Source organism: Suillus fuscotomentosus (assembly GCF_016647785.1).
Source record: "Suillus fuscotomentosus strain FC203 chromosome Unknown F5891scaffold_39, whole genome shotgun sequence".
Taxonomy (NCBI): domain Eukaryota; kingdom Fungi; phylum Basidiomycota; class Agaricomycetes; order Boletales; family Suillaceae; genus Suillus; species Suillus fuscotomentosus.
Genome location: NW_024539551.1, coordinates 1 through 57,621, shown reverse-complemented (window position 1 = coordinate 57,621; position 57,621 = coordinate 1). Strand labels below are relative to the sequence as shown.

Sequence of the window (57,621 nt, the reverse complement as noted above, 5' to 3'; positions counted from 1 at the left end):
CAGTGAGCTCACAGCGGGTTGTTCAGTATGATGAGCTTGCAGTATTTCTGTCTCTTGAGAGTGTTCCTCTCAGTCTTGAAACAGTTCTTGACACTGGTACTGACACTTATCACACCTTACTTCACAACTTAGTGTTAGTTGGGCTGAGAAACACCCTACTACCTGCTGGTATCTGCTTTTTTTTTATTTCAAAAACTGAGGTCATTATATACACAATAAATGTGGCTGTGCTACTAGTGTATTCAAGAGTCATCAAGAGTCATAATGAGTCATATGTGCAAGGTGAGTCATAGTGAGTCATAGTAAGTATCTAGAGTGAGTCATAGTGAGTCATTGGGTATTTGCTAAGTCATGTGACCTGTCCAACCCCTGATGACAAATCCAGAAGGAGAGTAAGAAGTGTCACATGATATGAATCCTGTGCGTGGCTGTCTTTGCTTTGCTTTGTTTGAAGGGTGAGAATGACGTGAGCCTAGTATTTAGGGGTTTACTAATGTTTTTCCAGGACAACATATGTGGGAAATATTTTTCACAGTCACCTGACATGTGTGGGATTTTGTCTGGGTCATCACCATGGCTGACTAAGCAAAACTCATCGCAGAATTAAATGTACTAAAATATTCAGGCTGCTGGCATATAGACTTGAAAAAAATAAAAAGAAAAGCAAAAAATATTCCCTTAGCCTCAGTCCAACTTCAGATAAAAGGGAAAAGGGTTTCATAGTGGTATTTCAGGGTATATCACTCATGAGAGAGTATCGGTCGTCCATGCACTGAACCGGTTTGGTGCAGGTCAGCGTGTTGCCTTTTACTTGTGGGTGGCTGACACAGCTGCTACCTCCCATATTGTGAGCCAATGAACCGTATTTGAAGAGTACCATCCGATAAGTGATGGGACCATAAACAGAATCGGAAATGCGCCAATCAAAGCACTAGGCCGTGAATCTGTAAAAATTAAAACATGAGTCAAAGACAAAGAAAAGACGGTACAATTGAGAGATGTACTGCATGTACCAACAGCAGCAAATAATCTCATATCAATCAGTCAGCTTGATGAGCAAGGAGGAAGAGCCCGATTTTATAATGGGCAAGTCACACTGCTCGATCAGAACTGACACACTATAGCAACCAGATGCCATATAAATAGATTATATATCCTAGACACCAAGACCATTCAACCACAAATTGAGTTGGCAAATAAAGCAAATGACTCACTTACTTGGGAGGAGTGGCATAAGCGCTATGGACATATTGGTGTCACAGGATTACAACGACTGGCAAAACAACAGTTAGTAGATGGCTTTGACATAGATCAAAGTTCACCTATTCCAAAGTGTGTGGCATGCATTGAAGCCAAACACTCTCGAAACCCATTCCCAAATCAAGCTAAAAATAGAGCTCGAGTACCGGGTGAACAAACACATACAGATGTTTGGGGACCAGCTTGGACAACAGCTATAACAGGTGCAAGATATTATATTAGTTTTCTCGATGACTGCACAAGATGGTGTGTCATCAAATATATGAAAACAAAGGACGAAACTACCGAAAAGGTGAAAGATTACCTATCCTATGTCAAGCGACACTGGGAAAAACTCCCCAAATGTATTCGCACCAATAATGGTACAGAATATATAAATAACGCACTAAAAACTGGTGTCAGAAAAAAGGGATAGAGTCAGAAACAACTGCACCATATTCTCCCTTGCAAAATGGTGTAGCAGAACGCTTCAATAGAACATTAATTGAGTTGGCACGAGCAATGTTATTAACTTGCGACTTACCTAAGTTCCTATGGCCTGAAGTGGTGACTCACACAGCATATTTGCGCAATCGAGTGCATACACGAGCACTCAAAGAGTATACACCTGAAGAAAAATGGTCAGGGATGCAACCAAATGTATCTCACCTACAGGAATTTGGTGTACCTGTTTGGATATTGAGAGACAGTCAAAATATATCAAAACTTGAAGCGAAATCTGAAAAACATACATTTGTCGGCTTCCTGGATGGGCCGAAAGCCATAAAATATTATGACGTGCACACAAAACAAGTTAAATCATCAAGGAATTATCGCTTCCTACAAGACAAACCCCAAATAATCATGTCAGATATGCAGCGTGAGGGGGAGTGGGGAGAGATTGACACACCACAATCTGACGAAGATGCTGGAAGATTCGATGGCAGGCAGACCAGTAAAACTGGTGAATCAAGTGTTAATCTCAAATGGAAGCGAGATCAGGATGAAATTGTACCTGACGAACCATGAAGAAGCACCAGAACAAAAATAAAGCACAATTATCGAGTGCTAAACGATCCGCCACCTGAACTAGTTGATGATCCTGACGAAGAGGTTACATCATCAGCAGCCAAAATGATATTTGCCACGTTCAATGAAAGTGGTATTGCGCTGGATGACGCAAAGTCACTAAAAGAAGCGAAGACATCCCCAGATTGGCCACAGTGGGAGAAGGCTGTGAACACCGAACTGGAACAACTTGATACTATGGGAACCTGGGAGTTAGTAGACCCTCCAGATTCATGAATACCTATAGGAAACAAGTGGGTTCTAGTGTGAAAGGGTACTTACAGGTACCAGGAATGGACTATGATGACACATTCTCACCCATCATACATCTTGAGACAATCCGTGCAATACTAGCATTGGCTGTATCAGAAGACTGGGATATACAGCAGATGGACATGAAATGAGCTTACCTAAATGGTACCCTAAAAGAAGAAGTTTACATGAAACAACCGGAAGGATTCGAAGATGGGACAGTGAGAGTATGCTGTCTAATAAAAACATTGTATGGCCTCAAACAATCGGGTCATGAATGGAATATTGAGCTGAATAAGCAGCTCAAGGCCAAGGGATTCAATAGGCTGTATAGCAACCCATGCGCATACATCAGAAAAACGGGAGACAAAACAGAAATAATTACCATGTGGGTTGATGACCTACTCCTGTTTATGAATAGTACAGTGCTAATGGAAAAACTGAAACATGAGTTACAAACAATGTTTGAATTCACTGACCTTGGTGATCCAAGCAAAATCATTGGCATCAAAATTGATCGTAATCAAGAAAAGGGGGAGTTATGTGTTTCCCAAATGAAATATATCGAAACGATTCTTGCAAGGTATGGCCTTGTGGATGCAAATTCAGTTGGGATGCCCCTTGATCCAAGTATCAAACTCGAACCAGTAGATAGCTCACCTGAAACGGGAAACCGTAGTAATGACTATGCATCCCTCATAGGGTCCTTGATGTATGCAGCCATGGCGACGCGTCCAGATATTGCATACACTGTATATCGGTTAGCATCATACACAGCGAATCCTGGAATAACTCACTGGACTGCTGCGAAACGAGTTTTACGGTACCTCAAGGGTACCAAAGATATAGGAATAACCTATAAAACAACTAAACCCTTGGGAAAGACCTAAAACTGATTCATTGGATATTCGGATGCGAGCTTCACAAATAATGATGATCATACCTCTGTCTTGAAGTACACCTTCTTATCAAATGGAGGAGCGATAACATGGGGATCGAAAAAGCAAAATGCCATCTCCTTGTCAATGACGGAAGCTGAATATATCTGCCTCTCAGATGCAGCGAGAGAAGCAGTATGGCTCTGCAATCTATACTTAGAGTTAGGATATGAGCAAAAAGAGCCTACCTTGTTATACGAAGACAACTCTAGCTTGTTGGCGATTGCACAAAACCCACAGTATCACAAGAGAATGAAGCACTTTGATTTAAAACATCACTATATCTGAAATAAAGTCAAAAATGGTCTAATAAAGCTAAAATATTGTCCTACCACACAAATGATGGTGGACATCTTCACAAAAGCGCTACCCAAACCTACACATCACCAACATATATGTGGACTTGGGATGTCCTAGGTTTGAGGGGGAGTGTTGAGGTTGAACAAACATAGAACACGTCAGCCATATCAGAGATTACATAACCCAGCGGTAATACAAAGTATATATAACCTGTACGGATATTTCTGAATGATTAAGCAATCTTAGTGCCCACTGTCGTGTACCTCTAAGCTATATTTTCATTCTTACTTGTGAATCAAATAATATCATATCTATCGTAATCTCAAAATATACCAATCATTTTCATTATCTGATTATAAATATCACAATAAGGCAGATTGATCTGACAAATTCTGCATCTTTTGTCCTTGCATATTCCTCATTTGATTATGAATCTGAGGTCAACACTAATTCTAGTGTTGGAAATTTCCAAAAGTGCCCTGCAAGGGACCCCTCTTGAGGCTAATTGAGGGGTTGCAAGGTCACCCAAAATTTTTCCAAGTCAATTGGAAGGGACTTGCAATTGTGTCGCAAGTGGCTTACAAGGGGCTGTAAATGTAACTTTTGCAAAAATATGTCCCAATCTGTCCCTAAATGAGGTTGCAATCAGCCTGCAAGTGTCAATTGAGCCTTTCTTGCAAGATCTTTGGGTCCGTTTCCAAGCACTTCAAATGGGCTCGATCAATTGAGGGCTTGCGATGCCTTATAAGGTATGCCAAGCAAAAATAACTTTTTCCAACAAGACATTTTCCAGCTTTGATCATGAATCTTGAGGCAACTATATATTTTTCAATATTGAAAATTTGTTCCTCGATTTGAATGGGATCTGTCGCAGACTCTTATCTGGCCATGTCTCAGGTGTCAGATGTTAAACACAGTGTGATCTTAGACAAACTGAGATCACCATTAATTTTTGCATAAAATTATGATAACAATTAGAATTTTGTCAACATTTGTCCTACTTTATATCAACTTGAGGTGTGTTTCCACATGAAAATTGTGTCCAGCCTGTCTGCACTTTGTGATCAGATATTATATTTGTTCTGTTGTAAGTTTTTGACCTCATTTTGCCTTACAGCTCCATTGTCATCACATTTTTAATAACTTTCAAGCTTTCATTGTAAGTTAATTTTAACAGCAATAACACTGTGTGTATTCTTCTGTCATTAGAATTAAACTGAGAGAATTGTATCTGTAATTGAAAGCAACATGCTACTTTCATTCTGAACAAATTCTAAGCAAGTTTTCATTTATATCACCTTGTTCTCTTCCTACACTCCCACTTTTCTTTCTCTAATACATCATGAAAAAACCAAATTTTAGTGACAAAACAAAGTTTGATTGAATGTAGAGATAATTTTTACTTTACTCTGTTAAAAAAATCAAGCATAAAACAAAATCAAAATTTGACCAAAGTTGACATTGACAGTCAACCCCAGTGAAGAATGACAATATTTAGGTAGATATGTGTAGATAGCAGGCGACATAGCTAAACAAAACTATATAAATCTAATTGAATCGAGATAGCAAAGATGCATAATTGCAAAAAAAATGCAAAGTTCAAATTTTTCAAAATCACAAAGTTGACTTTGCAGTTTCAGCAAATGTTTGCAAATTACAGTTTGCAAATTTCAACATTGCGCCTTCTAAGATTTGCAAAGCAATCGAGATTGCATACACACTATCTACCATCTAGATTGCAAATGCATTACAACGAAGCTGGGATACACCAACTTGAAGATGGCACCAACGTACATGTCTGCGACTGTGCTTCCTGCCTTCTCAAAAATGTAGGTAAGCCCAAGCAGGTACACCGAAACACCTACTTCAAACACAAAACTGGCAGACTTGCTGTACATTCATTTCCTACTTCTGTTCTCAGCAGCCCACAACCTCCAACTGCTGTAGCAACTGGACCATCTTCAAGTAAACACCCTCTGGATATGCCTGACAATGAGGAACAAACCAGCAAGAAAGGATGTGTCCAAGATCCTGACGTGCCATTTTTGATCGAGGACGAGTTGTCTGATCCAGTCATTGATCGCACAGAAGATGGTATGTCACCAACTAATATCATAGCACTGGTTCAATTCAATGATGATATCAAACGGATCTAGATATTGATGAGCCTTGAGTTGAGCACATTCCTGACCACAACTTCGTGCCAGAGGTTGATGATCACAGCCAAGACTATGGTAAGCTTATTCTTCATACTACAATCATGATCAAAACTAATGGTATTACATAGGTCTAGATGCATACAAGCATACAGACAATCTAGATCACGATGTGCCCAAGGCATCTGACAACCGTCAAGTTCTGGAGCCTAATTTCGGGGACATTAGTACAGGGTACGAGGAAGCAGAGGAAGCAGAGGAAGCAGGCCTTGAGGCAGAGAATCTTGAGGGCATGCATCGGGATATGGACCCCAATCATGATCGTGATGAAGCAGATATTGCTCCTGCACAGACAATGGGTTGGACCGACGAGGACTTAGAAGAATTGCACCATATGGCATGACTCAGAGATGCACAGGACACGATGGCTTTCATAAACACATTACGACAATCATCACTTGACGACACACACTCCCAATTATCGCTAGATGCATTAGATAGGCTTCGAAATCCTCCCTGCGCACTCCCAGATACCACAGATCCTGACCTCATACAATCCTTGAAATTTTATTTTGCTGATACGACTATCAAACAGTACAATTCCATTTGTGATGCTACTATTGAACGGTACCCCAATGACAACATATACAGCTACTATCGTGTGAAGCAAGCTGTTGCTGAACTTAGTGGTGTCATGCTGATCATAAATGACATGTGCATCAATACATGCCTCGCATTTACTGGTCCATATGCTGACCTCGATCATTGTTCTAGATGCGGAGAAGATCGATGGGATCCCAAAAAAAGCATGACTCAGAAGAAGATACCTCATCGAACATTTGACACTTTTCCGGTTGGTCCACAGCTCCAGGTCCTATGGGGTCATCCAAACCAAGCAGAGAAGATGCGCTGGTGTGAGCAGCGCACCAAGGAAATTCTAGAAGAGATCGGGATGACTGATGGGAGTCCCAGCATCTATGAAGATGTTCTTCATGGCAAGGAGTATCTCGATGCCTGCCAATCCAGGAACATTAAAGAAGGCGACCCCGTACTCATGTTCTCAATTGATGGGGCACAACTGTATGAATCCAAGCAGTCAGACTGCTGGATCTATATCTGGGTATTGTTTGATCACTCCCTGGATCAACACTATCAAAAAAAGTATGTCCTCCCTGGCGGCATAATTCCTGGTCCCAAAAAGCCCAAAATCTCGACTCATTCATATTCCCTGGACTCCACCATTTATGCGCAATCCAGGCTGAGGGCCTTGCAATTTGGGATGGCACACTTAACAGATTTTTTACCTCCAATCCTTTCCTTTTCATTGCAACTGCAGATGGCCCTGGAATGGCATTTCTCACCGGTCTCGTCGGACATCATGGCAAAATGGGCTGCAGACTCTACTGTGGGCTTCCTGGCCGACATAAACTAGGTGCTCCCACTCACTATCCTGTACTTTTCCAGCTGGTCGGTCACTATGATCACCCCAATATTCTCATCCATCAATTACCCCCCGCTGGATCATTCAATTACGAGGCAAATCTCCATTGCATTGTCTCCTGCAGAAACACTGCAGAATATGAACTCGCGCACTTTGAAACAGGCATCACCAAGCCAAGCATCTTCTGTGGTTTTCATTCTGATCACATTCTCCCAGTTCCGCACTCATTTGGCTCGGACATTATGCACGTAGCTGCCATCAACGCTGGAGATCTCTTGATACCACTCTGGAGAGGGACATTTAGAGCCAACCCAACAGATGATAAAGCCACATGGCACTGGGCTGTGCTCACTAAGGACAATTGGAAAAGCATGGATCGAGTATCGCTGATGCAGCTCCATACTTGCCAGGTTCATTTGATCGCCCCCCTCGAAACCCTGCAGAAAAAATCCATAGTGGGTACAAGGCTTGGGAGTGGCTTCTGTATCTCTATGGTATGGCACCTGCCACACTCTTTGGCGTCCTCCCTGATCCCTACTGGACAAAATTTTGTCACCTTGCACGAGGTTTACGCCTAATGCAGCAGTACCACATCTCCCAATCAGAACTTCTTGATGGCCATCAGCACCTTCTAGACTTCACTGACGAATTCGAAGAAATCTATTGTCAGCACCGCAATGATCAACTTCATTTCATTCACCCATGGATTCATTCCCTCACTCATATTGGCCCTGAGACAGTCAACAAAGGCCCTCCGATCTGCTCATCCCAGTGGACGATGGAGAGGACAATCGGTAATCTCGGGCAAGAAATCCGCCTTCATAACTCATCTGTCTACGCCAACCTTTCTCAACGTGCCATCTGACACTGTCAAGTTAATGCAATCAAGGCTATTATTCCAACCATAGAACCATCTAGTAACACTCCCCCAAAAGGATCGCTGGATCTCGGACAAGGGTATCTATTACTCCGTCGAAGGGAGCGATCGGCCCATCTAGTCCGTCCTTGTGAATCTGACACAATCCTTCATTACTTGGCCACCAATGGCATCTGTGTTCCTTTTGCTCCTCCCATCACTAGATGGGCTCGACTACATCTTCCTAACAGACAAGTTGCACGATCAGCCTGGAAGGAAAATGGGATGTCAAGGCAACTCAGGATGGCACAGAATGTGAAGGTAAGTTTTTTGATCGATCAATTGAGTATCTATATTCATTTCTGAATCAAAGTTATTCATTGATGGTCACACAAGCATCACTGAGGTCTACTTCTACTTTAATATGACAATTCATGATCAGGAGAAGACATTCGCACTCATATCAGAATTTGATTGACCACACCCAGAACTCCTCAAATGGTCTTTTCAAATGGTCTTCACATGTCATCATCATGGCGACAATTCACTACGACTAATTGAGGTATCTACTATACAAGCAGTAGTAGCAATGGTTCCTCATCAATTCCGAGGAATTGATGGAACTCTGTTCTACCTGATAGAGCACCCAGGCCTGGACCTACTGACAATGGGTGGAGCTGAGGAACATATACCAGATGAGGAATAAAAGGTATGTCTCATTATGATCCCATCCCATCAGACAGAAGCTGATCCTGATCCCATCAAAGCATTTTCATTAAGCATTTTCATTTTGGGAGTCTCACATATGTACAATACATACAATACAATGCATTTCTAGCTAATGTCTCTGAGTTGTTGCTTCATTGAACGTACTGCATGAAAGCTGGCATCTGTTTTCGAACGATCATACCATTTTTCATCTTCTTTGCGTGATACATACTTCCAATAGTGTGAATCAGGCCCTGGGGGACTTGGAGTGTCGAAGAAGCCCTTCTTTTTTGGAACTGGACTTGTGCCCTTGATCTTGATTGGTGTGCTGAACTCAAGCTGGGGCGGGTTTTCAGATTCGCTCTTGGGCTCCGTCACACTGCTCAGATTGTCGACGGGGATGATAGGCATAGTTATGGCAGGAGCAGCTCTCTCGGATTCGCTCTCGGGCTCCGTCACACCGCTAGGGTCATCGGCAGGGAGAGTGGGAGTAGGTATTGCAGGCTGGGGCGGCTTTTCGGGTTCGCTCTCCAGCTTGGTCACACTGCTCAGGTCATCGATGGGGAGGGTGGGAGTAGGTTTGGTAGGAATAGATCTACTGAACTCATATTAAAATGTAATAAAAATAAATAAAAACTTACTCTTGTTGTAATAAATACCTTAGCCTCATCAGATGTGCCCTGAGAGGATCAGAAGTCCAATTGCTGGGATCCAGCAAGAAATTGTCCGACAAGGTCATAATGGGGGTACTAGAATGGGTGGAGTCGTTGGAATTATTTGTATTGATGCTAGTAGATAAGATTAATAGATCTAGATCGTGAAGCAAAGACTCACCTGGTATCAAGAAAATCCTGGACAGCTGGTGGTAGCATAACAGATGCATGGCAATAACAGGACTTGGTGAGTTTCTGGTGAGTTTCCTTTCTTGACTTCAACTCAAAGTGTCCCTCAACTCATACCATCATGTCACTGTCCCTCGACAACACAATCTCATCTGCTGGATACCCAAACTCCTTGGTCCCTCAAACTAATTCTCAACAATCATTATTACAACCATTTGATCTGAATGGGCCTAGCCAGATGTACTATTTGCATGAACCAATGGTACTTCACAAACTTAATGTGAGTCATTATATTAATTACAAAGACATGCTGAAGGCTCGGATACTGATATAAAACACATGGTGAGTCTTCTATGTATCAAGATTCTCTAGATTCTATACTCGATCACGATCCATTGCCATGCAAGGACTCTGACACCAATCTTGTTGCCCAACTCAAGCATCAACTTGCGGAGTCACAACACACAATTGCCAGTCTCCAAGCAGATGTACAAAGGCTGGCGAGTGAAAATACAAGTCTCAATACTACCTGCCAGGCCTTACAGTAAGTTGTATGCGCATATATTCACCGCCAAGTGACTATATGCGCATACATTCATTCATTTTTATTTCAATGATATCTAATTATGTGTCTTGTAGGAATATCATTGTTAATATCCGAGGTTCAGCAAGCTCAGTCGCATCGAGCTCATCGTTATCTGTCACTTCAAGCACTTCATCTGGCACCAATAGCAACGATGAACATAAGCCACCCCTCCTTCTCAATGGAACAATTGAAGAAGCCTGCGATCACGAGCTCAATCAGACTGAATTTCTGTCAGTGGAGTCTTGGATCAAAAAGGGATGGCAGGAACAATACCCTCCGAGCACATCAGCTGTTCCTGATTCCTCCTCAAAAAAATCAGCACATGGATCCAGACAGATGGCACAAGGTATCAATGTGTCGACTTACCTCCAGGACAAGGACAGCATGCCTGTATCAGCTCAGCGTGCAAAGTCAATTCGATTGACAATGCTGTCTTGCTTCTGCCAACTTCATACTCAAGGACTTGCACCAGAATTGATCGGCCAAGCTTCTCTGGATGTCCTCAAATGGCTGGTTCATACATTGCGCAAGACCCATTTCGAGCTTCAACTTTGTGCCGATAATTGGAAAATAATGAAACTTATGACCGACAACTACCCCCAATGGCACAAGTATCACACGAAGAAAAGAAGCAGCAACCATGTGAAGGCTGAGCAAGACTTAGAAGACAAGAGCATCACAGACTTGGTCCCAATTGCCACTCAGAAACGGAGATCATCTGAACCCGACAATGAATATGCCATCAAGTGATCATGCGTTGATTCCGATATCAGAGAAGAGGTTGATCTGGTAAGTTTTCTCCGCACTCAATCATGATCGATGCTCACTAATTACATGTTTACAGACTGCATCATCCACCAATGATATCATACAAGATTCTTCCCCCAACCATGAACCTACACCTCCACCCAGTACCGACAAAGGGAAAGCAAAGGAAGTGATAACCGTAGAGGTAAGTGTATGTAGCTTGTATTGGAAGGGTTATTATACTAACTACACACATTTCACATGTCTACAGATCAAAAATCCTCTGTGAGTTTATTTCATTTTGTCAATGATGCTGTTGATGGTACACTGATCTAATCAATATAGTTCTAATCTTGCCCCCAAGCCTCAGCCCAGACCAATTCCATTGGAGATTCCTGCAACTTCAACTTCGACTTCTGAACTTAATCTTACCCCAATTCCATCCACCAACAACATCACACAGCATACACTAATCTCCATGCCAGAGGTTCCATCAACTGCAGATTCGACTTCACTTGATGTGAAAATGAAAGTCATCGCAGCGTCCCAGAGCGCCAAGCAAATGAAGATCACAATCAACAGCTCGAAGCCTGATACCATCAAGAAGCGTCAGCTGAGTACCAAGCCGATGCATGTGAGTGCAAAGATCACTGCACGGTAAGTGATTCTATCATTATCAGGCCAATCAAAGCTAATTCTACGATTCATATGATGTAGGAACTTGTGTGCTTTGGATTGGCAATCAAATGGCCATCAAAAGGAACCTGCGACAGTCTTCGCATCTTACTGGAACGGGTTATCTAAAGCCGACAAAGACGTGTATCAATTTTGTTATATTAGTGATATCTATCTAACACTGTCTACCAGGTATACATACAAATGCAAAGCAACAGCTCAGGTGAGTTCAGCCCACCATCCTCTATTGTATACTACACTAACAGTCTCATTCTATAGCTCAAATCATGTGGGGTTGTTGGAACCATTCGCGACGTGGACAAGGAGTAGTGTGACACGGGATGGCGGGATGGCGGAATAGCGGGATGGTGGTGCAGTGGATACCCCCCGTGATAGCAATACCTAGCGATATCCCCAAAATACTAGCGATACTCCTTGATATTCTCATTTGATTGCATTAGCTGTGTATCGATAACATTTTTGATTCAAATCGAGCGACAATCTGTATGTAAATGCCTATCTAAACACCTAAAGGCATCGAGAATTATATTTAAATGTTAGAAATTTGTCTCAATCTGTATCTTTTTGCATCTCAAAAAGTTACATTTTGTTGAGAGACCTCGAAACAGATTGATAAGAATCATGACTTGAAATTTTATCGACTTATATCTACACATATCTACCTAAATATTGTCGTTCTTCACTGGGAGTCAACAGTCAACAGTCAATCTATGTGCCAGTCAATATTGATTGACCTGTTGACTTGTTGACTGTTGATTGTCAATGTCAACTTTGGTCAAATTTTGATTTTGTGACAAAAAGGAAACTGATTTTGTTTTATGCTTGATGTTTTTAACAGAGTAAAGTAAAAATTATCTCTACATTCAATCAAACTTTGTTTTGTCACTACAGTTTATTTCCTGTCTTGCATACCTATTTCAATTTTGGATCCTACAGGTGTGGCGCTACAATCCAAATTGCTTCTTCCAGATGATAACTTCAAAACAAAGCAAGGATGTCTTGTTTATTAGACTACCAACATTTGAGGACAGGGTTTGGACCAGCAATGCCTATGAGGGACTGTATTGGACAAAATAAAATCAAAACAATAAAGTAAACAAATCGACATTATAACTAAAACTCGAATTGATTTCACAAAAGTCATACCAGCATTTGCTTAGTATAGTAATTAATCAACCACAGCAAATGTGTCCACCTTGAAACAAGCATGGCCTGTTGGAGGGGACAGATGGGCATTTTCTGTTAAAATGAACTGGTGTCCAAAACATGGCAGCCCTTTTAAGCTTGTCAGATACAGAAGCATGGATGGTACTAATCAAGATAGGACTTACACTTGATGCACAGAACTTCTTTAGCTTCACACATCTCAGAAGGTCTAGCTCTGCTTGAGATTTGTGTGCTCTGAGCTGGGTGACTTCGAGTGGTGCAGACATAACACAGACATCAGGAATGGCCTTCTGGAGACCATTGACAATAAAATACTCATCATACTGTCAATGTAGATGGGCCATTCAGATTCAAATTCAAGGGTGGAAAGTGCAATGGTATATGAGTCTTCATCTTCTACCCAGGAGACAAATGAAATATAAATTCCAGGTACTGGTAAAAGTCTGGCACACATTTCCTCAAATACTGTTGTGATAACAGTGATTTTGGCTACAATGCTGGCCTCCTTGAGTATGGGAGAGATTATAAGTAACAATGGTCTTTTTGAAAGGTGCCATGTCACCTGAAAAATGTCACCAAAGTACTGCGCATTTGCGCCAGGCTCTGGAATGTATGGTAATGTGCCATTGTCATACAATATTCTGTGCAGAAGAGAGGAAACTGAAGCGTGATGTTTGCTTGGGTGTCTCTAGAGGTTAATGATCCGTTGAACGATGCAAGAGAGATCATGCACCCACCTGTGTGACGTGAGCATGACAGTAGGAAGTACTTTTCTGAAGGTACCATGTGGATGACTTTTGTGCCAAGAATAGAGTTCTGAGAAGCCACATGGATGACTTTTGGTTATCACACACCAGTGATTTTGTGACAAAAAAGAAACAGAGTTTTGAGAAGCCATGTGGATGACTTTTGTGAAATCAATTCGAGTTTTAGTTATAATGTCGATTTGTTTACTTTATTGTTTTGATTTTATTTTGTCCAATACAGTCCCTCATAGGCATTGCTGGTCCAAACCCTGTCCTCAAATGTTGGTAGTCTAATAAACAAGACATCCTTGCTTTGTTTTGAAGTTATCATCTGGAAGAAGCAATTTGGATTGTAGCGCCACACCTGTAGGATCCAAAATTGAAATAGGTATGCAAGACAGGAAATAAACTGTAGTGACAAAACAAAGTTTGATTGAATGTAGAGATAATTTTTACTTTACTCTGTTAAATTACCTCTTGCAAGATTTCAATCAAAAGCAAATCTGGACCTGGCTAGACCATTCCAGACCTAGCCTAGAGCATTCCAGAGCACTTTGGATTACCTTTAGAATGTAATTTCACTGGCAGCAAAAGGTGGTAAAATGTCAGTTTCCCCACTGTGTCATCCAGAGATTTTTGAACATAACACAACTTTTGGGTTACCATGTAGATATTTTATATAAAAATGATTCAATTTATTATTGTCCCCTCTGGGCCATCATAAATGCCACCAAAAAACATCTAAATAGAGCTATGTACACTTATATGAGTAGTAGCAGAGGACATAAGCAAACTGAAAATACAGAAAGTTCCAATGCAGCCCAGTAGATCAAGTATTGAGATGTGAGATAAAGAAGTGGGACTCAGGGAAAACAGTATTACGTATCCAAACAAGCCATTGGTGTACCACAAATGTGAGACTTCATATGTGAGGTTTGGGATGCTACTACGGCAAAAGATAGCTTCAGAATTTGCCTAGACTGTTACAACCTTCAATTTACCTGAAACATTCAGGTGTCCCTTGTATGTGCTTATCATTTTCTGAGTAACCCAATGAGGTTCTCCAGTTGCACCAAGCCAGAGGCAATGCATTGGAAGGATAGGGTGTATGTGATTCTCTTTGACAGCCTCCCAGTCACACTGACTGGTCTCCATGGGAGAAAGGGTTTGTCAAAGTGAGGTGCAACATTGCCTCCAAGGACGTAAGATATATGTGTCCTTGTAGGATAATGAGTGATATATGTAATAATTTACCATATAGTTGCTGCACGTCAAGAAGAACGTGTTTGTCGTGATGCCACCAGATATCAATCGCCAAGAGATCTTTTCTTTTCTTTTCTTCAGGTAGATACATGTTGTCCTGTGCCAAGTCCCACATAAAGCCGATGTATGAGTTAGCATACATGAACAGTTTGTCTTTAAGTTCTTCCCATGGGATATGAAGGTCATCTGACACTTCATCAATGTCAGCGAGGTTACACGAGAAATGCATGTCTTCGTGCGATCTTGGTGAAGCTTCTGATAGATCTTTGATAGGAAAATGGCAGTCTTCATCAAAGACTTCCAATGTACCGTCCTTGAAGATATGACCTCCATACCATACTCTGCCTCCATCCTGGTGTCTACCTCTCTTTGTGATCTCTTGATGCCACCTCTTCCTATCATTGTTGTAAGTAGAAATGAACTCCTTGAGAATGCGTATAAAAAGATGGTCATCAACCCATTGAGAGGCTGGTCCAATTCCTTTTGCTCGAAATATGTCCAGTCCGGTGTCAGCAAGTGTGCCATAAGCTCTGGCTGAAGGACGTAGTCCGAAACACATGCAGGTATCAATGCAGAATAGATCATCTGAAATTGGCACCACTGAACCTGGCCATTGAGAAGCATGAATTGGAATTGTGTGATATGCTTTGGAAATATCCCTAATTGCCATTTGTGAACCCGGCAGTAAGAGAAATTCTTGTTGATATTCAGCAATGGATTCTTTGTCAGGAGGCGCCTGAGTGACTTTAATATTAGGAATGTCCAGAGAAAAACTGAGATAAAGGCCATCAGGAATGTGATGATATCTATCAATAAGTCCCACTGTGACCAGCTGTGACTCCCATGCATCCAGGTTGTACAGGGTAAGAGTGCTTTCTGAGCTCGAGGACACATTTGAGCGCCGTGAGATGCAGCTCTGCACCCAGAACAGAAGTGTCTCCTGTCATGTGTGACTTTGGTGCAGCCACTGACTCTTTGCCAGTCGCTGCAAACAGCTCTTCCATCATGCATAGTGAGAATCCTGCCGACTTGTGAACACAGAATGTTAAAGGTCTCATCCCAGAGTTTGTTTGCTCTGCATTCGAGGATATTGTGCGGGTTTCATATGAGACATACTGTGCAAGCAGAAAGGACTCCTCCACTTGCGCTTGGCCAAAAATCCTGACATAGGTTTTTGTGCTTGTTGCTCTGCTCAGGAGATGGTGAGCATTTACATGACTCTCTATGGTCATGTAATCTCGATGATGCAGGGACTCATTGGTCCAACTGTTTGTGAGCATTGAAGCATGTGGTGTGAGGCAGTTGTTATGAGGCATGTGGCAGGAAGATTGGGGCATGAGGCATGTTGGCATGAAGCCAGTATGATGCAGCATGAAGCATGTGTTTCATAGTACGAATGAATATTAAATTACAAAGATAAAAATCTTTGAAGAGTGAAAGGTCTCACAAGATAATGATAGTTAAAGCTGACCTTGTAGTCCCTTGCATTATCTTTCTTAAGACGATCGTCCCAATAGACTCTACTCCTCGTATCCTCCAGTACTTTCTCATTAATGACTGATATGTTGTAAGGACTGACTGAAGATTTCGCTGCCACATGCCAGCACCTACGCTGCTCAGCTTGATACACCAAGAGAGTCTTCTGCGCTAATGGATCCCAAAGAGAATGATAGCTGTGAACTTTCAGATTTCTCCAGAATAGAGCCATCATTCTGATTCTGTCTTGTGGCCATCCGGCTTCATCTAATGCTGTTAGAAAGTGGGGCATGCTTGACAGAATTCTTCAAAAGGTAGATTCTAGTCATTGATAACCGAGCGAGTGTCACGAGTTCCAAATACAAATCATTATTCGTTCCTTAATTCTAAGTCCTTTAAGCGCTCAGTCACAGCGCCTGTTCCTAAGAATGTATTCACTGTTGAAGAAGTTCCTATTGTTGCGTCTATTGTAGAATTACCAGAGTCACGTGATCGATCGGACAATGCCAAAGATGTCGATGTCATGCCTCGCGACACTCTTGGAATGTTCCAGAGTCTTACTGCGGCTGCGGCACATGTTATGACATCATAGTTATATATAGAATCGTACGATACCTTTAATTATTCTGATTGGTTAGTTAGTTCATACTCAGTTTCAATCTCAGTTTCAATATGTGTATATAGGTAGCTCGTTGTAGTCAGTAGTTCTTTAGTTCAAACCTCTTGTATCTCCAAGTGAGCAATCCAAGACGTACCTGCTGCCTTATCCTCTTTGTGATTATCTTGTTGTTTGAGTCCTAGTCTCTGCCCTGCGTTAATTCGTTATTGGGTTGTGACATTAGGTTTGAACTATAGGAGACTCCGACTCTTGCATTACACTCTCGCATCTCTTTGTCTTTCGCCTGGTCGTGTTGGTAGTCACCACACCATTAGCCGAAACAGAACCGTTATACTTTTGCCCGGCTTAATCGCCGCGATCCTTTGTTTCATCCCTTTGCTCATTTGAGCGCATTTCTTTACCTATCATCTTTCGTAGTTAGTAGTCCTATACCAGGCCCTGTCTTACCGCAGCCGCCAGTATACGGAGGTGTTCACGACATTAGGCATGTCACTGCAACTTTGAGTGCTGGCCCAAAACCCTGCCTGCTCAACGTTACTATAGTTTCATTTTACCTATTCCTTTCTTCATACGCACGTAGACATTCGTTTCGAGTCAATAGCGGAACTGTCTAGACGACAAACCGTGCTTTCGACCTACGAGGATTTAGCGACATACCCTAGTGAGACTCGCACTTGTAAGCTTCGGCTGGAAGAGTGATAACTTGTCCTAGGCTTGTACCCTCAGAACGGAGATTGCATTGTCCCTAGTTTTTCCCACTCGATCGAGTATAGTTACGTATCCTTTTTAGTTAGTATTAGGGAAGCATCGGTTGGGTTGATTAAAGAACCCTTCGATCCTGAAGTACGTGGTAGATCCGATCAGATATCGGGGACCGCTTCAGTTTTCCATTACATAACTTTCTTCTTTTCACCATCATTCCCTTCCGGAAGAGCCCTTACGAGCAGCTCTTCAACAAGACATCAGTGAATCGGGTTCCAGAATACAACTGGCACTATGTCTGAGTTACCAAACTCTCCTGTACAGTCTGCACCGACAGTGATATTACCGTCCAGTCCACAAGAAATTGTTGACTACATTCACATGTCACTTGCGAACCAAGCGGACAGCTTCAGGGTCAGAATAGCGGAACTAGAAGCCAAGAATTTAGCTCTAGAAGAAGCAAACAGACTCCTAGGCGTACGCCTGGAAATGCAAGAAGACGAGACCGTGAAAATACAGTCTCAACAACCATCATTCGGCTCTGCAGGAGCTAGTCTATTATCATCGAATTCCTCCCCATCCATCAAATACTCCAAACCCCAAGACTTCACTGGAGAAAAGGACTCCATAGAACTCATGGTCTGGATATCCCAAGTAGCGCTATACACTGCGCAATGGCCCAACATCCAAGAAGGCCAAAGAATCGGAGTGATGCTCTCATTCATGAAAGGCACTGCAGCCAAATGGGCGCAACCGTACATCACCAAACTTGGAAAGACCGGAGATGAGAAGTTAACCGTGGAGAAATTCCTGGAAGACTTAGAAGCCATGTGGGGGCAAGAAGATCGTGAAGGAAAAGCGATCAGAGAACTGGAATCCCTTAGACAAGGATCTTCCTCAGTTCCAGAGTACGCGGCCGCTTTCAGACAAAAGGCCGCACATACTTCATTTTCCGACTACGACCAGAGGCAGAAGTTCAGGCTGGGACTTCAAGACCGTGTCAAGATACAGCTCGCTCATGTCCGTTACGAGGACAAAAACACCATGAAGAAACTGGTGGAACATGCGATCCAAATCGGACGCAACTTCGAAGAGCTGGACGCGGACAAGAAGAAGACGACCTGGTGGACCCCTAAACAAGGCCCCAGGACCCCTGAATACAAACCTGGTCCAAGCAGGGAAAGCGACGCTATGGACGTCGACGCCAACAAACAGCGAGGTGCTCCAAAACCTCAAGGAAGGACTGGATCCTTCAAATGCTACCGCTGTGGAGGCGAAGGCCATATGGCTAGAAACTGCAAAGACGCAGTCGCACCAAAGGTGCAGGTGAAGGCTACTACAGTGCCAAAAGAAGAAGACCCTATCCCGAGTTGGTTCAAAGCTTGGGTCAGCTCTAAGGAAGGCAAGGGTTTTTAGAGGGGTCGAAGTCAAAGTCTGCGAACTTAGACCCGAACAATCGTTTCTCCATCCTATCTACGTTCTCGGATGTATCAGAAGTATATATTAGATCCAAATCTGAGCATTTTTACATTCCGATCACGTTGAAGGGAAAGAACCGACAAGCAGATGTGAAAGCACTGGTAGATTGCGGTGCATCGACATTATTTATTAGCGAGAAGTTTGTGAAGAAGAATGAAGTCCGGTGCCATAAATTATTAAGGCCCATTCCGGTTAAAAATATCGATGGCTCGTTAAATGCTGCTGGATCGATGACTCATTACGCTGAATTAGGTCTAAAGATCGGTGACCATGTTGAAGACCAAGCAGCCTTCATGGTTACGGACTTAGGAAGCGATGATGTCATTATCGGCATAGATTGGCTAAGATATCACAACCCGGAAATAGATTGGAACGCTGGACGTTTTGCACTTTCTCGTTGCCCGGTTAAATGTATTACTAAAAAAGAACAAAGACAAAAAAATAAAGAAAAAAGAAAAGAACAAAAAAAGATAGAAGAAGTGCCAGATCTGATTCCCACAGAAGAGGATGACGAAGAAGACATGGCGATGAAAAGGGCGACAGTTGAGGAAATAGAAGACGAAGAGTATCCTGGAGAATGGATCAAGTATAAAGCCTCGGTTGCCACGGAGCAGAAGGTTGCAGAAGAAGCAACGAAGGTGAAGAAATCGGTCGAAGAGATGGTTCCCGATTGGCTTCACGAGTACCTGGGAGTTTTCTCAGAAGAAGAATCTAAGCGCTTCCCTGAAAGAAAGAAATGGGATCATGCGATAGATCTTAAAGATGATGGCGATCTTCCGCCGAATGCGAAACCCTACCCCTTATCACCCAAGGAGATGGACACTTTGAAAGATTGGTTAAAAGCCGAGACTGCACTGGGACGTATAAGAAATTCACAATCTCCAGTGGCAGCACCTTTCTTCTTTGTGGCCAAAAAAGATGGCAAGTTAAGACCGGTGATGGACTATAGAAAGCTCAATGAGAAGACGGTTAAAAATGCATACCCGTTACCGAGATCTCAAGATTTAATTGATGCTTTAACCAATGCCACGATGTACTCCAAGATGGATGTAAGATGGGGGTACAATAATATTCGCATGAAAGAAGGAGATGAGTGGAAGGCGGCCTTCAAAACGCCGTTTGGTCACCATGAACCAACCGTGATGTACTTCGGGTTAACAAACTCCCCTGCCACGTTCCAAACCATGATGAACGAGATATTCAGAGATTTAATTGATGGAAAGACCGTAGTTGTCTATATCGATGATATCCTCGTGTTCACGAATGGCAATAGGGAGCAACACCAAAAAATTGTACGAGAGGTACTGAAACGACTAAAAGAAAATGATCTGTATCTGAAGCCTGAAAAATGTAGCTTCGAACAGACAGAAGTCGAGTTCCTCGGGTTGATAGTGGAGAAGGGTGGTGTTCGAATGGACCCTGTAAAAGTAGAAGGAGTAATGAAATGGCCTGTACCCAAATGCGTTAAAGATATACAAGCATTTATGGGCTTCGCCAACTTCTACAGAAGATTTATCTTCGGGTTCTCAGACATCGCTAGACCAATGAATGATTTATTACGGAAAGATGTCAAATGGGATTGGACGGAGAAACAGCAAGATGCTTTTGATGAACTGAAGTCAAGGTTTACATCAGCTCCGATCCTAGTAATGCCTGACGTTGAGAAGAAAATGAAAATAGAAACCGATGCTTCTGATTACGCAACTGGAGCGGTTCTATCTCAACTGATGGAAGATGACCTATGGCATCCCGTAGCATATTACTCTAAGTCAATGAACGATGCAGAAAGAAATTATGACATCCATGACAAGGAGTTACTTGCAATCATTCGAGCGTTGGAGGAGTGGAGGCACTATGTGCAGGGAAAACCTCATCATGTGGAGATCTGGACGGATCATAAAAATCTTGAGTACTTTATGACGAGCCAAAAGTTGACAAGAAGGCAAGCCAGATGGAGTTTGTTCCTGGCGGAGTATGAATTTACGCTCCAACATAAGCCTGGTGTAGTCAACGATAAGGCCGATAAGCTTTCTCGGAGAGAAGACCACAGAGGGGGGGTAGAAAATGACAATTCTGATCGCATTTTGTTAAAACCGGAGTTTTTTACTGTAAAAGCTGCTAAAAGAGGTCAAGTTCTAGTGCAAGGAGAAAAACAATTGCTGAGAAAGATAAGGCAATGCACAGAACAAGAGCCCGAAGTCGCTAAAGCGCTACAAACGCTAAAAGCAGCACCGGTACAATTGCGTAGAGGAGTCGAAGAGTGGAATGTGGAGGATGGATTGGTGTTATTCCGAGGACTGGTTTACGTTCCAAACGATAAAGAGATCCGCCGAGAGATATTGGAGTTGTTTCACGACTCTCCACCGGCTGGACACCCTGGACGTGCCAAAACCTTAGAATTGATTTCCAGAAATTATTGGTGGCCTTCAATGACGAAGTATGTCCATGATTACGTAGATGGCTGTGATAGATGCAGAGCAACAAAGATTCACCCAACGCAACCACATGGTCCGCTTAAACCAAATGAAATACCAGCGGGACCTTGGCAATCAATCACTTGTGATTTGATAGTAGATTTGCCTAAAAGCGAAGGGTTCGACTCTATTTTTGTTGTTGTTGATCGATACACGAAACAAACGCATATCATGCCTACGAAAAAGGAAGTTGACGCTCGAGGAATCGCGAAACTTTTCCTAGATAACGTATGGAAACACCATGGAACTCCGAAACAGGTGATATTGGACAGAGGAACACAATTCGTCTCCAAGTTTATGGGACAAGTGTCGAAACGCCTAGGCATAAAATGGAACATGTCAACGGCTTATCATCCTCAGACAGACGGACAAACAGAGAGAATCAACCAAGAAGTAGAGCAATATCTGAGAATGTTCACGTCTTACCGCTGTAGAGAATCATGCCTCTCATGGCGTGATATGGTAGTTTTCACCAAGGAGTATACAGCACGAACTCATAGCATTACTCTGTGCGCTACCCGCAGCTATCTCTATATGAGGCGCAGCTTTCCCACGCAACGCGCGCCATGCGCGCACCATTCCCGCGCTTCACGATGTATACGCGCGCGTGCGTTCCCGCGCTTGCGCGCCCTATAGCGCCAGCCATCCAGATGCATCCATCCACTGTCCACCAAGCTCCCTAGTATGTATATTTCCATTTCCTTTATTAGCATAGTTCCACCTTTCTTTTTATCCTAGTTTCTCACTCATATATATTTTTACATACCTACTCGGTAGCGCTTCGGCTCCGCATGAGCGCGCTTAGGCGCGCTATATAAGCGCCAGCAGTACATACTACACAAAAAACCTACTTTTCCTACTTTTCACTTACTAGTTACTACCCACTTACTACTTAGCAGAATATAGTAGAAAGCTATTCCTTTACATTTTGCACTCTTATATCTCTTATCTTGCTTTATATCACTACTTAAGCTTAGTTTCTCATTTCCACATACGCGCGTGCACTTTCCCGCGCTTCGCGCTAATACGCGCGCGCATTCCCGCGCCTTTGTACCTTGCGCGCTCCTGCGCTTTCTCGCGCTTCGCTTAAGCGCACACTTCTAGATCCTTGCTGCACTCACTTCCCCTATAGGGTCGAACGCACTTGCTTCTCAAGTAACGCAGACTAGGCAGCGCACGACCTTACAACTTTTACAGATACAGTCAGGAGCTTCTTTTGTTCCTCATTGTATTGTTGTTTCTACACCGCCAAAATGATTGGGTAGACTGGCTCCCGATAGCAGAATTCGCTCACAATAACTCTGTCACTGTAACGGGTCATAGTCCATTCAAAGTACTCTACGGATACGATCCAGAGTTTACTTTTTCACCAATTTCCAATTCTAAAGTACCTGCAGCTGATGAACGAGTGGATGTAATGAAAGAGGCAAAGGAAGACGCAGAAAGTATGCTGCGAATGGCAAATGAGCGGATGAAGAGATTCTACGATAGAGGAGTAAAGGACGCACCACAATTCAAGAAAGGAGATCTGGTCTGGCTCAATGCCAAAAATATCCGTCAAAAAAGACCAAATAAGAAACTCTCCGATCGACGACTTGGTCCGTTTGAAGTGCTAGAGAAGACGGGTGATGTAAATTACCGCCTGAACCTTCCAGCAAAATATCAGATTCATCCGGTATTCCACGTAGAATTACTCACTCCACATTCCCCCTCGACCTTAGTCCAAAGACCTCCACATCATCATCCGCCGCCAGAGATCTTATCAGAAGGCGATTCCGAATGGACAGTACGAAAAGTCCTAGACTCGAGACTGCACAGATCAAAACTCCAATACCTAGTAGAGTGGGAAGGATATCCGATAGAAGAAGCGACATGGGAACCTGAGGAAAACCTTGAGAATGCACGGTTGAAAGTTCAAGAATTTCACCGGCAAAATCCGAAGGCATTAAATCCCCGCAAAATTAACAAGTCGGTGTTCGAAACCCAAGAGTTTTTGGAATGGCGCAAGAATTTTATTCGTCCTAGTTTCATTCGCGATGACGCTCATCCTAGAGAGGGGGTAATGTCACGAGTTCCAAATACAAATCATTATTCGTTCCTTAATTCTAAGTCCTTTAAGCGCTCAGTCACAGCGCCTGTTCCTAAGAATGTATTCACTGTTGAAGAAGTTCCTATTGTTGCGTCTATTGTAGAATTACCAGAGTCACGTGATCGATCGGACAATGCCAAAGATGTCGATGTCATGCCTCGCGACACTCTTGGAATGTTCCAGAGTCTTACTGCGGCTGCGGCACATGTTATGACATCATAGTTATATATAGAATCGTACGATACCTTTAATTATTCTGATTGGTTAGTTAGTTCATACTCAGTTTCAATCTCAGTTTCAATATGTGTATATAGGTAGCTCGTCGTAGTCAGTAGTTCTTTAGTTCAAACCTCTTGTATCTCCAAGTGAGCAATCCAAGACGTACCTGCTGCCTTATCCTCTTTGTGATTATCTTGTTGTTTGAGTCCTAGTCTCTGCCCTGCGTTAATTCGTTATTGGGTTGTGACAGCGAGCACTTCCCACAGAAGCTGAGGATATCCATACTGTGGAACCATCAACTAAAGTCGACAATACCATAGCATCGTCGTTGATAGTCTTCTTGATTGATGCCTCATCTAATCCATTGTTGGTAAAGTACCATAGTTCGACATATTCTTCTTTGTCTAACTTGCATAGCGCATATGATGATGGAGTGATAGCAGGTTCGTCAGGAATTCCAGTGTTCTGGGTTGGAATATACTTGTATTTATTCTTTTTCCATTCTTCCTTGTGCGTGTCCTCCTCTTCATTGGCATGTTCTTGATTCAACCTCTCTTGCTTGTTATCTTCAAGATGCTGATGGGGAGCTTGTTCTTCTCTATCATCATTCTTCTGCTGTTGCAAATGACGCTTGTCCATATTGTTGTTGGCTTCCCAAATGTTCTTAAGCAACTGAACAGCTTGGATGTCCGTAGTGTTCTCATTGATAAGTTGAGCTCAGGTGGCAACAAAGTCCTCCAATGCATAGTCTGGACATATGTCCAGGTTTGGGTTGTTTCGAATATGAGGCATTTAAGATTTATAATGATAAAGCTTTAGATAGAAGATAGCGATGAAATGAGAGTGTATTTGTGTACTCGAGTACTTGCGAATGCTAAGTGAGAGTATGAAACAAGAAAGAGTGGGAAACCTGAGAAGTTGAATTGCCACATAGATATCATTCTATGTTTGTCCTCATTCCTTGGACTCACATAGAATACAAGCCTTGGACATGGTTCCTTGACAGCGGCTCAATCACACATCATTAATGAAAATATGTTTTTTTGGGGGGTATCTAGTATTGGGATAGCTTAGTTATGGCTGACTCAGCTCTGGATTTCACTAGTTATGCATCAGTTCGGTTGGCAGTAGGTTGGCTCAGTTAATTTTTTAGTTTGGTTCACCCTGGTTAGCTGCATGAACCAGCTCTAAGCCCATTATGTGCGAAAGGTAGTTTGAGCTGGCTGAAGCTGGCTTCAACAAACTTGATGCCAGCATGCATGTAGCCCTCTTCAGTTGTTTGCTGTCTAACAAAACTTCAAATATCTTAGTGTACCATGAAAAACATCCTAATTTGAGTTGATGGCAGATTCGGGCTGGGAGACGTGTTAGGATCTGGCTCATATGGTATGTTCTTTACATGTATAATCTATATGTTGAATTTGAATTTAATGCACACTAGGTGTTGTTACCATGCATGGAACATTATCAATGATGATGAATTTGCTGTCAAACTTGAGCCTCTTATTGACAACTCATCCTCTTTAGAACACTTTGAAGCAACTTGAAGGTGGAGTTAGGATCCCATGTATTGTCTGGTTTGGTAGAGAAGCCACATATGATCATCAATTTTGGTATCATGAAGGAGTACTGGAGCTCTACAACCCAAGCCCATATGCCATTTTATCAAGGTCGATGTCTTACTGGCACTCCTGTGTTTGGATCAATCAATAACTACCTGGGAGTCATGCCTGGTCGCTGTGATGACCTCGAGTCACTCATATATATGTTGATTTATTTCATTCGTGGCTCCCTTCCATGGTTGACTAGCGACCATGAGAAGCTCTCTAGCTCCTCGATACTGGCACACAAGGTGGACACCAATATCGAAGCCTTGTGCCTCAGAATTCCTCCTGAAATCACAACCATGCTCATTTACTCACGTAATCTCGCATTCTCAGAGGATCCTGACTGCAATTATCTTCGATCTTTGCTACATGATGTTTATGCCACATTACCTGCACCAGCCATGCACTCACTGGATTTCAGCCAGTCTAATGATCTTGTCACACATCCGGCTTGTCATGTGTGAGTATTTTGTGTTCGCTCTTCCCACTGACTCACTAACTCAATCCTTCAAGTTTACGTCCACATAATGTTGCCCCATGCCTGTAACTACTAAGACATCACATTGTAAAAATGTTTAGTTATGTACTATATCATTATCATTATCATTCTATTTCTCTCTGTTGCTACCCCAACACATGTTTTATGTAGATGCTGAGACATGTTTGTGTACATTTATCATCACATGAGTGATGTGACACATTACTAATGTACCAAGTGATAACTTCTTATTGATATGAACATGTATGCTATCTTGCGTTCTGCCATCATGCTGTCCCCACTGTCCCCTACAGATTTCATCTGCAAATCGGCAATGTGAGGGACCTTCTACCAACACACTGTTGAAATTGCATTTGTGATTGGAATTCAATCCAGTCACTTAGTGATTACAGAATGGGTTTGTAATTCTGTTTCATTTATTCTGCCAATTGTATCGCTAATAGTGAACTAGAGAGGAGGCAGACCTAAGTGTCTGACTCATGATCACATGGTGCAACCAGCTTTATGCTGCATGTCCAAGACACTACACAAGGGTATTACTACACACTTATTAGATGATGAAAGTAACTCCTGAATCCTAGATCTTACCATTACTGAGGCTCTGCAGCATTTTGGAGTTAGATGATCCCTAGATTCTGTGACATTCTAACTGCATCTTCCTTTGCTAATTGGTAGCAGCTGACACACCCTTGAATTTGCAAGACTCAGTGACCTAGTTACATGTATGTGGCATTATGATTTACTATCAGGTGAGTCAAGATCACTGCATGTGTGTGTTTCCTGAGACTCACAGGGCATCTATTTATATAGAACTGTCATTAACTCATTGGATCCCCAACACTTGCAATCATGCCACCTCAACAATGTCCTCCAAACAAAACTCGGACTCCATACCCTACTGCTGTAGCTCTCCCTGTCAATACATCTGAGACTTCACCTCCTGCTGTTGTAGTTCCCCCTGTTAGTACACACCAGGCTTTACCCCCTGCCACTGCAGTTCCCCCTGCTACACCTTCCTTGCTGCAGCTTCCCATATTGCAGTGACCATAACTCTCTAGAATCTCCACAGAGCTCAATGGCCCACCACAAAGCTTCAAGGCAATAAAGCTCCAGGGCTGGTCCAGGCCATGCAGTGGATGACAGTGAGTTTGACATTGATGATATTTATGAGGAAGATGAGGATGACCTACTAACTCTAGCAGATGCAGCCTGCACAGGCCTTGGCCCACTTCAGATACACATAGGTGCAGATACAGCCTGATCTGATACCTTAGCCATGGGGTGTTGAACAAAATGGATAGGATCAGAAGTGCATTATTTTTTCACTAAGGATGCAACATCAGGCCAGTGCATATGTGAACTCTGCATATGAGTATCATCTCTTGAGTCTTTTGTTCTTCTCTTTTTTTATGCTATTTACTAGGGATATACAGAAAGAAGATGTTTCATATGATGTTGCCAAATACAGTTCGTCAACCAGTACAAGCATTCTTCACAGGCATTTGCTCAAATTCCACTTATGTGCCTACATCACTGCACTGGAGCAATTCAACTTGAAAGTTAGGGCCAAAGACATCTAGAACCTTCTTGATATGGGGTGGACTCTCACCCAGATCCATCAGGAGCTTGACCAAAACCTAGATAAGTCTCTTGAGTCATTTGGTCCCCCCCTGGTGGGGGGGGGGGGGGGTCCTTGGTTCAGGACCCAGGCTAGGGGTGTCAATGCTTGCAGATGAGATACCAGATTTCACTATTGAGGAGATGTATAGACAACTTGTCAAATTCATTGTGGTCAATGACCAAGTGAGTATGTATTTGCTCTCTATGATGCTGTTATTGAATGACATCTTTAGGTGATGAATTCAATGGAATGCCCTGAGTTCTGACAGTTACTTTGACTTCTGCAACAGGATCTAAGCAAGTCTGACATTCCTCATCAGACAAAACCCCGCAAATTGATAGTTGAAATATGGTACAAATATTTTGATGTTTTAAAGCAAGATATGGCCGTAAGTGTATATGTAACTGTTTGATCTCACAAATTATCTCATAGTCTCTCAGAAAGCAAAGGGAAAAATCTCATTTATGTCTGACCTCTAGTCAGATGAGAATCACCGTCCATTCATGACATTGGTGGCCCACTGGATGACCCAGCAAGCATCAAAGCTTATTCTCAAGGTCACCCTTATAGCTTTCAACTACATTCCTGGTTCTCATGATGGGGTGTCACTCGCCACAATTATATTGGGGCCCCATGGACTGTGCAGGGGTGACAGACAAAGTTAGTGATTAACTGCAGTGTATAGCATATTCTGACTTGGTCTAGGTTTGACATTTTACTCTAGATAATGCAGCAAACAATCAGACTGCCACATCTGGATGGCTGGCGCTATAGGGCGCTCAAGCGTGGGAACGCGTGCGCGCGGATACATCGCAAAGCGCAGGAATGGTGCGCGCATGGCGCGCGTTGCGCAGGAAAGTTGCGCCTCATATAGGGATAGCTGCGGGTAGCGCACAGAGTGACACTACAAATTCATGCTATGTACTCCTTGGTGGGAACTGCCATATCATGCCATGAGAGGCATGATTCTCTACACCGGGCGCTTAGTCAAGCCTGGTAAGGCATGTGACAATGAGCAATGATGTGCGCTGAGCAGAGGTGATATGCATGTGCAGGTGGTGGAGTGAAGTGACTCTTAATGAGTTGGAAAACAAACTGAAGAGGTTCTAGTAATGTATGACAGCGGGCACTTATATTGTACTTAGATTCCCAATGTTGGTCGGTAGATATGATAGAGAATTTAGACTTAGAGTCCAACAATGTGCAGGAAGACAGATGTCCATTATACAGTGAAGTGCAAGTATATATATTCTATCTATGTAGCATTAAGCACTGTCAGGCACTAAAGCAAACCAAGAAGTGGAGCAAATACATGATAACATGTAATATAAGGGTCCATGACAAAACATATGGAATATGAGCATAAGCGCTGGAGATATGTCAGAATAAATGAAAATATGATAGGAATACACACCAATAAACCAAATAGACATGGAATGGATTGGACAGAGGATGAGCGACAGAACTGGGGATGAGCGACTATTGCTACATACATGACCCAGAAGCATATTTGGACGCCAGCTCCAGCTTTGGCATTGCTGTCATCATTGGGAACAGATGGCAAGCATGGAGACTTAGGAAAGGCTGGCAGACACTTGATGGCCAAAAATACATTGGATGGGCCGAAGCGGTCGGATTCAAGTTACCTACTCAACACGTTATCAGCTTGGGAGGAACACAGAAGCATTTTAGGGTCTATGGAGACAATCAAGGGATCATTGAAGGCTGGTGTAACGGAAGGAGCAGGAGCACTTCGGTCAATGCAGTCTTCAAAAGAATCTTTGGTTATATCTACAATTCCCCCGCATCTTACTCTTTCCACCCAATGTATGTCGAAAGCAAAAACAACCCAGAGGATGGGTCATCTAGGGAATTTATGGAAGTACTGAGTTCCTGTTACCATCCATCCCTATCGCCACAGAATTTGATGCTTCATCATTGATCCCTTCATCATGTCCACAGACCCAGTGGATTACAGTACAGATGAACTCCTCCCACAATCCAGCAAGCTCTCTTCTCGCAACCATTCCTATGCAGTGCCAGGTCATGAATCTCAATTTGGTGGAGACTCACTCTACTTCATATGCCAGCATCAACAGCCCCATGATTAACAAACCAAAATTCAGAGCTACAATCCTCACAGCACATTCTATGACACCGCTACCATATAAAGTTGAACTTGTACCAATTCCTTTGGTACTTTGGCCTCATTGTCTAGCTCAAGAGAGGCTAAGGTTATGGTTTCCATCAGAGTCACAAGTAGCTTTGGGGCCGAATGGAAAGATACTGGCCATTTCGGAAGAAGATTTGGAAAGAGTGTTAACAGTAATGAATCTATCATGGGCAGTAGGAACGCGAGAGTGTTATGGAGTGGGATTACTGGTATTCCACATCTTTTGTGACGAAAGGAAAGTCCCAGAAGACCAGAGATGCCTTGTGGATACGAGAACACTCTTAAATTTTGTTTTGAGCTGTGCAGGCTCATATTTGGGGAAGATGCTGATGAATTATGTTTATGCGATAAAGGTGTGGCATATTCTCCACAGGCAATCTTGGTTAGTTCAGCAAGACAAGCTTAAAGCAGCTTTGGAAGGCATATCAGAACTCACTCCAGCCACATCCAAATATACCAAACATGAGCCATTTATAGTCAAACTCATTCTAATCATTCGGTCGCATCTCAATCTGATGACTCCTCTGGATGCAGCAGCATATGCATGCTTAACAAGCGCCTTTTTCACTCTATGCAGGCTAGGAGAACTCACTGTGAAGATGATCAAAATGTTTGATCTGAAGAACAACATCAAACACTCGAATGTAGAGTTTGATGTTGAAGATAGACAAGGTTTTAGTGCAACCAAGATTTTCCTACCACACACAAAAGTATTGGCGGTCAGTGAAGGAGTTTACTGGGTGCAACAGGAGAGTTTGGCGGATCCAAAAGCAGCACTCCTTAGCCACTTTGAGGTGAAAAATCCGCGACTGGAAGATCATTTGTTTGCATGGAAACACGCTAAAGGATTGAGACCACTTATGTGAAGTGAATTCTGGAAGAGAGTAGGAGGAATAGTGAAAAGAGCTGGGCTAGGAGATCTCAAAGGCCACAGTTTGAGAATTGGAGGCACATTAGAATATCTGCTTCATGGAGTTCCTTTCGACATTGTAAAGTCAATAGGAAGGTGCTCCAGTGAGGCCTTCACAGGATACCTACAAAAGCATGCACTGATATTAGCTCCATATCATCAAGAGTCTCCAGCTCTATAACCGTTCACCAGATGTCTATATATGATGGTTCATATTCCAACAGTTCGACTCCGCTAGGCACATCGCGTTGTGTCACGTGCAAAGCACTAACAGATTCCAAATCAATGTTTTTGGTTGCAAACCCTTTGGGTTCGAGCCCAAAAAGCATCATATACTCTTACTTTGTTCTATAAAAATCAGCTTATGTCATTGATCAAATATACCTGATTTTTTACGCACTGACACAAAAGTTATCAGCTACACATAGACTATTGCATATAAACAAAATTTTAAACTATATACAGCTGCCAGCTGTATTGGGAATTAAGCCATGAGTGTTTTATTGAAGGGTGCAGTGATTTAATAGTAGCGTATTTTTTTTAGGAGTACACACTGTTATTATTTACATCAGAGATCTTAATACATTTTATATGTTGCGAAAACATCGAATCTCTGCTACCTACTTCAATGCACGGATCACCGACATCATCTGATTGCTTACTTAAACTTAAGTTTACAACACTCCCCCTCAATCGGAAGACATTCCAAGACTTTCAATAAGTCTTTGGTGATCCAGCTTAGGTAGTGCCTTCATTAGTATATCCACTATCATCTCTTTGGTAGGACAATATTTTTTGTGAATTTTATTTTCACGAATATAATGGTTTTTGATGTTGAAATGTTTGGACTTAGCGTGATATTGTGGATCTTTAGATATTGCTAATGCTGCAGTGTTGTCTCCATATAAGGTTGTGGGCTCATTTTGAATAAAATCTAATTCCTGAAATAAGTTTCGAAGCCAGATAGCTTCACGTGCTGTGTGAGCCATTGCAGCATACTCGGCCTCTGTTGAGGACAATGATACTGTGTTCTGTTTTTTCGAACTCCAGGTAATCGCCCCATTTCCTAATTTGAAAACATACCCGGAAATTGATATCCGGTCTCTCGGATCATTGGCATAATCGGCATGAGACCAACCAACAATTTGGACTTCATCATTGTAGGTAAAGCCTATATATTTGATCCCTAAACTACGTGTTCCAGATAAATATCTAAGTACTTGTTTAGCCGCAGTCCAATGTGCTAGCCCAGGATTCGAGGTAAATGAGCTTAGCCTTTGGATAGAATAAGCTATATCTGGATGTGTTGCTACCGCTAGGTACATTAAAGATCCGATCAGTGATGTGTAACCGTTATTTTGGTTGCCTGTCTGACCATTGTCTTCTTTTTCTAGCATTATTTTTGGATCTAAGGGCATACCTACAGTGTTTGACTTTTGGAGACCGTATTTTTGTAGGATAGATTCAATGTACTTAGTTTGAGATATTAGGATCGATCTTTAGGCCGATCTCTAGTTATCTCTATTCCTACTATTTTCTTCAGTTCTCCAAGGTCAGTTATATGAAGGATTTTATTTAGCTGTGCTTTTAATAGAATCATTAAGTCCTCATTACTGGAGAACAATAATAGATCATCCACCCATATGGTGATAATCTCTGTTCCGTTCTCCAATCGTCTGATGTATACACATGGATCGGACTTAGTACATCTAAATCCTATGTTATTCAAATGTTTATCGAGCTCAATGTTCCATTCTCTCCCTGATTGTTTGAGTCCATATATGTCGGAAATTTCTAAAGGGTCCTTGCAAGGCTGCTATATTTATACCGAATTGTGATGCCTGCCAACCATATTGCATCCGAGTTGCAAGTCAGACCGAGTGGCTCGCAAGATGCCGTGTGAATTCCAAGGCAAGTTGACAAAGTTTCAAGGGGCTTGGAAATCTTAATAATAGACCAATGTTACAGTCATCACATTGCCTATTATTATTACTACTCCGATACAACTGCCATCAACAATAACCACTATCTGTGTCTCTAATTGTTGTTCCATACTGTATTCTACTCAGATGTCTGGACCATCATCTACCAACAGATGTGCATATATACGGTCCTCAACATCATCTGCACAAGTGCAATGTAAGTTTTGTAATGAGCCTTTCTCTACTCGTGGTATCAAGTCGCATGAGGGGAGCTGTTTGCGGAAGCGGGAGAAGAAACGGTGCAATAAAGAGTTTGCTGATATTGCGGCTCATGTAGTCGAGGCTCAAAAGAAAGGTATGTCACACCAATAAATTTGTTTGATACTTATTGTCTAACTTAAATGTTGCCCATAAATTTTTATATTGCAATGATCAGAACATCGTAAGGATCGACAGCGCCTCTGAAAGGAATGTCAAGCAGCTGCAACTTGTGATATCAATGTACCTTCACAATCGGCGGATGATCAACATGTCAATGACACAACAAATGTCGAAGGTGCTGACAATGTATTAATGTATTATGGCGCTAATATGCAGGCTACATTCAAATTGTCCCTGCCCTATCTGTCTTGTTCCCTCAACCAAACTTTTTGATCTCAGCACAGTGTATCCTACTCGAACCATCGAGGATGCAAAAGCTTTCTTAGAGTTGTATTCAAGGGACCGTGTTGCTGGAGAAGCAGTACTGAAGGCACACGGCTTACGTCCTGTTGCGGTTCATATTTTAATTGTTTTCATAAGCTATTATCTTAGTTAATACTATTGTCAGAATGCGCTCTGGGAAGTTGAGAACTCTAATCCTCACGAGACGCTCTCGTTCGATCCCTTACATGTCAATGATATCGGTAACTGGGGCACCCACTTTTTCGAGGAGCTCAAAATATGTCTGAAGGCTCTCGGTCGTGAAGCTGAGGCGAAGATTGATGAACAGTATGTTTCGTCATTGCTTTGTGCATTATATCTGTACCAAGACTCTGCAGGTTCAACACATTTCCGCGATGGCGTAATTTAAACCATTTCAAGTCTGTCATGAAGATATTGTTTAGTGATGGCAACAAACTTAGGGATATCGCTAAGGTGAGCACTAATATTATTCACTGGTATGTTTCAATCAACCTTCTAACATCCTGGACTCCAGCAAATGCTGTATGCAGCACAAAACATATTGACACACAATGAAGATACTGTTGGCTATGTGCTGTTGCAGTGTATAGCCAGCTACCTACAACTGACCATGTACATAGCGCTTGATGTGCACACCGAAGCCACACTTGCTGCTGGAGAAGTGGAGCTTCTAGTGTTCGAAACGCACCTACATGTAACTATATATCACATTTCCTTTAACTTTCAGCTATATCTTAACACATTTTCAGGCATATATTGACATACAGGGTGAAGATTTAACCAAGAACTGGAATTTTCCCAAGGTGCATGCCCTGACGCATGCTTTCCCTGACATCCACGCAAAAGGAGCAGCACGCAACTTCAGTACTCAACCGAACAAGAAGCAACATGGACCATTGAAGCAAGCATACTTGCGTCAAATGAATCGTAAAGATGTTGCCAATCAGGTACGCTGTCCTTTAATTCAAACTGCTTGTGATACTAACATATTACTGTACAGGTCCTCAAGCTTGATCATATCAGTGTAGTTTCTGAATTGGTCCACAGTCGTATTTCCCACCTTGATGAAGATCGGTGCAAACACACGATGTCACAGGGAGAACTCAAAGACAATGATACACTAGATGATCAGCCATTTTTGGGCCATCTCCATGTCGGCGCTCCTCAAATTCCTGTCACTCTCGCTGCAGTGGAGGAAGGCAACACATCAAACCGCACATTTCAGGATTTCCGAAAGAAGTTCATGAAGTTCCTCAATAATTTCGTTGTTTCAAACAACATTCCTTTGGATGGTGTTACATGGTTGCAGCCTACAGCTAACAATAAAGTTGTTTTATTCGTCTACATCCTTCTAAACGTCTACTGATTATGGTTTTTTTTCATCACAGCTTCAAGAATATCGCTACCTCAAAGTAAACTATGAGTCTACTGTCGACTGGAGACTGACCACCGACTATCTCCGATGTAATCCGAGCTTCCATGGGTGTGAACATTGTTATTGCGCCTTGATACAGACCCTAGACAAGGACGGGAATGACAAGAATATCTTTGTCCAGATATTGTTCATGTTCAAGTTTACGGTCAGCAATCACACTTTTGAACTTGCATTAGTCCTATCCATGGATGCTCCCACTGGTTCAAGACAAAGTACAGATCGCGATCTGGGACTAACTCGTCTTTGGGCACGACCTCTAGCTTCATTGGAATTTATTTCCTTACAATCTATCATTCGCAGTGCTTTACTGGTGCCAGATTATGATAACAATGGTGATTTTTTCCTTGTTGATCTTGTCGACACAGATATGTTCCTCCGTGCGAAGAGTTTGAGGTCTAGGTAGAGAGGTACAAACATGAGTGAGTCTTATCAGCTTGCATGTGCATTACTAGATGATACTAATAGTTATTACAGAATGATTATGTGCAACCTATCATAGACTTGACATATATTATTACTATAATGTGTGCACACGCGGATTCTTTGGCCAAGAAGATGCATTTCATGTATGGATGAATGACTCAGTTGGATGTAGGCTAGTATATAATACAAGTACTAATATTACTATAATGTATGCAGACACGGATTTGGCCAAGAAGATGCATTTCATGTACATCGGATGAATGACTCAGTTGGATGTAATAGGATGATAGATAATATATACTATTACTATAATGTATGCACACGTGGATTTGGCCAAGAAGATGCATTTCATGTACAGATGAATGACTCAGTTGGATGTAGGATAATAGATAATAAATAATAGCACCACAGTTTTTGTTTGCAGGAAATTAATGAATTCGTGGTCTTTTCTTGGTGCTGTCTGTCTCTCCCATCGAACTGCAATTGTAAATCTCTCTGTTCTTATTATATTACAATGTGTAGATACATGACAGTACATAATGACATGGCATGATGCATAATCTAGTTGAAGAGACTGAAACCCTGTAGACCAGCACGTAAGATTTGTGCAAACCAAGAGCAACTTACCATGTCATCATTAGACTCCTCCTTCTCTTTGGCCTTCTCTGAGGGATTCAGAGTGCGCGACCAAGATGATGGTGGGGTAGTTGAGGGCAAGTGAGATGGCAGCAATGGTCTGGATACCGGATAAGAAGTGGTCGATGAGCACCGACCTGGACCTCGGCCGAGATTTCAATAGTACCACGAGTGATCTTGGTGGGGATACCGAGGGTCTAGAAGGAGGAGGTCTTTCCGGACTCCATACCATCAGTGTTTCTGTAATAGTAATGATAATAATAGGATAAATGGTTCAGACACACCTGATTCACTGCAGAAATGAGAAATTCACCTGATAGGGTTGAGGTAGAAGTAGTGATGATAAACATATTAGATACAAGGACTTGGAACAGGATGCACGATTGACAAGTCACCTGACTGACACGACGGAAGTTACTTCCGTCGTGTCAGGTGACTTGTCAATCGTGCATCCTGTTCCAAGTCCTTGTATCTAATATGTTTATCATCACTACTTCTACCTCAACCCTATCAGGTGTGTCTGAACCATTTGTTATCTATTACTCGGTGATGGTGACATATTAATAATAATAATTATGTCTGAATCTGCCAGGCACCCAATTTGAGATCGGTTCAGACAGCACCTGGACCTCACCTGATGATCAATTACGTCGTGCATAATACTCCTGCCAGTGATAAGACGTGTTTGGTCAGGACTCACGGAGGTAAGTTACTAATAGTACGTGTTTGTATACTGTGTGCAAGAGCGCAGGAGGTAAGCGTCTGAATCAAAATTTATATAAATGTCTCATGGGAAATTTGAAGACCTTGGGCCAAGTTGCATCTTGTCACCTCCCTCTTAATCATGCCTTAGCCACAGCGAGCTCAAGCTGAAGATAATTCAGACTTCGAAAGTTCACAGGACTTGACGGATTCTGATTCCTCTGATGAGTCCAATGAAGATCTCGTGCAGGTACGTGCTGCTATTGCACCTACCAGAGATGGTGCAACTGTTCAGGAAGTCCACCAGGTGTGTCTTATTCTTGTTAATGTTGTCGTTTTACACTACTCACATACATACAGGCGCTTGAAATTGCACAGAACCTGCTACTGAATATGCGTGGCAAATGTTGAGAACTACTGAAATGGAATGCACTTCTTGAGGCTTCTACAGCCAAAGGACGTCAGTGGCATTCACTCGGAAATGGTTTCAGATGTCAAGTCTTGCGCAGGTGCTATATTTGGGTTGAATCCCGAATTTTTTGTTCGAGGCTACCCTCACGATACTCAGCCAGAATGCTGTACTATGCTTGTGAATCCCCGTGGTGAATACACAAAGTTTACTCCCATACTCTTTCTTCATCCAGAGTGTCTCAACAAAGACGAATTTCTCAAAACAGCAAAGCTTGTTCAGGTGCGTTGTTTTTATTAGTATGTACATGTGCGAGGTCTTTATCATCTAGCTATTAGGTCTTAAAAGTAGCGCTTTTGGGAAATCCTCCCTTTCTGCCACCTACGCTCCAGCCCCCAAGACTAACACCAAACTTTGGCAATTATGGAATACCACTCCGGGTATGATTGCTGCTGCTGCTGTTGTTGTAAGTCTTCATCAGATATTGTATCTCTGAGTGTGTACTGATTATGTTTGTGCCACTGGCAGGCAATATTTGTTCTTTTGGGTGACAAGGATTTGTACGCGAAGGGTGAAAAAAGCAATATCCTGTACCACCAATATCATAACTACTATCGCCAACATCTAATGACTGGAGGTGCCTGGACACGAGACATCCTCACCTTTTTCAACAATGCCCTCTTCCCTGAAACCTCATCCTCGCATGTCGGTCCAGACACGACAGATGCAGGCACTTCCCACAACAGTTTGGAAGAGGAACTTGAGCATTCCATGGAAGAGGGAGGCAACGGGCCAGCTTTTCAATTTGATCCTGTCGTTGCCCCTGTTACTCAGTGTTCTGAGTCCATCGTGGACCAATCCTCTGCCTCTGTCACACGCCCACCATCTGCCTCTGTTGCACTGCCAGCATATTATGCTCCTGCTGTTGCATTTCCACCTGCCCCTGTGACTGCCCCTGTTACTTTGCCCTCGGCTGCTCCTATCATCATGGCACCATCTGACTCCATCTCTTCGGCAATGCAAGACCTTACCTTGGCAGGTGGTCCTCCCCTTGTAGAGCCTGATGTGGTTGGGGCTGTCCCCCCGAAACCTAAACCAAAGCCAAGGCAGATGAATCAGGCGCTGAGGTTTGCAGGTCTGGCCGAAGGAAGTGATATATCACGCACTATTTGTCTGAATATCATTACTCTGCACTCACTTATCACACACATTTTCAGATATCTTCTTTACTGTTAGTGAAGTTTTTTGTCGTTTAAATTGTCTCTTCAATGATATTTGTTGTTTATCGTTGTGCCTTATTGTGAATCATGATAATCATTGGACCTTTTCGAACATTCAGTCTCGCCGTCGGCAATGTCACAATCATCGCTAAATTAGGTCAGAAGTACACATAATAAAACAGCTGAGTAAGCTAATTACATTCCCAGTCATGCCAACTTGACTTTGGCTCTTGAAATCCAACCACAACTTGGCTCTCTTATTAACTCTCACCTGGACCATTACCATTATTTGCCACCACGTCAGACATGATGTCAGGTGGTTCCATTGTGACCTCGTGCTGGTATGAACACAAATCAGACAAGCAAACCAACTCTGCTTGTATGGGATCAGTGACAGCAGCGCAGGTATTGTTTTTTATTTTATTTTTCGAAGATTATCCTGCCTCTGACATCAAGACTCCCGATCTACCCACCGTCAGTGCTTCAGCCTTGGGTATATGGCTGTTACGACTGTAGTAATGAGATGTATGGTTGACCACAGGTATGTTTGCTTTCCCAAGTCCAATCTACTGAGTGCTAACGTGTTTGAAACATTTCATGCGACACTGTCGTTCCCTCAGACTTGGGCTCCCTCCTCAGTGGCACCACCAACTCATCCCATCATGTGTGCAAGCGCCTCCACTCTCTACCTGCCCTGACTCACTTCAGAGTGAAACACTGACCTCGCTCGAGGCCACAACACCCATAAGCCCTCCTTCTGAAATTCATCTAGCACCCTTGTGCACTGATTCTATTGCTGCCTCTCCCGCCACTCAGCTATTCCTCTCCTGCAACCAGTGACAGCGGTGGCAACAACCACATGCAGCGCTCTCAAGACAAACAGAAATTGGGCATTGTCAGGAGCTCTGGTAGACGAGTTGTGATGCTGCCGGAATCTGTACATTTGTAATTCAGTGTTTTATGCAATTTAATCATAGTAGTTTCAATTCAGTTTATATCGTTGGAATTTTATTAGTGTGATTGAAACTAGCATTATATGTCGAAATTTGGTTGAAATGATAAAATATTATTGGAAGATATCTTTGTGCTTGGAACTGTCTTTTAATGCCTTGTAAGGCATGAGGTCTTGGCACTTTAGCACTGCCTTGGAAGGCAGTTGCAAGACCAAATGGGCCACTGCCAACTGGCTTATGGCAATTTCGGGTGTTCTTGCAAGTCAGTTGTAATGCCGCCAGTAAATTGAGGCCTTTCAATCCATTTTAAGGCATGGGAACCCAAAATATATATTTCTGACATAGGGTTTTCTTAAGTCAGCACACTCAGCCAGTACCATCATTGTACCCTTCTGGTTGTTCCATATAGACTTCTTCTTTTAATGTACCATTTAGGTACACTCCCTTTACGTCCATTTGCTCTATCTCCCAATTGAGGATAGCAGCTGTGGACATAACCGATCATATAGTCTCTAAATCGACTACCAGGGAGAAAGTGTCTGTATAGTCCATTCCCAGAATTTGTGAGTATCCTTTTGCTACAAGTCTGGCCTTGTACTTGACTATTTCCCTTTCTTTGTTAGTTTTTCTCACCAGGACCCACTTATTCCCTATGATCTTACGATCTTCGGGTGGATCTACAAGTTTCCAGGTACCCATTTCATTCAGTTGGGTAAGTTCCACATCTACGGCTCCTTCCCATTTGGGCCAATCCACTGATTCTTTTGCTTCTCTCAGCGTTCTTGACTCGTCAGGTTCAAAGCTTCCATTTTTGGCATATGCAGCAAGAATTATCTCAGCTTTGGTGAGCTCTTCCTTGTTCTTATATCCGCTTTCATGGTCGAGGTAAGCCCATTCTATTGCTGGATCATTCAGCCTTCGATAATCTTGTCTAACTACTTTCCTTTTTGTTCTTCTAGGCAGTGTTCCATCTGCATTTTCAGGTGAGTGCAATCTTTTTCTATTTTTAGTGCCGCTTCTTTCGGTACTGGAAGCATCATTGATGCTTCCATTTTCATTTGATCGTTCACTACTCCCATCAACTTCAGATATTGGTACATTTATATTTTCATTTTCCGTGTGCTGATTTTCTTTCTGGAGTGGATTTGTAGGTGTCTGCATGTCATCTTCCCCTGATGGCTGCACGTCCATACTCCCTACCTCCCCCTCGCACTGTACATCAGGCACTTAGGGGAGTTGTTCACAGCAGGAATTTAAAATTCCTACTTACCCAGATCTGGCGTGATTGCATGTCATAATAGCGCACCACTCTAGGTCCGTCTTCGAATCCTACAAACATGTGTTTTATTGACTTCGTGTTCATTTTTGATAGTCTAGGGCCTTCCTGCAAAATGTATACTGGCACCCCAAACTCATTCAGGTGAGATATGTCTGGTTTCTTACCACTCCATAACTCTTCAGGGGTAACACTTTCTAGTGCTCGTATCGGCACACAGTTTCTTAAATAGGCAGCATGTGCTACAGCCTCTGCCCCTAAGAATTCAGGTAAGTCTTTAGCTATTAGCATGGCACATGCTAATTCTGTTAGAGTTCTATTAAATCTTTCAGACATGCCATTTTGTTCTGGTGAGTAAGGTGCTGTTGTCTGAAGATCAATTCCTCTATCCTTGCACCATGCTTTTAGCTCATTATTGACATATTCTTTGCCATTATCGATGCGGATCTTTTTAGGTTTATTCTTGCAGTCTTTTTCTAGGTAGGTAAGGTGTCACTTCATTTTTGTGGTGGCCTCACTTTTTTGTTTCAGAAATTTGACGCTACTTCTTTGGGAGTAGTCATCTATAAATGAAATATAGTATTGTGCCCCACCGATCGATTGCACCCTCGCCGGTCCCCATAGATCACTGTGAGTTAATTCCCCAGGATCTCTAGATTTCTCATCTACGCTATCAGGAAAAGGTTTGCACACCTGCTTGGCTTGTATGCAAGCCTTGCATTCTTTCATAGGTGAGTCTATGTCAATGTCTAATCCATTGACTAAATTTTCCTGATGCAAACATTTCAGCCCACTATACAAGATATGTCCGTACCTCCTATGCCATGCTAACCAGTCTTTATTCGGATTTTCTTGTATAGTTTGTATGCAAGTCTTAGGATATTTTTGTGCTCGTGTATCTAACTTGTACAACCCATTAATTGATTTTCCTTTGACAATGGCTCATCCCCCTCTAATATGAAGAGTGACTAAACCATCTTTCATCTGCGCACCTCCACCTTCTCTATCGAGTTTACTAATTGATATGAGATTGTTAGAAGCACGCAGCACGTATAGGACATTCTGGAACTTTGATCTGATCAATTGATTGCCTATTTTACTAACGAGTTCTATAGTACCACACCCGAGTGCTTCAAGGGATTCATTCCCGATACCATTCACTCGGTGTCCATTAAGTGGCACATAATTGATCAACACCGATCGAATCTTCGTTAAGTGGGATGATGCTCCCAAGTCAGCATACCAATAATACCAGGAAAGTTGCTCAGATTCATCCTCACCTATATTTACATTTTCTTCAGTCATATAAGTGACGTCTTCAGCAAGTCCTGACATATTAGCCATATAGGCTACGTCTTTGATGGTCTCGTCCTGATCCATCAGCACTTCTTGGACTAATTTAGCTTTGTCCTTCTTGAAGCACTTCTTGGTGGATGGCCCTTCACCCACTTTACTGCCACCTTTCGCCCAGCAATCCTTCTGTTCATGCCCCATCTTCTTGCAGTTAGCACACTTTTGGACCTGTGCCAGCAATCATCCTCCATGTGACCGATCTTTTTGCATACCTTGCACTTCTTTACATTCCCATCTTTCTTGGTAAACTTTCTTTTCTTTTCATTTACTGCAATCTTGCTAACCACAAACTTGGTTCCTCTTTCCTTTCTTCGACAGTCTTCCTCAAGAATCATCGAAATGAGTTCATGTGATGTCATCATCATATTACTCCGGTGAGTCACTACAAATGTCTCCCATGAGGGCGGTAGTGATCCCATCATTATAGTTTTGAAGTCTTGATCCAGGACTATGCTCCCCATCATGTGGAGAGTCTCCTGGATCATTCTCAGCTCAATGATATGAGCAGGGATGTCAGTGGATTCGGACACGAAGGTACGATACAATTTATGCCTCCAAGTGTAGATACCTTGCTGACCTCATTGGAGTAGGGCACCCCCTAGCAAGGGGTGAGCAAGGCAGAGGATTAGCAGGGCAAGTAGAGTCTGAGAGAGGCCGAGAGCAGGAGTCAGGCTAGCTTAGTCAGCACATAGACTTAGCAGGGCACAGTTCATAGTCTCACACTATCACATCCAGGAGGTCACCTTGACTCTACACACTAGCAGGAGTTGCCACTCCATCTTGGTGAGAGAGTGGGATTCAGTCTTTGCAACAAACATTCTGCCGATACTGAAAGTAGAGGCTGATTAGACAGATATGATATCTCATTTAAAAATGTCTAAAAAACATCAATGAACGCATACCAATGTACACGTGTAAAATGCATGGCCCCAATAAAACATAGAAAAGGCCAGGCAAAAGGCTCCAAAAAAGCTGTACCCATTCGAGGATCAGATGGTCGATTCCTCCCATCAGACAAAAGCCTAAACTCTTCCATTGCCACTTCTTCTTTAATGACAACGACTAATTCATCACCTCTAGACACCCCAGAATTAGCATCTCACGTCTTAGACAGTGATACAACAGACACCAAAGACTATGAGGCAGATTTGGAAGACAACCAGGAAAAATACATTGACCAAGACTCTTTACCTGGAGCCCCCAATCCAGAGTCAATCGTCTGGCCCATAGAAGGAATCCCATCACCCCTGCCCGACCCATCAGAACAACTTTGGAGATCTGTCCGCAAGACTCCCAAACCAGCCACGTTACCTATTGCACCAACACCAACGAAACCATCAGCGATAGCCCCCATCATACTCCCAGCATTATTCAAAAATTTGCAGACAACTCCACCAACAACTATCCAAGCACCACAATCACGCAAAATGAGCAACAATGTTGCACCAGGATGGTTTCACAGCAAACCAGATGAAAATGCACAAAATTTCTTGAAGGAAGCAGACCGCTATATCACACTTAATGACCTGAAGACAGAAGTGGCAAAAATCATTGTGTTCAGTACGCTCCTCTCAGCAGGATCGGTCGCAGACCTATGGTGGACTAAGTTGGACAGCATGAAGAAGACAATGTGGGCAGGCGTCCAAATAGTGTTCAATGATAGATGGCCAGCGATCACCATTGCAGAGAAGACAGGCCTTGACTATCAGCATGAGATGTTAGCATTACGCATTGATGAAGAAGATCTAGGAATGCAGGTCACAGTTGCAGGAGTTCAAACCTGGGCACACTTGCAATTCTATGTCAAGTTACAACAACTTGTTGCAGAAGCAGGAGCAAGTGAAACAGCAGGACTGGTTTATCAAGTCAGAGAGAACTTGCCATCAGTGATCAAAGAGCTCACCACTCCAGGGCTCGCTGACTGGACGAAGTTCTTAGATGAAATCAAAGGCATTGATACGAACAAGTTGCATGAAAAGGCGGAGGTTGTACAGAAGAAGAAGGCATCATAAAAAATGCAGAACACTCGTTTGGCCAGACTTGAAGGTCTGCAAACAGATGCGATTGAAGTCTTACGACTACAGCTCCAACACAGTAACCTGGGAACCCCTCAATCAGGAGCAGCAGTAACCAATGCTGCTCCACCTCACATATGCTACATACCCAGAATACCCATGGCTAGACCACCAACACGTCAATGTCAACCACTCTCGCTGGAAGAGAAAGACTTATTGCGCAGTCATATCAATGACATCCCTCACCACCCTGACACCACGGCAGGTATTGCAGCATATCAAGAACAACTCAAACAGTGGTTCATGAAGTATGGGCAAGATGGCAGAGTCAATGAGAGCACACAGTTTCCTCTTTGTCCCAGCAGTGCAATGATATGCTCAGGAGAGTGTTTCAAGTGTGGATCCCATGGACACATAGTGGGAGCGTGCCCAGCACCAGAGGCATCACAGCTTGTTATCCAGAAGAAGATATGGCGTAGTATTGCAGCGCGAGAGTTGGGGAACTTCAACCAAGGGCATGCCACACAGATTGACCTGATGCTCGAAGACAAGTTCATATAACAATGGGAGCAGGGAAAAGGACAAGGGTCGTCAGTGTAGAGGAGCATCAGACAACCCAAACAGAACACATACCTCGCCCAGTAGAACAATCGGTCCTCGTATGCAAAGAGGCAACATATGAGGACCAGCCCATCAGCCACATCGAAACAGTTCTAAGCACAGACTCTGTCATTGTACCAAAGTCAGACGAACTATGCAAGATCATTGAGTTGTACTCAGCAGAGGAGACTAAGAGCAACACACACTGTAACCAGCACTGCCTACCATTCATACATCACATGTCATTCATGAGACCAAAAGGAGAAATAGTTCGAGTCCAGGCACTGTTTGACGAAGGAGCTATGATCAGTGCCATGTGCACATCGGTCTTTAATCAAATCAAACACCAATTAGGGAACTGGGGCCCATCCATGAAGCATCTTCGAATGGCCAACGGAATGATCACCCCATCAGAGGCTGTGTGGAAGGGCAAAATTGTAATTGGAGGTATATGGGCAACAGGAAAATTTGAAGTCTTTCAAAGCGGAGGAGGGTGGAAGTTTCTTTTTGGGAAACCACTACTACAAGCATTCAAGGCAGTCCACGACTATGAAATGGATGAAGTCAGCATCACAGGAACAGGTGGCACAGCGATATTGCGCAACTGCATGCCAATGAAAATGAACATAGTCAATATGGAGGAGACAGCAAGAGTACAGAATGTAGTAGAAGCGGACACAGGTCAGAAGGAAGGAAAGGATCAGCAAAGGCGAGTCGATGATTTTGAACCAAGCACAGCACTCACACAAGAGCCAACAGAAGCCAAGTCATCCATGGATGAAAATAATGAAAATATCATCCCCATATGCATTAACAGTAATGAAGACCTGATGCTACCGGCTGAGTTAAACCCGCCGTTGAAGGAAATCCCCACTGACTTTTTGAAGGACAACGCAGTGATATTCACATGGCTCACAGACCTGCACAATCCATTAAGAATCAAGTGGATTACGAAGTGTGTTCAATATGGCGAGGATCTGACCCCAGATAAACTAACAAAGGTCAAGGAACTAGTTGCGGAATATGAATATGCTGACATTTCTGCGTGTTCCTTAGGTGAAGTTATACCAGTCCCAGGAGCAACTCACTGACTGAATATACTGGACAGAATGACATTCAAACTTCGGGTTCATCAAAGACTGCTTATGCCACTGCAACTACAGTTTCTCCACAGCAAAGTCGACGAAATGCTGAAGGCTGGAATCATTGAACACGCACTGCCAGAACTCATCAAATGTTGTGCAAACATGGTCCTAGCAAAAAAGGCACATGAGCAAGAAGGAATGACGCTAGAAGAACTTCAAAGAGCAGTCAACAATCAGTGCCTATGACACAATCAACCTCCGGCATTTATGCTGCCAGACATAGAAGTAGCAGAAGGGCTGGAAAAGAAGACCCTAGAGAACAAGCCGCAGAGGATATGTCAGAACTTCAATGAGGTTAATCGCATTATGAACATAGCACCACACATACTACAGTGACCTATCTCCGTATAATACGAGGGAACGGACGTGCATAATATCCCGTATGATACGGGCCAGCGGACCATGGGCCCATGATAAAAATATTCTCGACTATGACGGATGGGCTGGGAGGCAAATTATTCCCGATGGAGGCGGGTGGGCCCATGCAGGGAATATATAGAGTAGATGAGTGGGCCGATGTAAATGAATATTAGGTAGACGGGTGGGCCGAGGTAGCTGGATATTATGCAGATGGGTGTATTAAGGTAGATGTGTATGAGATAGATGGGTAGGTACTTGTTATCACATTCACGGGTGGGCCCAGACACATATTAAATTAGACGGGTGGGCCGAGGGTATTATAAAATATTGTATTATACGGGTGGGCCCAGACGCATATTAATTAGACCGGTGGGCCAAGGGTGTTGTATGGGATGTTGTATTAGACGGGTGGGCCGAGGGTGGTATACAATATAGATGGGTGGGCCCATGTGTATCATAATTGTAGACATGATGGAGCTGAGGTAGTTGTACATCAACCAAATCAGAGGAGGTAATAAATCAAAGTTACCAAGTTCCCGGAGCATCAGGTGATCTCCTGACATGGCAGTGCGAAGCTTGTGTTGCCCAACGAGACACCAAGTTCCGGCCACCAAAATTGGAGTCAACTGTACCGAGTTCCGAGTTCCGGGACCCGGAACTCACCACATAAGTTGGTTAATACTTTTTGATGGTGCACAGGTTGTCTTGCAGAATGTGGAATCCGGGGTGCGAAGCTTGTGTTGCCCTACGAGAAGCCAAGTTCCGACCACCAGAATTGGAGTCAACTGTACCGAGTTCCGAGTTCCGAGTTCCGGGACCCGGAACTCAACACATAATTTAGTTAATACTTTCCGTGTTAAATGGCCAACTGAAGTTGAGATGTTTCTGAAGAGAGCAGCAGGTGCTCTCTTGACATGGCCTCTGATGGTGCTTAGGTTGTCTTGCAGAATATGGAATCCGCGGTGCGAAGCTTGTGTTGCCCTACAAGAAGCCAAGTTCCGACCGCCAAAATGTGAGTCAACCGTACTCAGAGGAGGTAATAAATCAAAGTTACCGAGTTCCCGGAGCAGCAGGTGATCTCCTGATATGGCAGTACGAAGCTTGTGTTGCCCTATGAGACGCCAAATTCCGACCACTCAAATATGGGTCAACCGTACCGACTTCCGAGTACCGGGACCCGGGAGTCGACAAATGAATATCTGATGACCAGCATACTTCCAATCAGGTAGTATTTCATTGAGCAATGGATAATAATACATCTTTGACAGCGGCCAAAATTATCCATGGCTCCCTTATCTGATCCTCTCTATCTCCACCCCCTATAACACCAAAGTCCGGACATCCAGCATGAACGGTTCTTCCCCTTCCCCTCCTGATAGCATAAACATCTGGCGCACTTGGGCCCTGACTGTGACTTATGAAGCAGGGGAATATACTGAACAGAAATTCAAGGCAGAGAAGACTGGAGGAGGCCCAGTCATACCTTCCCCCAACCTAGACACTGATCTGGTGATGGCGTGTGATCGCTTGGCTGATGTACTCATAAAGGCATCTAAAAATCCCAGTGGGTCTTCCTGCAGATTCGGAAAATTCTATTTATCATTCAAATTCCTGCATGACAGTTCAGATGCAGATGGATATTGCAAGATATAGCAAATTGATCTCCCCGAAGGACACCGGGCATAATGAACATAAAGAGGCGAGGTTGCTTGAGAGGTGTCCTCCTGGCCATGAAGGCAAAAGATTGGTCGATGAACCTGCAATAATTCTTGATGCATCCGGTGCCATCATTGCATGGTATCTCCCAGATGCCCTGACAGACACCACCCAGGTGTGTAATATACATTGTTACTCGATGGATATCGAATATTAATGGAACCTACAGAAGGAAATCAGGGAGGCCACCTATTTGCTCTCTCCAAGCCTCGAAAAAAGTGTAAGGGCTGATGGCAATTGGCGAACTAATCAAAGGTTGTTCAACCGGGGCTCAGAAGATGTTGGAGCAACTCCCGGATGCATCAATCTATCTCCGGCATGGTTTCAACAGGGACACGAGGTAGGATCTGATGAGATGGTGATTCCGGCAGTCATACTTACCAATCCCAAAGAATGTGTCCGATCCGGAGGTATCTGCATCATTGAAGGGACCTTCCTGCGAGAATATCCTCAAAGCCATTGCAAGGCCAGCAGCCATTGCGTCCGCGGCACTCAGAGTCATGCATCCTGAGCAGTACTGGGCAGGGTTGAGAACCTTGTCAAACCTTGGAAATATAGCAGTAAGCAAGGATCTGCCACAGATGCCGGAGGCCCTGCAGTACTGGGCATCCGTGTTTAACACCCTCTCCATTATTTCCAATCGGGAAACCCCCCATCATCGAGACCACATGTCCATTGCTGAATGCTTCGACATTCTCACCACCGTGGGGGACTATTCTAATGCTCGGATGACAATGCCAAACCTTCAGCTGGAGTTCAAGTACAATTCCGGCTGTATGATTGCGTTTTCCGGAAAGATTGTGAGACATGGAGTGTATGATGTGGAAGGGGATCGGATTGCTTGGGCATGGTATATGAGGGATGCTGTTCATATTTATGCTGGTGTTCCATCATGTGGATGGGCTAGTGTGGATGGTCCATACAGTGTGTGAAAGATCAAACAAAGAGCAAGCATTGTGACCTATATACATTCCAACAAATGAATACCATGTACCAATTGTGATCCGGACCTCAATACTCAATTTTGAGCATTTCCCAAGTGATATGTGGGACTAAATAATTTGGATGCAAGCCTCGGTATTCAATAATTGGAACTCGGGACTTGACATATGGGAGTCCTGAGTGCCGGGGTACTTAGTCCCGACACCCGGACCTCAGCACGTGATATTTGAGACTGGGGGAAGATGTATAAATACGCTCGAATTAACATTTGTTATTGCCATACACATTTAACAAAACCCTGAACCCCGACATTGTGGACTCCGGACTCGACACTGTTCTGAATACCGAGTTCCGGACGCCCAGGTCCCGAGTCCCGAATTTCGGAGGTCGGGGCTCGGAGACCCGGAGCTCGGCAACTGTGTTGGGTGTCAGGGTATCCAGACCATTGGAGATAGCATGTGTCAGTATTTTGCGTTTCATGGTTTATGTTGGGTGAATATGGAATCGGGGATCAGGGACTCGGTATTCAGAACAGTGTCAAGTCCCAGGTCACGAGCTCCGAGTCCCGAGTGCCGAACCCCGAGTCCCGAGTCCCGAATTTCGGAAGTCGGGGTTCGGCGACCCGGAGCTCGGCAACTGCTGGGTGTGGGTTTCGGGACTCGGGACTCAGAGCTCATGACCTGGGACTCAACACTGTTCTGAATACCGAGTCCCTGACACCTGATTCCATAATCACGAAACATAAACCATGAAACTTAAAATACTGACAAATGCTATCTCCAATGCTCCGAGTACCCTGACACCCAACACAGTTGCCGAGCTCCGGGTCGCCGAACCCCGACTTCCGAAATTCGGGACTCGGGACTCGGGGTTCGGTACTCGGGACTCGGAGCTCGTGACCTGGGACTTGACACTGTTCTGAATACTGAGTCCCTGATCCCCGATTCCATATTCACCCAACATAAACCATGAAACGCAAAATACTGACACATGCTATCTCCAATGGTCTGGATACCCTGACACCCAACACAGTTGCCGAGCTCCGGGTCTCCGAGCCCCGACCTCCGAAATTCGGGACTCGGGACCTGGGCGTCCGGGACTCGAATGTGAGATTTTTGAATGCATAGAATATGTTACATCTTGTATACAATGAAGAGTGAATGGGACTACACTCCTTTGCCTTTCCTCAATTTCTCTAACATGTCAGTGTACATCTTCACCTCTCCCATCTTAGCTTCGATGCCCTGATCTTGCTCCTCCAGCAATGCTTCCATGCGTTCTTTGATGAATCTCAGTCCCATGAGTGGTGGAGTCGAAGTGTTTTTCAACTTCTCTGGAAGTACCAAAGCATCATCCTCAACATTAAGCTGAAACAGATAAGTCATCAATCAAGGTAATTCAGCTGACATCTTACTGCCCAATACTGGTAGTGAGAGACGCAGGAAGCCATTATTTCATCCCACTGCCATGGTTGATCAGGGATTGTGGTGTTTCCCATCCACCATGGACATGTATATGCGAACACAATCCGGGACGGATGTCCTGCAATTGGCTCATCATGAAATGAAAGGAGGTGGAATGAAAAGACGTCGTCCGGAACAGTGTTCCAGGTCAGCATGGGATACAACTTAAGGATATAAGCGACAGGGACCGGAAGACACCGACACGATATTCTGTGAAGCGGAGTACTGCAGGAGTGGTGTGACAAATGTCTGCTCAAATTCTTAGCATTGACCAACAAAGTCATCAGGGCAGTGGTGACATACATTCATCTCCCATTGCAGCCCGGCTTTAAAATACTTGATCCGGTCAGCAGATAGACCATTGTTGGCAGCTTCCGTCCGATATTGAGAGATGATTGCACGGACGCGCGATCCAGCCATTGCCAATGTGCAGGAAATAGTTGCAAGGCTCAGCTTCAGAGGTCGGTAATGGCTTCCGGGATTCAGAGTGCCAGAAGTGGATGCATGAGATGCAGACATGGCTAATACAGGACTATGGCGCTGGCAATACAAGTGAAAGATGGTCAAGATGTGAAGATAAGAATCACTGATGGATGGATACGAAATTCAAACTCCGACATGGGCTGACCCGGACAATTCCCGGGCGTCAATTATGTATGTGGAAAAAGGGACTTCATGAGAAAACAATGTTCATTCATCTCCAGCCTCTATCAACACGTTTTGTAGGTCTTGAAAAGCTGCCTGCGCATCCTGTGCCAGCAATGAATACATGTGGGATTGCCTTCCGGCGTAGCATCCGTGACCCGGAAGTCGTTTCTCCAATGATTCCTGCATGTGCTCGCCCCATATGGTTGTTTTCCACAAAAAGAACTTACATGTCCAATCCATCTCGAATGTGACCAATAGCATTTCTTCCCTCCATCGATCCCGTAGTGCCTTTGCCCTCAGCCAATGGACTCGGTAAACTTGGCATGGGTCCAGTCAGGTAACCGCGGGATATGACATGCAAGCGGGAACTCACATTCTTCATTCCACGATTGATCAGGACCCCCGAGGTCGACTTCAACAGACCAAAACCAAGCCAAAGATTCATTTCGTTGACCTCGGGCATTTGGGTCGCCCACTGCAGTGCTGATTTTGAGTTGCTCGCGAAGCAGGGGTTTGTATTTCTGAAGCTGGTCTTGCCCCGGCTCAAGTTTCATCATTTGCTTCCTTGTCTTTGTATATATGCTGGCATGGAGGGAGACTGCCTGCTGCACCGACGTCACCTGGGACCAAGCTCGAGTTTTCAGGGCCTGGGAATTGGCCTGCCTAACGGTTGTTCGGAACAGGATGGCCTTGTTGCAAAGGTAAATGCGGAGATTGTGAAGGGCATCATTGGCCTGCCCTTCACGAAGCGACATCTCCAGGGGAATCAGATCCTCTGCCATGCATCGTCTGCATCTATCAACCCCCAGGTTTGATGGCAATGGGATTACAGTTAGCTCGGGAGAGTTTGTCCATGTGTGAGATGTCTCTGTGAAATCCGCCGGCTCATCATCGAGATCATCTAGAATGTCTACGTCCAAGTCTTCAGGTTCATCATCTGCATCAAATCCCTCCCCGAGATGTGTTAGAGCAGACCGAGCAAATCCATCTATCTGGCCTTGGAGCCGATCTCTTTGACGGGCGATGTCTAATCTCTGTGTCTCGGTGGATCTTCTTCCGATCCTTCGGACCTCGATGAGCAATGCAATCTGAGCCTCTTCAATTGCTAACCCTGTTGATATCCATGTCGCCACAGATCTGCGAGAGGGTGCTGCATTGCGGGCGTTACCCTCCTCTAACAATCTAAGCTCGATCTCCTTTTTGCTAGGTGCTGAGTGCAATATTAATTCAGTCCTCGACGGAGACAATGGAACTCAATGTACCCTTTTTGATATTGATCTCATATTCATCCATGGCTGAAGGATCATTCAATCTGCTTGACTGAGCTATCCTCTCCCTGGCTAACCATTCTGTCTTCAAATGTGAGGGTGCTGCTTCATCGAGTCTGTCGAATGCCTTTCCACTTTCTAAGATACCATTCCTAGCCAGTTTGTATTTCCGGCATAGAGTCCTTTTCATGCGAATCATCTTGCAGAAATTGGAGTCATTCATCTGATAATCAAGGCATTCCTTTCGGTGGGGAGATGACATTCCCCGAGCAGCAGGGGAGATCAAATTGAGCCGTGCCCATAGCGTCTCCATGATCTCTCCATCGATCCGACCAATGCCTTCAATAAAGTTAGAAGCATATCGGACATAGCAGCTGTCCTGATGGCCATGAACGTGCCACAACCCAATTCCGGGAATGATGGTTAGTTGTGGTGCCATTTCTAGAAATCGACTTCGATCCACCCGAACCCGAAAGTGTTTGTTGTATTGACAATTAATATCATAGAAGGTGACAGCCCTGGTGATGCCTTCCATGTTGTGCCGGGAAGCCTCGCAAAGGGCATAGTCCATGTTCATTTGTCTGCAAGTGACCCATGGTTAACTCGTGAATGGGGAATGGTGGATGTGGCTTGCCTTTCGCCTTTCTGAAAATCCACCATGGAGTGAGGGACAAAGCAACCGTGTCTGGCACAGGCAACTCCCCCGATACCGGTGGACTCCAGCTTGTGCCGAGCAGCATTAGCTTGATTTACTGCCCGGTGATTGTTGCAGCTTGATTTTTCCCACTGTGTCAGCAGCCTCTGCCAGGTGCATTTTATACCTGTCCTTTCCTACCATGAATCCAAGCCCATCGGACAGCCAAACTTCATCGAATGGCTTAATGGGATGCAGATGTTCGGCTTTGAAATTTCCGTCCATCACAAATGACCGGGTGTATTTCCAGCTTGGATCCCTAGTATTATTATGGAGGCCACATAGGTTGAGAATAGGACTCACTCATCAAGAGATTCATCCTCTGACAACAGCACATTAATCCCAGGCTGAGGACATGCCGGGCAAAATAATGCAAGTTCTCCTGTGCTCGGGTTATCAGAACGATGGCCAAAGCCATGCCATTTCATTGTCTTCAACTGCCTCCACTGTCGAGCGACCCTCATGAGCTCTCTGTATCGGTCCTTGCAATGTGCTTTGTCAATATGATGTCCAGTAGATCATGAGGGTAAGGCATTACCGGAACAAGGTGTGGAAACATGCTGGAGGTCATTCGCCGGAGCTTGCTGTAATAGTTCATCGCCGAGGTGCCGCATTCAAGGCTGTCAAGTAGAAAATCATTGAGCACTCTGAAGGTGAACACAGTCTTTGGCCTGTTAAAAGATGCAGGGAAAAATCCGTGTCGAAACATTTGAATGTCCGGACTCATGGCATTCGGACATTCACAGCATCGAACCTCCAGGCGATGAACTCCGGACTTGTCCACGATGACCATGGTGTTTTCCTTTGGCTGGAACTCGGGTCCGGACACAAATGGCAGATCTTCAGGCTCGAGCAGGTCTTCGGGTTCATCTTCTTCAAACAAATTCCACCGATCGGTGACCGCCGGACATTGTTTGCCATCATGGCCAAGGTATATAATGAGTCCCACATGAGCTAGACAACTCCGCTCGAAGAATCGCCCATTCCATTGACTGATCCAGTGGAAAGGATTGCTACGATGTTGACTCCTGCAACAGCCCGTGCAATAAAGTGGCTCGCCAAGACAATCTTGACATTTGTACACCCCATCCTGTTGGCAGATGATGCATCTCCTGTCTTCGGGTGGAGCTTCTCGATCGAGGAGGTGATGTAGATATGATTCCTGCCTTGGCAGCCATTGCCTGAGGTAGTCATTTTGACTCTGTATTTTGAATGCTTAGCCATAGTTTGAATGACACTCCAACATTGTACATGAACTTGCCATGGTTTTTGGGAGTTGCAATGGCTCAAATGAGCCTTGGTCCTGCTCGTAAGTATTGTCAGGAAAGTCTTCCCAAGGAGGCGGTGCCTCAACAGGCTGAATTGTTGGTGATTCCGGGGGAGAGTTAGGCATGGACCTGTAGGCATGTCGCCTCGTGCTTGCAAGTGGGACCTTGACCCAAGTCTTCCTACCTTTGCTGCCCCTTGCTTCCACCCTGTGAGATTTTTGCACTGGGGTGCATCTACCTATCTTCATCTTGTTTATTAATGTTGCAAGCAAGGCATCAGCTCAGGTGTAATGAATTGTTATTGCAATATGATGCGGTGCAGTCCTGTTGGCTTATTACAAATTCATTTCCATTAATGGCTCAGGGTCCAATATGGGCCGATTAACCTATCATTAGGCTTTGCTCAAAGTTCAACTTCGCACAATTCATTAATACTTTCACCTTGAAAATCCTTAGCCATTTCTGCATTCTGATTCACTATGGCAAGAACAGGTCATTCCACCAACACGACTTCCGGAAGACACAGGATGCGTCAACCACAGTCTCAGAAGCTCACGGACAAGGAGATTTTGGAGTTGAAGAACTACCTTCCTGAGTGGACTGCTGCCAAAAGGAGTGAGAAGCGAGCGATTTTCACTGCCATAGCAAGGGCGGCCAGGTTGTTTGCTCCGAAGTTGGACCAAAAACAATGGAAAAAGAGGAAGCAGGTGAGGCTTCTTTGTTGCGTTGAAAAACTAAATTTTTAATGTCACATTCTTTCATCAACTCTTAGGTGTACAAGACTTGGTTGTTCAACAACAAGAAAAAGAAGGAAAGGAAGGACATGATCAAGTATGGGAGGAAATGGACTCCCAGGATGGTGGTCTACCAGCAAAAACGCGAAGAGGTGCTGAAGAGGATTGAGGACGAGTCCGGGGTAAAGCCAGGAGATCCTTGTATGTTCAAACATTATCAGGCGGCGGTGAAGAGAGTCATGGCTGAATTGGACGACGACGAGTTGGAGAAGGCTAAAGAAACAGCCGAAGAGTGGTCCAACAACTGTCCGCCTCCAGAGATACAAGCACAAGTCGCTCGTAAGAAGGGTCCGGCATATATGGAGCACTTTTCGAACGAGATGTGGAGGCAATGTGGGATGAGAGTGTTTGTGATGTCGGCTTGGAAGAATGAAAAGGGCGAGGTGCTGTTCGGGATGTGAGTACATTTATCCATCGACGGAGATTTTTCGTCTCAAAATATTCATGCAGGCATGATGATAATGAGGCCTTAGGAGATGGGGACAGCTTCATGAAGACGAAGGACTGGGAGGACATTGAGCCAGTGTGGCAGGAGTACGCGCAGGAACAGTTCGGTGAGTGTGTGAACCATGTATACCAGATTGAACATATTGAGCATCACAATGATAGGCGCCGGGGCACGGGATGGAGGACGTCAGGTCAAGGGAGGTCGAAAACGAATTCGAAAACCAGCCTTCGAACTCGAAATGGACGGGGAGGGTATGCCACTCCTTCCGGACATCACCGACACCAAACTTGAGGAGAAGAAGGCCATAGTAAGGGCCTTTCTTACATCGCACTATCGTGAGTTTGTCGTCGCATCACCTGACAAATTGTTCAATGCATGGACAAAGGGATATGCTCCGGGAAGGACAAGGCGGTTGTGCCATGGAGTGCCATTGTACAAAGTCAGGATGACTTCGTGGCCCGGACGTATCTTCCGGCGGATGTTGACTTGAAGGAACCTTCGAAGCTGCAAATTTGGGACACCACTACCTTGCTCCAGTTTTGGCTCGCTCGGCAAGAAACAGGCGAAGGGCCCACATTTCTGTTCAAAGCATGGAAGAACAAAGATGGGGACATGGTACCATCTGTCATATCTGGCAACTCGCCCTCTCCTCAGACTCGTATAGTGAGAAGGCAACAGAGGGTTACCATCCGAAGGCCTCGGGAGTCATCGACAGAAGCCGAGAGTGATAAGGAGAGTGCCACTCATCATACGGAGCATAATGTGGATGATGACCTGGCTGACGGGAGACCTCCGCTGAAGAAGCCCAGGACGGGAGGTCCTACACCCAGAGGGCCGGCAGTCCCACGTCCAATTCCAAAGCCTCGCCCGGCCAAGCCGGCCAAAAAAGGTGCATTACTGACATCACGATTGGGAGACCTCCTCGCTGGGTTAACTGACAACGCGACGGGCGAGGTTAGAGATGATGTCGAAATGGAAGAGAGTATCACACCGCCGGCACAGAAAAGGAGGAGGGGCACTCGAGTCACTGTTGAACCATCCACGAGGACGACCCGGAGTAAGTTGCAAATGCCAGTAGACAGTACACCTAGAGTAACCAGAGCACGGGGACGCACTTAATGTACATATATCTTCCTGCCCTCATGTGTAATGTCATAAGTGCTATTATGTATATGTCAAAGTACTAACAAACAAATTATAATTGCCAAATGCCAAATCTCGAGTACCAAGGCCCGAGTACCGAACCCTGAATACCGAAGCCCGAACGCCGGTCACCGAGTACCAAGGCCGAGTACCGAACACCGAGTACCGAGCCCCGAGGCCCGAGTTCCGAGGCCCGAGTTCCGAGGCCCGAGTTCCGAGGCCCGAGTTCCGAGGCCCGAGTCCGAGGCCCGAGTTCCGAGGCCCGAGTTCCGAGGCCCGAGTTCCGAGGCCCGAGTTCCGAGGCCCGAGTTCCGAGGCCCGAGTTCCGAGGCCCGAGTTCCGAGGCCCGAGTTCCGAGGCCCGAGTTCCGAGGCCCGAGTTCCGAGGCCCGAGTTCCGAGGCCCGAGTTCCGAGGCCCGAGTTCCGAGGCCGAGTTCCGAGGCCCGAGTTCCGAGGCCCGAGTTCCGAGGCCCGAGTTCCGAGGCCCGAGTTCTGAGCACCGACTACCAAGCACCGACTACCGAGCCCCGACTGCCGAGCCCCAACTACCGAGCCCCGAGTACCGAGCCCCAAGTACTGAGACCCCAAGTACCGAGCACAGAAAACCTGGCAGCGAGTACTGGGTAGGTAGAATATACAAGTACCAAGGACTACCTACTGAGTAGTACTGCAATGTGTCTACTATCAGACATTTATCAATATTTACATGTTATTTGAGTCCTCAAAGGCCTCAATGAGGGTATCCAATACCTCAGCATTTCGGAGGTTGACTCCCTTACCCTTTGCATCCTCCGGAGGTCCGCATCTGCTTTCCGCAGCTTGTCGCATGTTTCAGCCCATGCCATCCTGAATGGTCTGTCAGCCTCAAGAATTTGGGCTACTGTAGGGGCAGGAAGATTTCCATGACGCTGTTCGTAATCTCCCAGGCGATCTACAATTGATTGAACTTGCAGGATATTAGCAGAGATAAATAATCAACTGTTGTATACTTACTTTCAGCTTGATCATAAGATCCGTTGGCATGAAACTCCCAAACCATGGCACGCAGGGCTTCTGTTGAGTTCCGGCTCGGGCGATTGACGTTCGGGAGTTTCTGACATAGTTAGGAGATAGCATGAGTAAAGCACATGAAATGATATGAATATACCTACAAGGTATGGGTGCACATGGTACACCCGGATCGGGCTCCGGAGTTGATTCATTCACTGGGGAAATGCCATGAAAGGTGACC

The 57,621-nt window shown here is 44.1% G+C and overlaps 8 protein-coding genes across 8 annotated transcripts; 5 read left to right on the top strand and 3 right to left on the bottom strand.

Annotated features, from left to right (window-relative positions):
* Nucleotides 1-10,153: 10,153 nt before the first annotated feature.
* F5891DRAFT_1190772 (uncharacterized protein) lies at nucleotides 10,154-12,138 on the top strand (the record flags this gene model as incomplete). The annotated part of the gene is made up of 9 exons (XM_041367357.1): nucleotides 10,154-10,344; nucleotides 10,440-11,132; nucleotides 11,160-11,175; nucleotides 11,231-11,338; nucleotides 11,405-11,418; nucleotides 11,479-11,790; nucleotides 11,851-11,952; nucleotides 12,001-12,031; nucleotides 12,088-12,138. 9 exons carry the CDS (start codon nucleotides 10,154-10,156, stop codon nucleotides 12,136-12,138), a joined length of 1,518 nt encoding a protein of 505 aa, XP_041223977.1.
* A 12,150-nt stretch (nucleotides 12,139-24,288) lies between these two features.
* On the bottom strand, nucleotides 24,289-24,741 carry F5891DRAFT_955618 (uncharacterized protein; the record flags this gene model as incomplete). Its single annotated transcript, XM_041375344.1, has 1 exon — nucleotides 24,289-24,741. A coding segment is annotated over one exon (453 nt), but the record flags the coding sequence as incomplete, so codon positions are not given.
* A 919-nt stretch (nucleotides 24,742-25,660) lies between these two features.
* Nucleotides 25,661-26,134, top strand: F5891DRAFT_955569 (kinase-like domain-containing protein; the record flags this gene model as incomplete). Its single annotated transcript, XM_041375338.1, has 1 exon — nucleotides 25,661-26,134. The coding sequence occupies one exon, from the start codon at nucleotides 25,661-25,663 to the stop codon at nucleotides 26,132-26,134; it is 474 nt and encodes a 157-aa protein (XP_041223975.1).
* A 7,235-nt stretch (nucleotides 26,135-33,369) lies between these two features.
* F5891DRAFT_955435 (uncharacterized protein) lies at nucleotides 33,370-35,317 on the top strand (the record flags this gene model as incomplete). The annotated part of the gene is made up of 7 exons (XM_041375328.1): nucleotides 33,370-33,570; nucleotides 33,625-33,785; nucleotides 33,836-33,932; nucleotides 33,994-34,173; nucleotides 34,229-34,426; nucleotides 34,480-34,806; nucleotides 34,868-35,317. Coding segments are annotated over 7 exons (1,614 nt in total), but the record flags the coding sequence as incomplete, so codon positions are not given.
* Nucleotides 35,318-35,965: 648 nt separating this feature from the next.
* Nucleotides 35,966-38,461, top strand: F5891DRAFT_981809 (uncharacterized protein; the record flags this gene model as incomplete). Its single annotated transcript, XM_041377159.1, has 11 exons — nucleotides 35,966-36,016; nucleotides 36,045-36,221; nucleotides 36,566-36,677; nucleotides 36,718-36,727; nucleotides 36,827-36,866; nucleotides 36,926-36,982; nucleotides 37,127-37,366; nucleotides 37,416-37,550; nucleotides 37,613-38,211; nucleotides 38,302-38,315; nucleotides 38,424-38,461. The coding sequence occupies 11 exons, from the start codon at nucleotides 35,966-35,968 to the stop codon at nucleotides 38,459-38,461; spliced, it is 1,473 nt and encodes a 490-aa protein (XP_041223973.1).
* Nucleotides 38,462-42,938: 4,477 nt separating this feature from the next.
* F5891DRAFT_1190765 (uncharacterized protein) lies at nucleotides 42,939-43,898 on the top strand (the record flags this gene model as incomplete). The annotated part of the gene is made up of 1 exon (XM_041367356.1): nucleotides 42,939-43,898. One exon carries the CDS (start codon nucleotides 42,939-42,941, stop codon nucleotides 43,896-43,898), a length of 960 nt encoding a protein of 319 aa, XP_041223972.1.
* A 5,932-nt stretch (nucleotides 43,899-49,830) lies between these two features.
* Nucleotides 49,831-50,646, bottom strand: F5891DRAFT_1190762 (uncharacterized protein; the record flags this gene model as incomplete). Its single annotated transcript, XM_041367355.1, has 2 exons — nucleotides 49,831-50,031; nucleotides 50,431-50,646. 2 exons carry the CDS (start codon nucleotides 50,644-50,646, stop codon nucleotides 49,831-49,833), a joined length of 417 nt encoding a protein of 138 aa, XP_041223971.1.
* A 171-nt stretch (nucleotides 50,647-50,817) lies between these two features.
* Nucleotides 50,818-51,908, bottom strand: F5891DRAFT_955452 (uncharacterized protein; the record flags this gene model as incomplete). The annotated part of the gene is made up of 2 exons (XM_041375330.1): nucleotides 50,818-51,092; nucleotides 51,149-51,908. Coding segments are annotated over 2 exons (1,035 nt in total), but the record flags the coding sequence as incomplete, so codon positions are not given.
* Between the last annotated feature and the right edge of the window lie 5,713 nt (nucleotides 51,909-57,621).